The sequence below is a fragment of the Bos taurus genome, chromosome 1 (assembly GCF_002263795.3).
Source record: "Bos taurus isolate L1 Dominette 01449 registration number 42190680 breed Hereford chromosome 1, ARS-UCD2.0, whole genome shotgun sequence".
NCBI lineage: Eukaryota > Metazoa > Chordata > Mammalia > Artiodactyla > Bovidae > Bos > Bos taurus.
In genome coordinates, this window is record NC_037328.1 from 158,386,433 (window position 1) to 158,457,038 (window position 70,606).

Sequence of the window (70,606 nt, forward strand, 5' to 3'; positions counted from 1 at the left end):
CGGGCAGAAGCGTGCATGATGAGTGTTTCTTATTTAAGTCCCCAGCTCGTGGCCATTTGTCACACGCTCCCCAGAAAACCCCTACGGATTTATTTCCAAAGGAGGAAACACAGAACAGGCTCCGTCTTGAGAGCAGGACTCCATTTCCGGCTGGACTGTGGACTTTGAGCTCTATGCACTATCTATGGAAACAACAACCAACTGGAAAACCAGACCCCCAGATGGAAGAACCCCAGGATTCGTACCTAGACTCTCAGTCGTCTAAAAGAATACCCTAATTATCTGTGTGACTAAATAGAATCATACATTCTATTCTGCTTATTGGGGTATGACCACAGGCCTATTGATAATTGTCCACTGTTAACCACCTCGGCTTAAGGCATACGAATCACGGGTTAACTTTGGTTGCATCTTCTTCCTTCATCAGACTAGTTTCAGGGAATTTGGGGAGGTGGGTTTGGGCACGGATGCTTAGGGTATATAAGGTTTTTCAGAAAAGCTGGTCAGGGTCCTTGGCTAGGAGGAGACTCTGCCTTGGCCCTCCGTGTAATAAACTGCACTCCACCATCTGCACTGTCCTTCTGAAAAATGTTTCCCAGAACGCGTGGCCACATTACGAGTAACTGGAGGGTCACAGAGCGCTGGGGACTGGTGGACGTAGGAAGATGGTATCGTCTGAGCCTGGATCGGGGGACGTGCGGGGAGCCTGGGGGCAGGAGGGCGGGGCCATGCCACCCTCATCTTTTGCACTTGGCCCAAGAGGGCGGGGCTGCCCGATGTCTGGGGATTACAAGAAGACTCTTGGGAGTCCCCTGGGCTGCAAGGAGATCCAACCAGTCCATCCTAAAGGAAATCAGTCCTGAATATTCACTGGAAGGACTGATGCTGAAGCTGAAACTCCAATCCTTTGACCACCTGATGCGAAGAGCTGACTCACTGGAAAAGACTCTGATACTGGGAATGATTGAAGGCAGGAGGAGAAGGGACAACAGAGGATGAGATGGTTGGATGGCATCACCGACTCAATGGACATGAGTTTGAGTAAACTCTGGGAGTTGGTGATGAACAGGGAGCCTAGCGTGCTGCAGTCTGAGCTGGACTGAAACGTTGACAAAGCCCAAAGCGCCCAGGAAATCCTTGTAACCGAGCAGGACCCTAAGGCGCCTTTGCAGGAAGAGACCCCATCCCCCGCGCCCTCCGATTCACTTCCTCCCTAAAGTTCACGGCTAACCTTTTCTGATGCACTCGTCCGGAATTGTTTTGCAGATGCTGAAATCACCACCAGGTGGCTGAAATTAACCACCCGAGGAGCAAGGAGCCCTAGAAGACTGGCGCCTGAGGACTGATGGCTGAGAACCTTCCACCCCTGCTCCACCCCCACCCCATGACCCCAGCTTGGACATTTTCTCACTGTGAATCGAGCAGCCCTGCACCAGCTGATCACAGACGTTCCCCGATGGCCCTCGGGCACCACGTGGCCTTCTAAAGAAGTTGACTGAAAGCCTTCGGGGGGAGTTTGCCTTTTTTGAGCACCCGCCCACACCTGTCCAGCCCCCGTCCAGCACCTGCTGTAATAAAGGTGCCCTCTCCTTCACCACCACCCACGGTCAGGAGGTTGGCTTTAACTCTGTGCAGTTTTGTCCAGTCATTACACCAAGTGATCCTCCCAGGGAAAGGAGAAATCAAAAGTAGAAGCCAAAACACCTCTTCTTAGGTTTTTATTCAAGGAAAATGGTCAATATTGCATTAAAATGTTGCGAGTCCCTGGGACAGCAAGACCAAACCGGTCAATCCTAAAGGACATTAACCCTGAATACTCACTGGAAGGACTGATGCTGAAGCTGCAGCTCCAATACTCTGGCTGCCTGATTCGAAGAGCTGACTCATTGGAAAAGACCCTGATGCTGGGAAAGATTGAGGGCAGGAGGAGAAGGGGACAACAGAGGATGAGATGGCTGGATGGCACCACCGACTCGATGGACATGAGTTTGAGCGAGCTCTGGGAGTTGGTGATGGACAGGGAGGCCTGGCGTGCTGCAATCCATGGGGTTGCAGAGTCAGACACGACTGAGCAACTGAGCAACAAAAATGCACATAACGTAAAACTGTGTTAAGTGAGCTCGCAAGGTCTGAGGCCTTTCACAGTGCTGTGGAGACATCACGCCTATCACATCACATTCCCAACCCACCAAGGAGACCCCGTCCCCATTAAAAGTCACTCCTCAGCCTCTTCCTCCCATCCCTGCGCACCAAGCCCACTTGCTGTCTCTGTGATCTGCCTGTTGTGGTGTTTTCGATCAATGGAGTCACACACCGAGCGTCCTTCTGTCTGCCTCGCTCACTGAGCATCGTGTGCTCAGGGCCCACCCACATTGCAGCCTGTCAGAGCTTCGCTCCTTTTCAAGGCTGCGTCATATTCCACTGTGTGCGTGGAACCCATGCTGTTTATCCATTTGTCAAACCACCCACTATCCATCTATCCACCTATCCATCACCAGCCATCCATCCAGTTAATCCCCCTGGGGGTCCCTCCTGAGGATCCCCCCATGGCCTTCCCCGTTAGGCTTTCTGCCAATAAACCTTTATCGAAACCCTGTCTACCTACCACCTGTCCGGTTAACAAGGCTTTATTGGAACCTTGTTCCATCACCTGTGTGGTCAGTATTGCTTTACTGGTATCTGTTCCACCACCTTTTTGTCAATAAAGCTTTATTGGAACCTTGTTCTAACACCTCTCTGGTCAATAAAGCTTTATTGGTATCTGTTCCACCACCTTTTTTGTCAATAAAGCTTTATTGGCACCTTGTTCTAACACCTCTCTGGTCAATAAAGCTTTATTGGTATCTGTTCCACCCACCTTTTTTCTCATCAATAAAGCTTTATGGGAACCCTCGCTTGCCCAGCCACGAAGGCACAGAGGACCTCTCTGAGGCACAGCATTGGTTCATAGTTGGAGCTTTCCCCCAGCCCCTTCTCCCAGCAGCGTGTGCCCCAGAAACAGGGCATGAGGTACAGCGTGGTCAGCGACACGGAGGTTGTGCTTGCCGGGGTCAGGGGAGGCTGTGTGGCTGGGGGGTGGGGGGTGGAAAGCTGAAGCACCCATCTGGGCTCCATGAAGCTGAGCGTCAGCAGAGATGGCTGGGAAAGAAAGAGCGTATCCCCAGTGGGGCTGTAGTGGCTCAAGGCAGGACAGCAGCTTTAGGGCAGGTTCTGGGCTTCCTCCCACAACAGCATGGCTCACCACGGTTCCTGGCGATTGAAATGCCACTGCCGATCCACCCGTGATAAACGCGGATGCATTGACCACCCCTGTGTATTGAGGCTGAATCACGGTCCCCAAACAGCTGTCCACGTCCTCACCCCCAGAACCTGAGAACCTGGCCTTGTTTGGACCAAAGGTTCTCTGCATACCTGATGGAGTGAAAGATCTGAGATGAGGTCCTTCCTGAATGGGGGTGGCCCCTAAACCCAAGGACAGGGGTCTTTAATAAGACACAGAAGAGGAGAGACAGGGACACAGAGGAGAAGCCATGGGGGAGATGGAGGCAGAGACTGGAGGGAGGCGGCCTCCAGCCCAGGGATGGACGCCTGGAGCTCCCAGAAAGCTGGACTAGGCAGGAAGGACTCTTCCCTGGAGCCTCTGGATGGAGCTCAGCCCTGGGACCCCTTGAGCTCACACATCTGGTCCCCAGAACTGGGGAGCACAGATTCTGTGGTTTTAATCCCACATTCTGTGGTCATTTGTTATGGCTGCACCCAAGACCCACCCTCCCCCACCCCCCACCACCCGCCGAAATGAAGGGCCAGAGACTGTTCAGTCCATGCAGTGAGTCATCATCCCTAGTGATTACGTGGGCATGTGGGTTTGGGACCAGTTGCACCGCTGATGGTACAAGGATGGGAGGGGGCTGGGGTGACAGGCGATTTCGGGCTGTGTGCTTCATCAGAGATAAGAAGGTGTGAACAGAAGCCCCAGGGGTCCCATCGTAAGCTCTCTCAATCCGCCTTCACCAGGTTAATGGAATCTCCTAGAACAATCCATCTGGGCTCGCTCCCGGCGTCCAGCTTACAGGGTCAGTAGTGACATGCTGGCCATCTGCCCAGGTTGCTCATAGACTGGTGAAGCCCAAAGCTAAGATAGCCGGGGTCCCTCCAAGCCAGACCGGCCCAGAAGGAAGATGTGCTCCCAGGAGGGTGAGGGCTACAGTCTCCTGAAGGAATACGCCAACGGCTTCATGGTCTCCCAGGTAGGAAGAGGCTCCACCGGCTGAGGTTCTGTTGCCGGAGGTGAGGAGGACAACAGGCACTCAGTGCTGAGCGAGGACGCGGTCTCCTCCGGGGGGCGCGAGGGTGCGCTGGGACTCTGGGCGAGTCCACGGGCAGAAGCTTGGCCATCGGGGCCTGGGGGCCCTTCTAGGGATGTGTTGGCCCTCACGGAGTGGGCGTCTCAGAACGACAGTTGTAGGGGCTTCCCTGGTAGCTCATTTGGTAAAGATCTGCCTGCAACGCAGGAGGTCCAGGTTCCACACCTGGGTCGGGAAGACCCCCCGGAGGAGGAAATGGCAACCCGCTCCAGGATTCTTGCCTGGAGAATCCTGTGGGCAGAGAGGCCTGGGGGGCTACAGCCCATGGGGTCAAAAATGAGTCAGACATGACTTACTAACCCTTTTTTCACTGTGTTAGTGAAACAGGAGTGCATACAATCTTATTAGAATAAAACTTAATATAAACCGAGTATTAAGAAATAACATCTCAATAGAAAAAAGGTGAATCCGGCGTTGAGGATAAAACTGAATAGGACCTCAGCAGAACAAACAGACTTAATAAAATCGTGGGTGGGTTGGGAGGCTGGGATTGAGACATATACACACACTGTTGATCGTGTGTATAAAACAGGACGGATGAGAACCTGCTGTACAGCTCAGGAACTCTACTCAGACTTCTGTGCTGACCTGCTGCTGCTAAGTCGCTTCAGTCGTGTCCGACTCTGTGCGACCCCACAGACGGCAGCCCATCAGGCTCCCCCGTCCCTGGGATTCTCCAGGCAAGAACACTGGAGTGGGGTGCCATCGCCTTCTCCACTGTGCTGACCTACATGGGAAGGAAATTCCAAAATAAGAGGGGATATATGTATAAACGATGGCTGATTCCCTTTGCTGCCCAGCAGAGACTAATACAACATTGTAAAGCTACTGCTGTAAAATTAACTTTAAATATTTCAATAGAACGAGAGTGAATCCAGTGTTAAGAGAATAAATGTAAATACAACCTGAGTGGAATGGGAGACTGAGTAAAACTCAGTAGAAGGACGTCCCTGAGGGCTCAGTGACTAAGACTCTTGAGTTCCCAACGCAGGGGCCCCGGGTTCGACCCCCGGTCAGGGAGCTAGACCCCACGTGCCACGACTAAGACCTGGTGGAGACTAAGAAATATAAGTAAAAATAATTTAAAAAACTCAATAGAATAAAATATGAATACGACCTTAGTAGGATGGGTTCAAAACATCTCAGACAAGAGGGATTGCAACTTTACTATAATTAGAGTTAATACAACCTCAGTAGAAAGCGAACGCTATATTAATTGGATAAAACTTAATGCAACCTCAGGAGGAAATTGATAAAACCTCGATAGAACGAGAGCGCACCCAACTTTCAGAGAATAAAACGTCCTCCAGCCTTACAGAATGAGAGTCAATACCCCGTTAACAGAACAAGAGCTGAAACCATCTTAATAGAATGTGACTGAAGACAACCTGCGTACGAGGAGAGTTAATGAAATATGAATGGAAAAAAACCTGAGTGCAACCTCGATGGAGTGAGCGTTTATAATATCTCAATAGAATAAGACTGCACCCAACGTTAAGGCAAGAAAATGTACTACGACCACTTGGAATAGGAGTTCATGAAATGTTTTTACATAGAGAGTGAACGAGACCCGAGCACAGCGCTTATACAATCACTGCAGGGTAAGTGTCAGTCACTTAGTCGTGTCCGACTCTGCAACCCCATGGACTGCAGCCCGCCAGGCTCCTCTGCCCATGGGATTCTCCAGGCAAGAATGCTGGAGTGAGTTGCCATTTTCTCCTCCAGGGGATCTTCCCGACCCAGGGATCAAACTCGGGTCTCCGGCATTGTCAGGCAGACTCTTTCCTGTCTGAGCCACCAGGGAAACCCCAGATGCGCTTGTCTGCTGAAACCCAGGAATAGGGAGTGAATAAAACCTGAATATAGGCGCTGGTATAATCATAGCAGGGTAAGAGATCATGCCAACTTCACTGAACAAGAATCAACACAACTTTAACAGGGTGAGAACTGATTCCGCGTTAATAGAATACGGCTGAATACGACCTTCGTACAAGGAGAGTCAATAAAATCCTAATAGAAAAAAATCTGAATGCACTCTTAATGGACTGTTCATGACATCTCAATAGAACAAGAGTCATTACAACTTAATATAATTAGAGTTAATATTGAGCTCACTGCAAGAGCTGATACCATCTTAAGAGGATAAAGCTTAATACAATCTTAATATAGTAGGACTTGGAGCGACCTATTAAGGATAACAACTAATAAAACCTTAAGAAGAGTAGATACAATCTTTACAGAATAAGAGTTAATACCGTCTTAACAGAACAGGAATGGATATGGCCATTTTAATGTAAACATTTAATTTTATACTGGGGTATAGCCAATGAACCGGAGAAGGCAATGGCACCCCACTCCAGTGTTCTTGCCTGGAGAATCCCAGGGACAGGGGAGCCTGGTAGGCTACCGTCTATGGGGTCACACAGAGTCAGACACGACTGAAGTGACTTAGCATAGCATAGTCAATGAACAATGCTGTGATGGTTTCTGGTGGACAGCAAAGGGACTCAGCCAGACATGTACATGTATCCATTCTCCCCCAGCTCCCCTCCCACCCAGGCTGCCACACGACACTGAGCAGAACTCCCTGTGCTGTCCAGCAGGTCCTTGCTGGTTCTCCATGTTAAATACAGCAGTGTGTCCATGTCCATCCCAGACTCCCTGACCATCCTTTCTGCCACCAACCATAAGTTCATTTTCTAAGTCTGTGAGTCTTTCTATTCTGTAAGTTGGGTTGTGTCATTTCTTTACAGATCCCACATGTAAGGGATGTCGGATGATATTTTCCCTTCTCTGTCTGACTCACCCTCCTGAAGAGTGTGAGTCCTCGGAGAACTAAAGCTGACTCTGTCTTCATTGCCCCGAGGTTCTCTTTGCTGCCTGTGAGCTGGGGGTGTTTGAGCTCCTGGCAGAGGCCCTGGAGCCCCTGGACTCAGCAGCAGTGTCTTCACATCTGGGCTCCAGCCCCCAGGGGACAGAGCTGCTACTGAACACCTGTGTGTCCCTGAAGCTGCTGCAAGCCGATGTGAGGGGAGGAAAAGGTAAGCACCCTGGCTGTTTGGAAGAAGGCGTTTTAAAGGTGCACTCTCAGCACAGTTTTCTGTTTTATTTTTCTGGAAAGAGCCACAGAGTAAGTCTTCTCAGCCTGGAAGGCCGGCCACGAGGTCTCTGCAGATGACACTCATCTCTGCCTTTGGAGCATCAGAGCTGCTGGAGACAGACAGATGGGCGGGGCTGATCCTAATAAAACTTTATTGGCCAGACAGGTGGTGGAACAAAGATCCAATAAAGGTTTATTGACTAAACAGGTGTTGGAACAGGGTTCCAATAAAGCTTTATTGATCAAACAGGTGGTGGAACAGGGTTCCAGTAAAGCTTTATGGGCCAGGCAGGGGGTAGAACATGGTACCAATAAAGCTTTATTAGCCAGACAGGTGGTGGAACAAGGTTCCAATAAAGCTTTATTGACCAAACAGATGCTGGAACAAGGTTCCAATAAAGCTTTATTGTCAACACAGGTGGTGGAACAGGGTGACAATAAAGCTTTATTGTCAACACAGGTGGTGGAACAGGGTTCCAGTAAAGCTTTATAGAACAGACAGGCGGTGAAACAGAGTTACAATAAAGCTCTTTAGCAGAACAGGTTGACGGAACAAGGTTCCAATAAAGCTTTATTGGCAAAAACAGATGGCCAAAACCGGGTACCAAATTCGGGTTGTCATTTGCTGACTGTGGATCAGGAAGTTTCCAGAGGCTGGTGTTTGCACTGAAACCCTGATGAAATATCCAAGCAACGAGACAGAAATGTGACCGAAAAGTTACACGGGAGTAATTTTTCCATCATGCTCAACTGCTTCTTTTCAAGGGTTGCCCTTTGTGTTAAGATCATATTCTTGTTTTGGTATTGAAGCTGCTTTCCTCTTACAGAAGATGGTCCTTGCCAGTTTTTACTTTTAATGCCCCTTCTTTGCAAAATTAAAAATTGTAAGCCCTATATCAGTCACTTAGATTTTTTTTTTTTTAGAATCTTGAGAATCTGTGAAATTGCAAAGTGTAGGGACCACTGCCTGGCAGAATAGGGGTGGGTGGGAGGGCAGTGGTAGAGGTGGGTGATGGGCTTTCTCCTTGAAGCAAGGACTTGCGTCCCCGTTGGATTTATGGGGTGCAAACAGAGAAAGTGAGTTAACTTGAACAGGAGGACGTTGTTTGGGGGTTGACGGTACTCAGATGGCTGTGGGCTTGGGAATCAAGCAGTCACACCCTGTGAGTAAGCTTTGCAGCCCCCTCCCTTTCCCCCACTGGCACCCCCAGCGCGGGCTGCGGTCCAGCCAGGACACACCTGCGGAGGATGGCGGACGTTCAAGGGGAAGCTCCTGGGGGCGGGAGGAGCCTGCTGTACCTGCAGACCCTCGGGTAGGCACATCAGGATGTGGGCTAACCTGCCGGGCTGGAGACGCTGGGATGCTCGGCTCAGAGACCAGGTTACAGGACCTCCGGCTGCAACGCTGTTGCCCTGGGGACCCCTTGGAGCCCCGCAAGCATTCGGCAGGTACAGATTGGGCAGAAACAGTGAGCGCATTCAGTGCAGTCCAGTCGCTCCGTCGTGTCCCACTCTTTGCGACCCCATAGACAGCAGCACGCCAGGCTTCCCTGTCCTCCTCCATCTAGAATTTGCTCCAACTCATGTCCATCGAGTCCGTGATGCCATCCAACCATCTCACCCTCTGTCGTCCCCTTCTCCTCCCACCCTTAATCTTTCCCAGCATCAGGGTCTTTTCCAAGGAGTCAGTTCTTTGCAGCAGGTAAGGCCAAAGGATTGGAGCCCCACGGACATGTATCACGTGTCGTCTACGGGGTCGCAAAGAGTCGGAGGCGACTGAGGGATTGAGCAACACTGGGGCTCGCTGGCCCTTTCCGTTTGCTACATCGGATCTTTCCGTGGGATTTACGAGGGCTGAAAGCGGCAGGCAGGACACGCAGCCCCTGCACCACAGGCCAGCCGGTCCTTCGGGACGAGGGTCCAGCTGTCGGGGTGCCGACCGTCCCAGGCAAGAATCACGTCTGCAGTCAGGAAGTTGCCAGCATAACTGTTGGCATCTTGGCGATGCCTGGGTGTCTAACTTTATTCCCCCGCCCCTTCTGTTTGTTTTCAGCTGTGTATGCAAACACGGAGCTCGCCAGCACCTACCTGGTGAGAGGCAGCCCCAGGTCCCAGCGGGACATGCTGCTGTACGCGGGCAGGACCGCTTACGTCTGCTGGCGCCACCTGGCGGAGGCAGTCAGGTGCGTGTCAGCCGCGCCCGCGAGTCCCCAGGGCCGCCTGCGGGCTGGCTTCCGGGCGTGCCAGGAAGCAACGTGTTAGGTTTCTTATGCGCGCGGGTCTCCAAGCTCCCGGATCTAGGTTTCTTAGCGCGCGGGTCTCCAAACTCCCGGATCTAATGCCTGATGGTGTGAGGTGGAGCTGATGGAGTAATAATAGAAATACAGGGAAGAGTCACTGCAAGGACTGATGCTGAAGCTCCAACACTTTGGCCATTTGATGTGAAAAACTGACCCACTGGCAAAGACCGTGATGCTGGGCAGGACTGAAGGCGGGAGGAGAAGGGGGCGACAGAGGATGAGCTGGTTGGATGGCATCACCGACTCCATGGACATGGGTTTGAGCAAGCTCCGGGAGTTGGTGATGGAGAGGGAGGCCTGGCGTGCTGCAGTCCGTGGGGTCGCAAAGAGTCGGACACGACTGAGCGACTGGACTGAACGGAACTGCAAAGTGGAAAGCGATTCCTGAGTAGTCTTGGGTTACTCGTTTCCCGCAGAGGCCGTCTGTGGTGCCAGGGTAAGGTCTGTGAATGCAAGGCCGTATGAACGGAGTGCAGTGACGTCTCGGGGCCTGAGTGACGGTCTCCTCCTCGTTTTCAGGGAAGGGAGGAACCAGTATCTGAAAGCCTTCGGGATCCCGTCCGAGGAGCTCTTCTCTGCCATCTACAGGTGACGCCGCCCACCCACTCCCATAGCGTCCTGCTTGAGAGTTACATTTGTGTATTTCTCATTGAAGGATAATCCCTTTGCAGAATTGTGTGGGTTTCTGCCACACATCCGCATGCATCAGCCATCGGTTGGCCTGCGTCCCCTCCCTCTTGAACCTCCCTCCCACCTCCCTCCCACCTCCCTCCCACCTCCCACCCCTCTAGGTTGTCCCAGAGCCCCGGTTTGAGCTCCCTGAGTCATCCCGCAGATTCCCATGGGCTATCTGCATCGCACATGGTGATGTACGTCTCTCCGTACCTCCCACCTTCTCCTTCTCCCTACCTCCCCGGGTCTGTAAGTCTGGTATGTCTGCATCTCCACTGATGCCCTGCAAATGCATTCACGAGTACCGTCTTTCTAGATTCCATATGTATGTCTCAGTATACGATATTTGTTTTTCTGACTTGCTTCCCTCTGTGTAACAGGCTCCAGGTTCCTCCACCTCATTAGAACTGACTCAAAGGCGTTCCTTTTTGTGGCGGAGTAATATTCCATCGTATACATGTACCACAGAGTCTTTATTCATTTGTCTGTCGATGGGCATCTAGGTTGCTTGAAATGTGACAGCAGTCGTGTTGATTTACAATGTTCCATTAATTTCCGCTCTACAGTGAAGGGATTCGGTTATGCAAATATACACGATTTCATTTTGTAACAACTGAGTAATATCCCACCCTATATATGCACCACATCTTCTTTCTCCATTCCTCTGTTGATGGACATTGAGGTTGCTTCCATGTCTTTGCTGTTGAGAATAGTGTTGTGATGAATCCTGGGGGGGTGCGTGTCTTTTCTAATTATGGTTTTCTCCAGGTGTATGCCCCAGCGGCGGGACCACAGGATCGTGCGATAGCTCTCTCTCTAGTTTTTAAAGAACATTCAATACCATTTTCCATAATACCTGGACAAGTACACATTCCCACCAAAACTGCAGAGGGCTCCTTTTTCTCCACGAGCTCTCCAACACTTAATGTTTGCAGAGTTTTTGATAATGGCAGTTCTGACCGGTGCGAGATGATTTACCTGTTGTAGGTTTGATTTGCGTTTCCCTAATACTCAGAACCCCACTCCAGTCCTCTTGCCTGGAAAACCGCATGGATGGAGGAGCCTGGTAGGCTGCAGTCCATGGGGTTGCTAAGAGTCAGACGTGACTGAGCGACTTCACTTTCACTTTTCACTTTCATGCACTGGAGAAGGAAATGGCAACCCACTCCAGTGTTCTTGCCAGGACAATCCCAGGGACGGGGGAGCCTGGTGGGCTGCCGTCTATGGGGTCACACAGAGTTGGACACGACTGAAGCGACTTAGCAGCAGCAGCAGAGTTGAGTTTCCACCTGGTGGTTTTTTTTTTTTTTTTTTTCAGGTATTCCAGAGTTTGATTCAGTTATACATAGAGGTTTATTCTTTTTTAGGTTTTTGTTTTTCTCACAGAGGTAGTTACATCATGCTCAGTGACTTCCGTGTGCAATTCAGCACAGACTTTTGGATCATCAATTCTGTATATATGAGTGTGTACATGTTCATTCCTAACCCTTCATTTGTCACTTTCATATAACATTTTTTTTTTTTTTGGTAGTCATAAGTTCCTTTGAGCTTCCCTGGTAGCTCAGCTGGTAAAGAATCCTCCTGCAATGTTGGAGACCCCGGTTCGATTCCTGGGTTGGGAAGATTCCCCTGGAGAACGGATAGGCTACCCACTCCAGGATTCTTGGGCTTCCCTGGTGGCTCAGCTGGTAAAGAATCCACCTGCAATGCTGGGAGACCTGGGTTTGATCCCTGGGTCAGGAAGATCCCCTGGAGAAGGGAAAGGCCACTCACTCTAGTATTCTGGCCTGGAGAATCCCATGGACTGTATAGTCCTTGGGGTCGCAAAGAGTTGGACACGACTGAGCAACTTTCACACATAAGTTTCTTTACTCCGTTTCAGAGTCTGGCTCTGTTATGTAAATTAGTTCGTTTGTGTGAACACCCAGAGCCCCCCGTCATGGTTATATGATAGCTGTCTTTCTCTGACTTCCGTCACTTGGTACCGGAGTCACTCGGTCCATCCAGGCTGCTGGCAGCGGCCTTATTCCGTTCTGCTCTGCGGGTGAGCCGTATTCTTGCACAGAGAGATCTGCCTTTGTTTTCCTGTCAGGGGACGTTTCGGTGGATTCGGTGTCTTGGCCAATGTGCATTGTGCTGCCCTGAAAACAGGAAGGCGTGTGTTATTTTGAAACATGACTTTTTTTCTGGATCTGAGCCCAGAGGTGGGATTACTGGATTGTACGGTTTCTGGATGCTGAAGTTTTGTAAGGAACCTCCATGCCGTTTGCCACGTTTGCTGCACGAGTCTAGCTTCCCACCAAGACTGCGGGAGGATTCCGCTTGCCGCCTGCCCTTTGCAGCACTTGATCTTTGTAGATCTTTCTGAAGATGGCCATTCTGATCTGTTCGAAGGGATGCGTCATTGCACTTTCGATTTGCTTCTAATAATTACTGATGCTGAGCATCTTTTTATGGGCCTGATGCCAACCTGTATGCCTTCTTGGACGAGATATCCATTTTGATCTTTGGCATATATATATATATATATTTTTTTTTTTTTCCTTCTTGGGTTGTCTGTGTTTGTCATATTGAAATGCATGAGCTCCTCATAAGTTTTGGAGTTGAATTTCTTGTGAGTGTCTTCATTTGCAAATACTTTTTTTTTTTTGCAGTCTGAACACTATCTGTTTCTTTCGTTCAGGGCTTTCTTTGTTGAACAAATGCTCTTCAGGTAGATGAGGTCCTGTTTTCTTTTTGTTGATTATTCATTATACTAAAATATATAGTTCAGCTCAGTCACTCGGTCGTGTCCGACTCTGTGACCCCACGAACTGCAGCACACCAAGCCTCCCTGTCTATCACCAACTCCCGGAGTCCACCCAAACCCATGTCCATCCAGTCGGTGATGCCATCCAGCCATCTCATCCTCTGTCGTCCCCTTCTCCTCCTGCCCCGAATCCCTCCCAGCATCAGGGTCTTTTCCAATGAGTCAACTCTTCGCATCAGGTGGCCAAAGTACTGGAGTTTCAGCTTTAGCATCAGTCCTTCCAATGAACACTCAGGACTGATCTCCTTTAGGATGGACTGGTTGGATCTCCTTGCAGTCCAAGGGACTCTCAAGAGTCTAGGCTCCTCTGTCCATGGGATTTCCCAGGCAAGTATACTGGAGTGGGTTGCCAATCACTTCTCCAGGGGATCTTTCCATGACCCAGGGATGGAACGCAGGTCTTCTGGGGTCTTCCTGACCCCGGGATTGAGCCTTGTGGGTCTCCGCACCGCAGGCGGATCCTCTACCCTCTGAGCCGCCGGGGAAGCCCGTGTGTTACGGTAGAGCACGGCTGCTTTCCCGCATTGCGTTAGTTTCAGGGGTGCGGGAACTTGATTCATTTATACACAGACATCCGTCCATTCTGTCTCAGGCTCTCTTTCCCGTCTAGGTAATTAGCGTCTGTTCAGTAGAGTTCCCTGTGGTGTTCAGCAGGTGTTTTTGATCATCACATCATATATGGGAACTGGAATATGTCCATTCCAAACTCTGAAATAACCCCATCCCCATTACAGCTTGTGTGTGTGTGTGTGCGTGTGTGTGTGTGTGTGTGTGTGACATTTATAGGTAATTTCTCTCAGTTTCAGAGTCTGTCTCTGTTGTGTAATTAGTTCGTCCGCTTGAATATCTACAATCCAGGTGTAGGAGGCATCTCAGGACCTTTGTCTCCCCGTCTCTGACTTCCTTCCCTCCCCGTGTGTGACGGCCACTTGGTCGGGGCATGCTGCTCTCCGTGGCCTTATTCTGTCCTCTGTGTGGCTGAGTTGTGCTCCAGGGGAGAGGTGGGCCCCACTCTGTCTTCATTTTCCTGTCGACAGACATTTCGGTCGATTCGCTTTCGTGGCCTTTGTCAATCACGCCGTCCTGAAGACAGGGGTGCGTGTGTCATTTCGCATCGTGATGTTTCTCTGGATCTAAGCCCACAGGTGGGACTGCTGGGTCGTACGTTTTCTGGAGGGTTAGTGTTCTAAGGGCGCTCCTTGCTGTTTTTCACAATTCCTGCCCTGCTTTAGTTCCCTAGCAAACGTGTAGGAGGATTTCCTTTTTTTCTCCGCCCTTTGTTAGCACGTGTTCTTGGTAGAATGTCTCGATGATGGTCGTGCTGACCGGTGTGAGGAGATCCCTCATTGTCTTTGAGTACCTTCTAATAATTAGTGATGCTGAGTGACTTTTCGTGAGTGGAATGGCCCTCTGTATGCCTTCTTGGAAGGAATATGTATTTTTATCTTTGGACCCTTTTTATCTCTGATGTTTTGTGGTTTTGATATGAGACGTGTGAGCTGTTTGTAGCAATTGGAGGTGAATTTCTTGTGTGTATCTTGGTTAGAAAAAATTTCTTTTCCATTCTGAGAGTCTCTTTCTCTATCGTTTTCGATGTCGTCAGTTGTCAAAATGCATTTAAGGTCTGTGCCCACATGCTCTTTTCTTATTTTTGGCTCATTGTTCATTTTCTGTGTGGTGGATCCAAATGAACCTCTTCACGATTGTTCAAGAGGGTTGTGAAGTAAAAGTCGCTCTGTCGGGTCTGACTCTGCGACCCCATGGACTGCAGCACGCCAGGCCTCCGTGTCCACCACCATCTCCCAGAGCTTGCTCAAATTCATGCCCATGGAGTCGGTGATGCCATCCAACGGTCTCATCCTCTGTCGTCCCCTTCTCCTCCTGCCCTCAATTTAATGACAGCAAGCGCAGCTTTTATATGTGTCGTTACAAAGCCCAGCCACGAGGTGGCAGAATTTCTCCAGAAACTGTTTTTTTTTAACCCCTTTTTGTAGTAGAAATGTTAGTTTACTTTGGAGAACGCTTCATTCCTCCGATATTGTATTTGTTTCAAGGGTACAGGAACTTGGATTTCCTTATACATAGATGTTTATCTCTTCTTTATTTTTCCACCATATAGGTGGTTAGAGTGTGTTCAGTAGACGCCGTTTTGCTATTCAGTAGGTCATTTTGGATCATCTGTTTGATTATATTATAATCTGGTGGCTCGGTGGATAAAGAATCTGCCTGCAATGCAGGAGATTAGGGCTTGATCCCCAGGTTGGGAAGATCCCCTGGAGGAGGGCATGGCAGCCCACTCCAGTGTCCTTGCCTGGGGAATCCCACGGACAGAGGAGCCTGATGGGCTACAGTCCACGGGGTCGCAGAGAGTCGGACACGACTGAGCCACTCAGCATGAACAAATGTGTGTGTTATCAGCAAACTCTAAATGGATCCATCATCACTAACTTTTCTCGTTTTTATAAGCGTAAGTTTCTTTTCTCTGTTCCAACGTCTGTTTCTATTGGGTAAAGCAGTTTGTATCCATTGTTAGATTCCAGCCACAAGTGGTCTCCTTCTCCCTGTCTGCCTGGCTTCTCTAGGGCTGATCATCTCTGCTTCCTTCTCTCACACTGGACATGGCATTCTCTCCTGCTCGTTCGTGGGTGACTTGATGGTTCGTCGTGTCTGTGAGGCCCCCTCTTCTTTACCCGTTCACCTGTCCCCGAACACTCAGGCTGTTTCCGTGTCGTGGTTATTTTCCTGGCGCGGCTGTGATCTCCCGAGTGTACCTATGTTTTGGAAACCCTGGGGCTTCTCTGGCTCTGTGCCCATGGTCGGGGTGAGCGTGTCCTAAGATGCTTCTCTGTTTTCTTTTCTGAAGGACCCCCATACTCTTCTCCCTCCTGCATGGACCGATTCCCACTCCCAGCAACAGTGCAGGGAGGCTCTCTCCCCTCCACACCCTCTTCAGTGTTTATTTTGGAGATTTTGTGATATGCCCATTCTCACAAGATGGGCAAGGTGTATGGTGATACCTCACGAGACTTTTAAGTGGCCTCTCTCTAATAAGCAGTGATGCTCAGCACGTTTTCATGTCCCTAATGCAATCTTTCTGCCTTCTGGAAGACATACCCATTTCAATCTATGTCCCCTTTATTTCTTGTTTTTTGTGTGTCTGTGTGTGTGTCTGTGTGTGTGTGTTTTTGACACAGAGCCGCACAAGCTGTTTCTGTGTTTCGGACACAAGTTTTCCGTGGGTATCTTGGTTTGCAAAGATTGTTTGCCATTCTGAGCATTATCTTTTCATGTGGGATTCCCCGTGCTGTGCAAATTCTTTTGCGGTTAACTAGATTCTGTTTCGGAGAAGGCAATGGCACCCCACTCCAGTACTCTTACCTGGAAAATCCCCTGGACGGAGGAGCCTGGTAGGCTGCAGTCCATGGGGTCGTTCAGAGTCGGACACGACTGAGCGACTTCACTTTCACTTTTCACTTTCATGCATTGGAGGAGGAAATGGCAACCCACTCCAGTGTTCTTGCCTGGAGAATCCCAGGGACGGGGGAGCCTGGTGGGCTGCCGTCCATGGGGTCGGACAGAGTCGGACACGACTGAAGCGACTTAGCAGCAGCAGCAGATCCTGTTTTCTTACTTTGGGTGTATATTTCCCTACTCTGAGTGGACGGCAAGGCTGTCCTGACTGTATTTTCGTGCAGAAGCTCACATTCTGTGTCCTCCGATTTAGACCTCGGTCTTTCCTGAAGTGCGTCTTAGTGTACGGTCTTGGGGAATATTCCCGTTTCCTTCTGGCTTTCATTGTTTCAGGCGCCCCCTACGCTGTCCCCCGTGACGCCCGTCACCTGTTTGGATTCCCAGCAGCCCAGGAGGAGGGCCCCGTGCTCTTCCACCGCGTCTGCGGCATTGGGTGTGTGTAGAGGGTTTGACCATGAGCATTCTCAGCTGTGTGAGGCGATACCTCGCTGGAATTTGATCTGCCTCTCCCTTATAATTCCTGGTGCCGAGCACTTTTCATGGATCTAATGCAACCTCTATAGTTGCTTGCAAGAAATATGCATTTCCATCTCTGGCCCCCCTTTTTTTTTTTTCCATGGGTTGGTTGTGTTTTTGACATTGAGGTGTAGGAGCTGTTTGTATGTTCTGGAGATGAATTTCTGGCAGGTATCTTTGTTTGAAAATGATCCTCCCCCCCACAATTTTAAGGATTTCTCTTTCCTTGAGGATGTCCTGGCTGTGGAAATGCTTTTAAGGTTAATTAGGTCCTGTTTTCGTTTTGGGTTTAGTTTTCATTCTTCTAAGTGAAAATCACTCAGTCGTGTCTGACTGTCTGCGACCCCGTGGACTATACAGTCCATGGAATCCTCCAGGCCAGAATACTGGAATGGGTAGCCTTTCCCTTCTCCAGGGCATCTTCCCGACCCAGGAAAGGAACCCAGCTCTCCCGCATTGCAGGCAGATTCTTTACCAGCTGAGCCACCAGGGAAGCCCAAGAATACTGGAGGTGGGTAGCCTCTCCCTTCTCCGGGGGATCTTCCCAACCCAGGAATCGAACCAGGGGTCTCCCGCATTGCAGGATTCTTTAGCTGCTGAGTTACCAGGGAAGCCCCATTATTCCAAGGGGTGAATGTCAAAATGTGTCCCGCATGTACCTCCCCTAAGAATTTCATAGAACCTGTCCTTCCATCTAGGTCTTAGGCTATTTGCAGATTCTTGCTGTGTGTGGTGTTAGGGACTGTTCTGATTGCCTTGTCTCTCTCTCTCCCTTTTAATTGTCTGAGGAGCATCCAGACTGTTGTCCATAGTGCTAGGCACCATTTGCGTTCCCGGGTGGTAGGAGGAGAATTCTGTTTCCTCCACAGACTCTTCAGCACGGAGTGTTTGTGGACTTGTTTACAGCGGCCATTCTGACCGGTGCCAAGTGATTCTGCATTGAAATCTGGTTTGCCTCTCGCTAATAATCCCTGATGCTGCGCGTTCTTCACCCCAGGAAAGTGGTTCTGTTATGCTAAGTGCACCGGGCTTCTTTCTCCTTTTGCGGCTGAGTCATATTCCACGGTGTGTGGATACCACGGCTTCCTCATCTGAGTCGTATTCCACGCCTTGCTCATCTGCGCCTCTGTCGGTGGACAGCTTGATTGCTTCCACATCTTGAACATCGTGACGAGTGTTGCTATGATCATCAAGGTGCGTGCATTTTTTCAAATTATGGTTTTCTCCAGGTATATGCCTCGAGGTGAGATTGCTGGGCCATGAGTGCAGTGCAGTCGCTCAGTCGTGTCCGACCCTTTGCGACCCCATGAATCGCAGCACGCCAGCCCTCCCTGTCCATCACCAGCTCCCGGAATTCACTCAAACTCACGTCCATCGAGTCAGTGATGGCATCCAGCCAACTTATCCTCTGTCGTCCCCTTCTCCTCCTGCCCCCAATCCCTCCCAGCATCAGGGTCTTTTACAATGAGTTAACTCTTCGCATGAGGTGGCCAAAGTACTGGAGTTTCAGCTTTAGCATCATTCCTTCCAAAGAAATCCCAGGGCTGATCTCCTTCAGAATGGACTGGTTGGATCTCCTTGCAGTCCAAGGGACTCTCAAGAGTCTTCTCCAACACCACAGTTCAAAAGCATCAATTCTTCGGCGCTCAGCTTTCTTTATCGTCCAACTCTCACATCCATACATGACCACTGGCAAAACCATAGACATGACTAGACAGACCTTTGTTGGCAAAGTAGTATCTCTGGTTTTTAATATGCTATCTAGGTTGGTAATAACTTTCCTTCCAAGGAGTAAGCGTCTTTTAATTTCATGGCTGCAGTCACCATCTGCAGTGATTTGGAGCCCCCCCCAAAATAAAGTCTGACACTGTTTCCACTGTTTCCCCATCTATTTCCCATGAAGTGATGGGACCAGATGCCATGATCTTAGTTTTCTGAACGTTGAGCTTTAAGCCAACTTTTTCACTCTCCTCTTTCACCTTCATCAAGAGGCTTTTTAGTTCCTCTTCACTTTCTGCTGTAAGGGTGGTGTCATCTGCTTATCTGAGGTCACTGATATTTCTCCCAGCAATCTTGATTCCAGCCTGTGCTTCCTCCAGCCCAGCGTTTCTCATGATGTACTCGCATAGAAGTTAAATAAGCAGGGTGACAATATACAGCCTTGGCGGACTCCTTTCCCTGTTTGGAACCAGTCTGTTGTTCCTTTCCCTAATGTTTGACTGTGTTGAGATCATTTTATGTGATATGTTTTTAACGAGTGCAAGTTAAAGGTACCTGTTGACGTTGACTTCGTGATCATCTGCCCAGTTTTGAGTTCTTGTTCACTGAACACCCCTAGGAGACTCCTAGGAGGGCAGAAGTACTTGGAGCCCTGCAGAGCTTGGGAATATTAACGTGAATGTGAAGTCGCTCAGTCGTGTCCCATGGACTGTAGCCTACCAGGCTCCTCTGTCCGTGGGATTTTCCAGGCCATAGTACTGGAGTGGATTGCCATTTCCTTCTCCAAGGGATCTTCCCAACCCAGGGATGGAACCCGGGTCTACCGCATCGTAGACAGACACTTTACCGTCTGAGCCACCAGGGAAGTCTGGGAATATTAAGTGCCGGTCAACACAGCTTTTATAGTCGCTGTTACCAAACATGGCCACAAGAGGGCAGCATTACTCCATGCGATGCTTTTGCTTTTTTCCGTTTGTTCTTTGGCTGTTTCTTTACATTGGAGCAGAGTTGACGGTCAGTGATAGGTTTGTTTCAAGTGTACAGGAAGTTGGTTCAGTGAGACACAGCCACGGCTATATTCTCTTTTCGGTTCTTTCCCCCATATAAGGTGATTCCTGGGTGTTCCCTAGACTGCCCCATGCTACTCAACAGATCCATTTTCATCATCTGTGACATATATGTTCAAGCCTGGGAAAATCCCATGGATACAGCAGCCTGGTGGGCAATGGTCCATCGGGGCAGAAAGACTTGGACACGACTGGAGTGCTCGAGGATGCGTGCCCAAATGGCATTTGTTATTAGCCAACTCAATTTTTCCTTTCTCCCTTTCTTTTTTTTCTAAATTTTTTATAATCATTACTTGGTTTTCAGAGTTTAGGTCTTTCCTGTTCGCTCAGACTGTAAAGAATCCGCGTGCAATGGTGGAGATCTGTGTTCAAACTCTGGGTCGTGAAGATCCCCTGGAGGAGGGCTGCCATGGCAACCCACTCCAGTGTTCTTGCCTGGAGAACCTCATGGACAGAGGAGCCTGGCGGGCTACAGTCTGTGCGGTCGCAGAGGGGCAGACAGGACTGAGTGACTAACGCTTTCTAAGTTTGTGAGTGTGTTTGTGTTGGTAAAATGGTTGATTTGCCTAAATTTCTAGCACGTACCTGTCGGTGGTATAGGATCTGCCTTTCTCTCTCTGAGTTCCTTTCCTTAGCATAAGAGTCACTCGGTCCATCCAGGCTGCTATCAATGGCATTAATCTGTTCTTTTTCTTGGCTGAGTAATATTCCAGTAGAAAAGTTAGGCACTCCTTGGATCTGTCCAGAATGAGCGGGGAAATCCTTTTTCTTTTGGGGCGGGCTGTGGAAAGAGACAAGCCTGGGGCTTTGTAGGCAGCACCAGCGTCAGCTGTGGGTGACTCGTCAGATGACGTGTGACGCCACAGGGGTCAGACCTTGCTGGTGACTCCGTGACGACGTGTCAGACGATGCTGGTGGCTTCATGACTGTCTGAAGTGTGTGTGGCTGCTCCCAGGCTGGGGCAGGAAATGCACCAACAATTAAGGAGGGAGGGTGGTCACTGCTGAGGGTCCTGAGACCCGGGGCAGGCTGTGCACCCCGTGCATTCTTCCCTGCCTCCTTACCTCCCCACTGCCTCCAAAACCATAGAGCAGCCTCTGCAGAGGGTGAGAGACGACAGGCGGCCCCCAGGAGACCCTCACCGCCCCACTCTCCCGCCCATCCTGCAGCGTCGTTGGCTCCTTCTCACCTCTGTCCCCTCCCGAGAGCCTCCTCCCCCCTCCTCCCGGGACCCAGCTCCCCCTCCACTTGTCTCCACGTCCCTGAATCCATCATGCCCAGCCCCCTCCCCCAGCCTGTGTGGACAACACTCACCGGCCTCCAGCCTCCAGCCTCCCGCATTGCACAGCTGATCCGGTTGCCTGGCGCTCCACCCCGGTGGGTGAAGGACCCGGGTCTTCGCTCAGCTCGGGGGCCCCTGGGTTGTTGCTCAGGGTGATACCTACTGGACTCCACAAGGTTCTCATGGGCTCATCTCGTCGTGTTCCAGGTCCGAGGACGAAAGGCTGCAGTTCATGCAGGGTCTGCAGGACGTGTGGAGGCTGGAGGGGGCGACGGTGCTGGCCGCCTTCGACCTGTCCCCCTTCCCGCTCATCTGCGACCTGGGGGGTGAGTGTCCGCCCCGGACCCTGGAGCTGCGTTTGGAACCCTCTTTGTAGACCCTAGGGCTTCCCTGGTGTCTCAGATGCTAAGGAATCTGCCTGCATTGCAGGACTCCTGGGTTCGATCCCTGGGTCGGGAAGATCCCCTGGAGGAGGGCATGGCAACCCACTCCAGGATTCTTGCCTGGAGACTCCCATGGACAGAGGAGCCTGGGGGGCTACGGTCCACGGGGTCACACAGAGTTGAACACAGCTGATGTGACTTAGCACAGGCACACATATTGAGTAGAATTCCCTGCGCTGCACACTAGAAACTTGTCAAGTATCAGAGTGATTCATAGCAGCGTGCCCACGTCCGTCCCAGTCTCCTCACGTATCCCTCCGCTCGGTCCCCTTTGGTGTGTTTCTTTCCCGTGTCTGAGACTCTGTTTCTGTTTTGCGCAGAAGTTCATTAGTATCACATTTTAGGTTCCACGAATGAGTGACGTCACGTGGTATTTGTCTCTCTCTCTCTGACGAACGTCACTTGGTCCGATCACCTCTAGGTCCGTCCGCATCGTGGCGATGGCATCGCTGTGTTCTTTTTCACGGCTGCGTAATATTCCACTGTGTATGTGTGCGACATCTTCTCCATCCATAGGTCTGTTGATGGACCTTTAGGTTGAGGTTATTTTATAAAAGTGGATTCCTTGACTCTGAGATGTTCACACTGCTGGCATCTGGAGGGAGGTCTCCATGTCTCACCCGGGTGTCCCCTGGAAATGTCTCCCACAGGGAGACATGGGCACGTCTTCCTGTGGCATCTGCCCAGGGGCTTCCTCTGCCTGGCTGTTGTCTGTTCTTGGGCGGACGAGGGGAAGCCGTCAGGTCAGAGTCTACATGGAAGGTGGATGTGTGGGTTGGTGCAGCCAGGAAGTTGCCTTAGATACAGGGCTTTGTACGTGAGCCTGTCACCATGGAGACCAGACTGTGGGTACCGCCCAAGTCTGGGGGCTGTCACAGCCCACATTCTCTTGCAGGCGGTTCTGGGGCTCTGGCCAAGGCGTGCGTGTCCCTGTACCCGGGATGTCGGGCCATTGTGTTCGACATCCCAGGAGTGGTGCAGATCGCCAAGAGACATTTCTCAGCCTCGGAGGACGAGCGCATCAGCTTCCATGAAGGTGGGTGTCTGGAACACTGTCTGTGTCCGCAGGGAAACACGTGGGTCCTGGTGGGCTGGGGAGATGGAGCCAGTGGGTGTTCAGCATGGCTTTCTGGACCATCCAAATACACCCCCTTAAGATGGAGCTTCCAGGGGGCTCAGTGGTAAAGAATCCGCCTGCCAGGGCAGAATACGCAAGAGATGCAGGTTCGATCCCCGAGTCGGGAAGATCCCCTGGAGACAGAAATGGCGACCCACTCCAGTATTCTTGCCTGGGGAATCCCCATGGACAGAGGAGCCTGGCGGGGCTACAGTCCATGGGGTCATGAAAGAGTCGGACACGACTGAGCACCCGGGCATTTAAACCTAGAACTGTGATGCAGGATGGGTGGGAAATGTGGGAGGGTATTGTTTTCTTGCAGTTAATTCTTTCCTGAGTGTTGTACTGAGTTCAGTGTGTCTCCTCACCCAGAGTTTGTAAACAGGACTTTAGGAAATAAGGTGTTTGCAGAGGTGATGGAGTGAAGGGTCTGAGATGAGGATCCTCCTGGATGGGGGTGGCCCTAAACCCCAGTGACACGGTCCTTATAAGACAGAGAAGAGGAGACACACGGACACAGAGGAGAAGCCACGTGGAGACGGAGGAAGAGATGGGAGGGAGGCGGCCACCAGCCGCCTGGAGCTGGATGGACACCTGGAGCCCCCAGAAGCTGGAAGAGGCGGGGAGGACCCTCCCCTGGAGCCTCTGCAGGGAGCTCAGCCCTGGGACACCTGACCTCAGACGTCTGGTCTCCAGGGCTGGGAGAGGACAGATGTCCTGGTCTCTGGGCACTTCTTACGGCCGTCCCGGGAAACTCACGTAGGTATTTACAACCAGCTCGTGTGCGAGTGGCAATGAGCGACGTGGGTTGAAGGCAAGGTGAGGGGACAGTTATCGACTGAAAAGACAGAAGCTTCTCAGATGTCCCAAGGCTCAGAAACCACAGCAGCTTTGCGGACCGCTGCGAGGGACTTGTGGTTGCCTTGGAAATGGGGGGCGCGGTTCCCAGCTGCGGGCCGTCACTTAGGTACCGAGGTCTGAGCTGCAGACACCGTGTACCTCCATGTGTAGACACAACTGGCTGTTTGTGACTCTTTTTCTCTGCTGTGTCAGGAGGAACACAGCAGGTGGGGGTATCATTTCTGTCCACTCTGAGATCTGCCAAGAACTCCCTATTATTATGATTATTGTTATTATTTTGGCCATTGGATGCAGCTTGTGGGATCTTAGTTCCCTGACCTGGGATTGAACCTATTTTCTTGGTAATGAAACCATGGAGTCCTAAACGCTGGACAGCAGGGGAATTAATTCCTTATTTTATTTTTTTAAAAAGTTCACCTCCAAGTTCAGGGCATCTCAAGGGACAGGCCGCCAGCATTCCATCCAGGGCCGTATGCGGGGGGACTCTGACTGACCCGGGTGAAGGGTCAGCTCCTTTCCAATGACTCTGCGTCCGACAGGCAGATTTGAAGGTGACCAGAATGTGCCAGACTGTGTTCTTAAAGGACGGGATGCTGCCTTTATTTAAAATTCTGAAATGTAGACCATCAGGAAGTTTTCTTTTTTTGGGGGGTGCGGAACGGGGGGCTTTATGCTGGATTTTTTTAAACTGTTGAATTAAAATATACTGAATCTGAGTGACTGAGTTTGGGGAGCCCCCTTTGATTTTGTGCTCAGAAGGAGGACCTCGGTGTGAAGTTAACCACCTCTAGGGCATCTTCTTGGAAATACACACGCTGACGGTGTCAGTTCTGTGCCTCACCCGGGAAATGGGGTGAAGAAGGAGCCTTTGGGGGACTTCCTTGATGGCCCAAGTGGCTAAGACTCTGAGCTTCCAGGACAGGGGGCTCTGGTTCCACTCCTGGTCCAGGAGCTGAGTTCCTGCATGCTGGAAGACCCAGTGCAAGAAAGAAAGAAAGGGGTGGGGGAAGGAAGGCTGAGAAAGACAAAAGAGAAGAAAGAAAAAGAGCAGAAGGAAAAAGAAAGCAGGAAAGACACTACAGGTCCCATTGGTTTTTAAAAAAGAAAAAGAAGCAGGCTGTGGAAGCTGGGAAAACCAGATGGACGTGAAATGAAGTGGTTAGTTGCTCGGTCGTGTTCAACTCTTTGCAATGCACGGACTGTAGCTGCCAGGCTCCTCTGTCCATGGGGATGCTCCAGTCAAGAATGCTGGAGTGGGTTGCCATTCCCTTCTCCAGGGGGAATCTTCCCAACCCAGGGATCAAACCCTGGTGTCCTGCATTGGCAGGGGATTCTTGACCATCTGAGCCCCCTGGGAAGCCCAGGAGGGTTGGGACCGCTGCTTTAAGGGTGCTATTTACACGAGACTTTCTGAAATCAAGTAAAAATAAAACCGTTCGCCCAGAGCTGACGCGGAAAGGGGGCGTAAAGGGAGTATTGCATCGTTCAGAATCGTCTCATCGTCACACGGAGACGTCTTCTGTTTCGGGAGGTCAGCAGCTGGGGGCATCTGGGGCCAGGTCTGTGTGTATGAGTGACCCGGCCACACGGGGCGTAGGTGTCCTCACTTGGAATTGAGGCAGGCTGACAAGGGGTCCCCTCGCCTGTGTTGCAGGGGATTTCTTCAAAGACGCCCTCCCGGAGGCGGACCTGTATATCCTGGCCAGGGTCCTGCATGACTGGACCGATGCCAAGTGCTCCCACCTGCTGCAGAGAGTCTATCGGGCCTGCAGGACAGGTAGGTGGCGGGGACGCCGGGCGCCGGGCCCGCGGGTCCACTCAGGGCAGAGGGACGGGTGTCTCGACGCGACGAGGGCTCGCAAATCCCGTCACGGGGACATAGACGCGCCTCTGCGTGTGAGGAGGCCGGAGTTCCGGCCGGCCTCTGGAGGCTGCCCTCCTTTTCGAGACACCACCACGTCACGGGCTCCCTCATATCGTCTCTTCATCGCCACACTCTTCCATTCCCCCCACCCTGAAGTTGCGGTTCTCAAAGTACAGTGTCATTTTCAGAAGTGAAGTCGTTTCTGGAGGGTTGTGTCTAGAGCCCTTCCGTGGGGGAGCTCTAGGAAGTGTGTTGAGCAAAAGTGAATTATTTATGTTTCAATGCACACTGACATTACTTGATGGTGACTTGAGTTGTTTATTTTTTTTTTTGACTTTGTGTAGAGGGACGTTTGCAACCTTGGTCCTTTAAGTTTATTTTTACCGATTCATTTCTTTAGCTGTGCTGGATCTTAGCCACGGCGCTGGAGATCTTCCATCTTCGTCGTGGGATACGGGATCCTTTGTCATGGCTTGCAAACTCTTAGCTGTGGCAGGCGGGATCTAGTCCCCTGGCCAGGCGTGGAACCTGGGTCCCCTGCTTTGAGTGTACAGAGTCTTAGCCAGCGGACCCCTGAGGACGTCCTTCATTGAACCCTAGTATCATTATTATTATTAGTTTGTACAGACAGGAAAATTGCCAAGGAACAGATACATATGTATCTGTAGCCTGGAGAATCCCATGGACAGAGGAGCCTGGCGGGCAGCAGTCCATGGGGTCCCACAGACTCAGACACGACTCAAGCGACTCAGCCCACAGCACGCACGGCTGATTCCCTCTGCTGTGTGGCAGAAACGAACGCAACATTGTCAAGAAGCTGTAGGTCCATAAAAAATTAGTTAAAAGAAAAAAAAAATAGAAAAAGTTGCCCAAATGGGTAGTGGCTTGCCTGCGGTTTTTCTGTTTAGAAGAATGTGCGTGGCTCGGCGTCTCCAAGGTCACGGAAACTATGAGAGTCTCCCGGGGGTGATGCTGTGTGGGCTCTGGTTTGCTTCCCGTATTTCAGTTTGGTAGCTCAGTCGTGTCCAACTCTTTGCAACCCCATGGACTGCAGCACGTCAGGCCTCCCTGTCCCTCACCAGCTTCCGGAGTTCACTCAAACTCACGTCCATTGAGTTGGTGATGCCATCCAGCCGTCTCATCCTCTGTCGCCCCCTTCTCCTCCCGCCTTCAATCTTTCCCAGCATCAGGGTCTTTTCCAATGAGTCAGCTCTTCGCATCAGGTGGCCAAAGGATTGGAGCCCACACACATATATATACACAAATCCCAGGTGGTGCGAGTGGTAAAGAACTCAGCTGCCAGTGTAGGAAATGTAGGAGACTCTGATTCGATCCCTGGGTCGGGAAGATCCCCTGGAGAAGGAGATGGCAACCCCCTGCAGTATTCTTGCCTGGAGAATCCCATGGACAGAGGAGCCTGGAGGGCTACAGTCCATGGGGTCGCAAAGAGCTGGACACGACTGAGCGACCGGACATGCACATATATAATACATAAAGCATGTCATATTTACATTTAAAATTTATATGTTAAGCGTTTACTTTTAAATAGTAAATGAATGAATGGATGTCAAAAATATAAAATAATAGTTACGTAATTTGTGTTATTTTTGGATATCCTTAAAAATAAATATCATGAAAAATGTTTAAATGTAAAAATTTAAAATATTAAAATACTATATATTTACAGTAAAAGTATATTACATTTGTGTATGTAGTTACATTATGGGCTGTAAAAGTTGATCAGTCATGCCCGACTCTGCGACCCCATGGACTATACAGCCCATGGAATTCTCCAGGCCAGAATACCGGAGTGGGTAGCCGTTTCCTTGTCCAGGGGATCTTCCCAACCCAGGGATCAAACCCGGGTCTCCCGCACTGCAGGTGGATTCTTTACCAGCTGAGCCACCAGGGAAGCCCAAGAATACGGGAGTGGGTAGCCTATCCCTTTTCCAGGGGATCTTCCCGACCCAGGAATCGAACCTGGGTCTCCCGCACTGCAGGCGGAGTCTTTACTCACTGAGCGATCAGGGACACCCGTGTACATATGGGTACGTATGTGTATGCATGTCTGTGTTACACGTGTCTGCATCGGTATATGTATGTGCGTGAATATGTATCGGCACACTCAGATGTTGCGTGCATGGTACAGACACGACCTTCCAGACAGCGCAGCTAGGAGAATCCCCCACATCTGGAGGCAAAGCTCTTTTCCTCACGTTCTCGCTGCTTGGAGGTCCCATCTCCGCCTCTCCCCACGAGCCTCCTACTGATGGTCAGCCCCACTGTGTCTGCATCGCTGCAAATTACTATCAATAACGCACGGATCTTACTTTGACATCACGGGGAGGGAGTGTGGGCATTCCTAGCCACGAGATCCATTGTCCAAAAAGGACCCAGGACTTGGTGACTTTTTAAAGAAGCCAGGAGAATGTGGTGTTTGGTCTGAGAATCGGGTACGGAATAAAACGGGTCAGAACGTGTGTAAGGGTTACTTTGATCGCTTGATTGGCACACTCGCCTTTGAGCTTTCAGAGAAAATGACGTGACACACCGTTTTGTGGATTTGTTTCTAAGCGATGAAGCTGGAAAATAAGAACGAACGGTCACATGTCGTTTTCCAGGGGTGCGTTCTGAAGGATGCGTTTTGAGGATCGATGGTCCTTCCTCCCCGCCTCCCTCCCGTCTCTGCCTCTGTGTCCACCTGGTTTCTCCTCTGGCTCTGTCTGTCTCTTTTTCCGTTTCTCATAAGGACCCTGTCCTTGCATGGCAACCCTCTCCAGCATTCTTGGCTGGAGAGTCCCGTGGACATAAGGAGCCTGGTGGGGCTACAGTCTATGGGGTGGGAAAGAGTCAGACACGGCTGAAGCGACTGAGCCCGCTCCTGGTTACCAGCCAGAGGCGGGTGGACAGTGTTTGTAGACACAGCCCTGCTTAATCGTGTGCTCTGTCCAGCGCCTACGGGCCACGCTGGCCTCTAAAGCTGGGAGGAAAGAGGGGACGATGGCTGTGTGTTCTAGGTCAGGCTCTGTCCCGCGGGGGGTCCTAGGTCAGGCTCTGTCCCGCGGGGGGTCCTAGATTAGGGTCCATCTTGCAGGGGAGGGTGGGAGATGCCCGGAGCTGTGGGCTAACCTACGAGCCGGGGGTGTGTGCAGGAAGCCGGGTGAGGAGAGAGTGGCCAGTGGGTCCTGGGTCTGGGCTGACCCTCGCTCAACCCCTCACCCTCCCCGCGGCAGGTGGCGGCATCCTGGTCATCGAGAGCCTCCTGGACACGGACGGGCGGGGCCCTCTGACCACGCTGCTGTACTCGCTGAACATGCTGGTGCAAACGGAGGGCCGTGAGCGGACCCCCGCCGAGTACCGCGCGCTCCTGGGCCCCGCCGGCTTCCGAGACGTGCGGTGCCGGAGGACGGGGGGAACCTACGATGCTGTCTTGGCCAGGAAATGAGCCCTGCAGCGTGTGACCCCGCACCCCCGTCATGACGCAACGCCTGCAGTGAAGAGACGGTGTCGGTCACGTTTCATTCTTATCTTTTCTTCTTCTTTTTTCCCATTCTTGTCTGTCTATTTTGCATGTTTCTTGTTTTTCTGCCCTGTCGAGGGATATGAGGTTTATGCCCACGGATGGTCACTTTGAGTTTTATCTTACTTTCTTTAATTATCCTTATTTTCACTTGATTCCAGTCCATTCTATTTTGCTTCCTTCCTGTGATGGAGTTAAAGGTCTGAGATGAGGTTCCTCCTGGATGGGGATGGCCCTAAACCCAAGGACAGGGTCCTTATGAGACACAGAAGAGGACAGACATGGACGCAGAGGAGAAGCCACGTGGAGACGGAGGCGGAGATGGGAGGGAGGCGGCCACCAGCCCAGGAATGGACACCTGGAGCCCCCAGAAGCCGGAAGAGGCGGGAAGGACCCTCCCATGGAGACTCTGCAGGGAGCTCAGCCCTGGGACCCTTTGACCTCAGACATCTGATCTCCAGGACTCAGGGAGGGTGAATGTCTGTGGTTTTAAGTCATGATCCCATTGGTTTGTTTTGATCGACCCAGGACACTCACACGCAAGGAAATGGATAGATCGTGGACACATCTCAAATTGTTTAAGTTTGAAAAAGCAGAAAAGAATTGCTGGTCTGTTTTGCACCATAGAGTCCAAGAGGTCTGTCGTGAGGAGTTTTAATATCTACTCCTTTAGCAACTTTCTGATATGCAATAAATATAGCGTCATGAACTACCATCAACATGCTGCATGTCGTGTGGCTTATACCTGGAATTCTGTGCCTCTGACCGTCCTTCCCTGTTTCGTTCACCTCCCAGCCCGCACCTGTGGCAACAAGCTGTCTGTATCTATGAGGTTGTTGCCAAGGTAGCTGTTCCCTCCTCCAGGGGATCTTCCAAGGTAGCCATTCCCTCCTCCAGGGGATCTTCCAAGGTAGCTAATCCCTCCTCCAGGGGATCTTCCTGACCCAGGGATGGAGCCTGGGTCTCCTGCCTTGCAGGTGGATTCTTTACCCTCTGAGCCACCGGGGAAGCCCATCACAATCTCTAGGTCTATCCATGTGGCTGCCAAGGGCTGTATTTCGCTCTTTTTTAGGGCACGTAATGTTCTATTTTATGTATGTACCCCATCTTCTTGAACCATTCCTCTGTCAATGGACAGCTTAGTTTGTTTCCACGCCTTGACTGTTTTGTAATTTCGTTTGTGGTATCTTTTAGGTTCTGCATGTGAGCAATATAATAGAACGCATTCGTCTTTCTCTGTCTGACTGACTTCACTTTGCATGAAAGCAGGAGTTTATGTTCGTGTTTCTTCATGGTGGCATAGCCTGGGTGGGACGTGGGATCTTTCCGGACCGGAGATCAGACCCGTGTCCCCTTTCCTGGCAGGTGGGTTTTTAACCACTGGATGGCCGGGCAAGTCCTGTTAGATATGTTTTATAATCAGAAGCAAGACAAGACTTCAACTGTCATTTCAGAAGAAGCATTTAATCTTTGTTTCTGGTTGTGCTGGGTCTTTGTTGCCGTGTGGCTTTTCTGTAGTTGCGACGAGCAAGCGCTGGTCTCTTCTTCCGCTTCCTGTCTGCGTTCTACTTTCCACTTGGGAGCTTCCTCTCTCTTGCTGCAGAGCACAGGCTCTCGGGCACGCGGGCTTCAGGAACTGCTGCTCGTGGCCTCAGTAGTTTTGACTCCCGGGCTCTGGAGCCCAGGCTCATTGGCTGTGGTGCGTGGGCTCTGTGGCTGCAGCGACATGTGGTGTCTTCCCGCAGAGATCGAGCCTGGGTCTCCTGCGTTGGCACGTGGATTCTCAACCACTGCACCGCCAGACAAGCCCAGCTAGCTGTTAATGATTGTCGTGTTTGTATTTATGTATATGTTTCCTCCCGAATTGTAAGCTCTGTGATCACCCCCGAGGGGCTCCATCCCAGGGAGTCATTTCTCCGAGCTTCAGGCCCTTCACTGTCCGCATGAAACCGTCACAGCATTGTTAATCGGCTGTTCAGTTAAGTTCAATCGCTCAGTCGTGTCCGACTCTGCGACCCCGTGGCCTCCCTGTCCATCACCAACTCCCGGAGTTCACTCAGACTCACATCCATCGAGTCGGTGATGCCATCCAGCCATCTCATCCTCTGTTGTCCCCTTCTCCTCCTGCCCCTAATCCCTCCCAGCATCAGAGTCTTTTTCAATGAGTCAATTCTTTGCATGAGGTGGCCAAAGTACTGGAGTTTCAGCTTTAGCATCATTCCTTCCAAAGAACACCCAGGACTGATCTCCCTTAGGATGGACTGGTTGGATCTCCTTGCAGTCCAAGGGACTCTCAAGAGTCTTCTCCAACACCACAGTTCAAAGCATCAATTCTTTGGCGCTCAGATTTCTTTATAGTCCAACTCTCACATCCATACATGACCACTGGCAAAACCATAGCCTTGACTAGACGGACCTTTGTCAGACAAGTGATGTCTCTGCTTTTTAATATGCTGTCTGGCTTTGGATGGTGCCAGCTGAAGCGTCTTGGCCGCGTCTGATTGACCGCTCACTTGGAAACGCTGAGCCGTGCATTGCGGGTCGGCCAGGCGTGGCTGCTCTTCGGAGGTAACAGAGCTGACGGCTGAATCTGACCTGGGACAGGAGCGTTCATCTCGGGTGTTGCATCCTGGAACCTCTGGGTGCCGCCTTCGTGAGGCTGGAATTGAGTCTCAAGCTGATGCAGTTACGGAAGAAAGATGCCTGGAGGTGGTGCCTGGGGGCACTCGTTTTGCCGGAGACATGGGGTTGGAATTGGCTTCCTGTCTACTCATGTCTGACTTATGACTTCTAATAATTTCCCCGCTGTTCCGCCTGAAGACTGGACCGGTGTATGAATTGATGTACCTACTTCTGTGGTTATATAGCGGCTTTTTATACTGCAGCCTGGCGTGCTGCAGTCTGAGGGGTTGCGAAGAGTCAGACATGACTTGGCGACTGAACAACAGCATACATGGTTCTATGATGCAGAAAACAGATGTGTGCCTATCTGTACATACCTACATGTATGTGTGTGTGTGTGTGTGTGTGTGTGAGTGTCTGTGATGATAGCCCTCTATCCATGTCTTTATTTCTGACCACACTGGTCTCTTTGTATTATCTGGAACCTAACTCTGTCGTCTGTCTGTACGTATAGGAAACCTGTGTGTGCTAAACACATTTCTTTTTTCCCCAAAACAACTTTACTATTTATTTCAATAAATGAAATCTGTATATATTTTTTTCTTTTTACAACTACTGAGACACCTCGTTTATTCCAGGTGGTCATAGAAAGAGGTATTCCACATGACTGAATTAGATAAAGTCTGAATTAAAATTTTATTTTCTGGAGTATATGCTAAGCTGTGCTTGGACTTAGATGGTGAAGAATTTGCCTGCCATGCAGGGGACCTGGGTTTGATCCCTGGGTGGGGAAGATCCTCTGGAGGAGGAAATGGCAACACCGCCCAGTATTGTTGCCTGGAGAATCCCATGGACAGAGGAGCCTAGGGGGCCGCAGTCCATGGGGTCTCAGAGTCGGACAGGACTGAGCGACCTACAGTTATGCTGTGCTAAGTCACTTCAGTCGTGTCCAACCCTTTGTGCCTTCGTGGACGGGAGCCCGCCAGGCTCCTGTGTCCATGGGATTCTCCAGGCAAGAACACTGGAGTGGTTGCTGTGCCCTCCTCCAGGGGAGCTTCCCAACCCAGGGATCGAACCCGGGTCTCCTGCCTTGCAGGTGGATTCTTACCACCAAGTCACGGGTATTCACTCTTTTTCACATTCTTTTCCCATATAGCTCATTACATAGTATTTTTTTTTTAATCTCTATTTTTTGGGGAGGAGGCATTTGGACCAGCCTGTGGGAAATTAGTTCCCTGACCAACGGTTGAACCCACAGCCCCTGCAGTGGGAGGACAGAGTCTTAACCACCAGATGGCCCGGGAAGGCCCGTAATAGATCGCTGAGGAGAGTTCCCTGTGCTATGCAGTCAATCTTCACTTATCTCTTTCCAGTTTATCCCTCCTGCTTAACATTTTTTTTTTTTAATTGGAAGGACTGATGCTGAAGCTGAAGCTCCAATACTCTGGCCACCTGATGCAAAGAGCAAGGAGCTCCAACCAGTCCATCCTAAAGGAAATCAGTTCTGAATATTCATTGGAAGGATTGATGCTGAAGCTGAAGCTCCAATACTCCGGCCACCTGATGCGAAGAGCAAGGAGATCCAACCAGTCCATCCTAAAGGAAATCAGTTCTGAACATTCATTGGAAGGACGGATGCTGAAGCTGAAGCTCCAATACTCTGGCCACCTGATGCGAAGACCTGACTCCTTGGAAAAGACCCTGATGCTGGGGAAGATTGAGGGCGGGAGGAGAAGGGGACGACAGAGGATGAGATGGTTGGATGACATCACCCACTCGCTGGACATGAGTTTGGATAAACTCCGGGAGTTGGTGATGGACAGGGAGTCCTGGCGTGCTGCGGTCCATGGGGTTGCAGAGAGTCGGACATGACAGAGTGACTGAATAACAGCAATAGAAATTCCGTGCATAGAGGGTCCTAGGAAATGCCATCAGTGTCTCCACGATGGAAAGCATGTTGCCCAGGCAGGGGGGAGACGGGCCTGAGGAGGAAACTGGGGGAGTGATGCTTAGGGCCTCTTCTTGGTTACCGTTTGTGGGTCTTTCCCTGGAGGACTACCCTGCACTTGCTCTCCATGGAGGGGAAGTCCTGTGCCTTTTAAGTCAAAGGGCATGACTTTGCTGACTGTGAAGAGTCAGGTGAAGGGAAAGGAACAGGTTCTGTGTGTCTGACAGAGCTGGGGGGTGGGGAGGTTGTTCTGATTCCCGTGGGGCTCAGGTGTTGACCTTGACATCCCCCCAGATGTCTGTTTCCTGCCTGCTCCTCACCTCTGGCTTCCACTGCACGTTTCTCGGTTCAGTTCAGTCGCTCAGTCGTGTCTGACTCTTTGCGACCCCATGCACTGCAGCACGCCAGGCCTCCCTGTCCATCACCAACTCCTGGAGTTTACCCAAAGTCATGACCATTGAGTCGGTGATGCCATCCAACCATCTCATCATCTGTCTTCCCCTTCTCCTCCCGCCTTCAATCTTTCCCAGCATCAGGGTCTCTTCAAATGAGGCCGGGTGTTCACATCAGGTGGACAAAGTATTGGAGTTTCAGCTTCAGCGTCAGTCCTTCCAGTGAATATTCAGGACTGATTTCCTCTAGGATGGGAAGGCAATTTCTCACGGCCCCTCTGAGTTCATCTTCAGCGACTTCAGTGAGGCTTCCCGAGCAGGTGAGCCTGGACTGAGTCAGACACACAGAGCTCTCCCTCTGCTGATTCTGCTGGGTCCTGGGTGCTCTTGAGGACCCTGAGGTAGCGACCAAACCCCAGTTTACACAGGAGGCGAGGATGGTCAAGGCCAGAGGTCCCCAGCCTTTTTGGTACCAGGGATCAGTTTTGTGGAAGACCGTGTTTCCGTGAACCTTCGGGCGGTGGGAATGCTTGCAGGCTGCCTCGAGCCCCTTGCACTAACTGGGCGTGCATGCTCAGTTGTGTCTCACTCTGCGACCCCGTGGACCGTGGCCCTCCAGGCTCCTCTGTCCATGGGATTCTCCAGGCAAGAATATGGAGTGGGCTGCCACGCCCTTCTCCAGGGGATCTGCCCACCCCAGGGATGTAAGCAGCGTCTCCTGCATTCGCAGGCGGATTCTTTACCACCTCCGTCACCGGGAAAGCCCACATATACGTATATGAACATAAATCACATTTATAAATATGTAACGTACATTTCTTTGGCTCCTCTGCCCATGGGATTTCTCCAGGCAAGAATACTGGAGGGGGTTGCCATGCCCTCCTCCAGGGGATCTTCCCCAGCCAGGGATCGAACCCAGGTCGTCTGCATTTCAGGCGGATTCTTTACCAGCTGAGCCACTGGACAAGCCTTAATTTTTTGTTTTGTTTTGTGCAGTTTATTTCTGTTATTACATCAGCTCCACCTCATGGCATCCTTCAGGCATCAGATCCCAGAGGCTGGTCCAGACTGGTGGGGTGGAGGAGACCCTGCTTCATTCTACCTGTGTTGGTTCATGGGTCCCCTTGCAGCGTAGCTGAACACCTCCGTTTCTGCCACATGCTAATTTCCAGAGCCTTGGACACTTGTTGGGCTTCCCTGGTGGCTCAGACGGTAAAGAATCCGCCTGCAAGTCAAGAGACTTGGATTTGATCCCTGGGTGGGGAAGATCCCCTGCAGGAGGGCATGGCAACCCACTCCCATATTCTTGCCTGGAGAATCCCGTGGACAGAGGAGCCTGGCGGGGCTACAGTCCACGGGGTCACCAAGAGTCAGACACGACTGAGCAACGGAGCACCCACATGCGCCCTTTCGGGATTTTTTCTCCCCCATTTGTAACCTTCACACCTGTACCGTTCCATTTTCTTCCCCTTTCTTCATTTCTGTTTGAGCCATCCACTCTTGGCGGCTATTTTTACCTCCTGAATAAGCAGGGTTATTTATATACGGAGAAGCGGAGGCACATTATTTGAAAAAAGGAGAAGCTGTTACCTCAGACCCAGGTTTTGGGTATTTGTAAAAATCAGAAGGAAAATGAGCATCGGGCCGTACCTGCTTCGACGGAGGTTTCGTGCAGACCTGAGCTCGTGGCTTCTGGGAACGTGTATATGAGGGCAGGGGCAGGTGGGCTTATGAGCCTGATTTCCATTCTGGGTCTTTGGAGAGAGGGGTGATCCACCTTCTGTGCTGGCCGTCTGGGTTGCCACGGACAGCTCAAGCTTATTGATGGATTAGCTGGTTAAGATATGGCAATGCTGGGATGCTTCTCAATTGTGCTGCTGGAGAAGACTTTTTTTTTTTTAAATATATAATTAGTTTACAATATTGTGATGACTTTCGCCATGTGTCAGCATGAACTGGTCATAGGTACACGTGTCCCCTTCATTCTTGACTCCCTTCCCAGCTCCCTCCCCACCGCGTCTCTGCATCACAGAGCTCCGGCTTTGGGTGCCCTGCGTCGTGCGTCGGACTTGCCCTGGTCAGGTCTTTTGCCTATGGTAACGTACATGTGTCAATGCTCTTCCCCCAAATCATCCCAACCTCGCCCTCTCCCACAGAGTCCAAAAACTGTTCTATACATCTGTGTCTCTTTTGCTGTCTCGCATACAGGGTTATTGTTACCATCTTTCTAAATTCCATGTATATGTGTTAGTATACTGTATTGGTGTTTTTCTTTCTGACTTTCTTCACTCTGTATAATAGGCTCCAGTTTCATCCACCTCATTAGGACTGATTCAAATGCGTTCTTTTTAATGGCTGAGTAATACTCCATCATGTATATGTACCACAGCTTTCTTATTCATTCATCTGCTGATGGACATCTAGGTTGCTTCCATGTCCTGGCGATTGTAAACAGTGCTGCGATGAACATTGGGGTACACGTGTCTCTTTCAATTCTGGTTTCCTCGGTGTGTATGCCCAGCAGTGAGTGGGATTGCTGGGTCATATGCCGGTTTTATTCCTAGTTTTTAAAGGAATCTTCATACTGTTTTACTGAGAGTGCCTTGGACAGCAAGGAGAGCCAACCATTCCATCCTAAAGGGAATCAGTCCTGAATATTCACTGGAAGGACTGATGCGGAAGCTGAAACTCCAATACTCTGGCCACCTGATGCGAAGAGCTGACTCATTGGAAAAGACCCTGATGCTGGAAAGATTGAAGGCAGGAGGAGATGGGGGTGACAAAGGATGAGATGGTTGGATGGCATCACTGACTCAAGGGATATGAGCTTCAATAAGCTCTGGGAGTTGGTGATGGACAGGGAGGCCTGGCGTGCTGCAGTCCACGGGGTCGCAAAGAATTGAACACGACTGAGTAGCTGAACAACAGCAACCACCAAAGGATGTCCTGTTTTCAGTGGGCATCCCCCAAAACGTGTGCATATGTTTATATCCAGAATCCGTGACAGTGACCTCGTTTAGAGACACGGTCTCTGCCAATGTTATTAATTGAAGGATCTGCAGATGACGTATTCGGGATTATCTGGTCAGAGGACATAAGAGGTTTCTATTGTGTTCATGTTAGTCTTGCCTACAGATTTGGGCTAGGCTCCAGAAACATCCCAGGACAAAGCGTCGACTTAAGAAAGATTGCACAACCTGAGACTTTGGAGTTACGTGTTATTTGGGGCCTAAATGAGGAGCACATCCTGGGAGAGAGCCCCTCAGATGGCTCTGAGAAGTTGCTCCAAAGAGGTGATGGTCAGTGTCGATGTGATTCTGGTGAAGCGGGAGTTCACGCAAACATTTCTCTTTGCAAAGAGTCTTCTGTTAGTCACCAGGAGTTGATGTCATCTCCCCATGAAGAGATTTAGCGCTTTCCAGATATGACAAGATGCAAGAGCTGGCTTCATAACATCGCCTCCTGAAAATATCTATGTGAAGACCTGTCCCACCAGTCTTTCCCAGAGCGCACATGCCTGATGTCTGCTCTCCACCCTGAGCTCCTTTCGGGGGGTGTCGAAGGTCTGCAGCTGCAGCAGCAGCTGATTTAATCCTTGTCGAGGTGGAAGGCGGGTGCCGTTTTATAGTGGGAAAAGCAGAAGGAACCGGGTTTTTTTTTTGTTTAGTGGGAAGAAAATCCTGCATTCGTGGCTGAACCAGCCAAGCACAACCATCCTGCTCCCCTTGCAGGCATGAGCCGTTGTTCAGTTAAGTTCAGTCGCTCAGTCGTGTCCGACTCTCTGCGACCCCGTGGACTGCTGCATGCCAGGCCTCCCTATCCATGGCCAACTCCCGGAGTCTACCCAGACTCACGTCCATTGAGTGGGTGATGGCATCCAACCATCTCCTCCTCTGCCGTCCCCTTCTCCTCCTGCCTTCAGGTTGGAGCCACGTTGGACAGAAGTGAGTGACCTGGGGACCCACTCCTTGCGGTTGGAGTTGAAGTGGGGCTAAGCCGTTTACCCCCGTGGGGTCTGCACTAAGTCAGCTCATATCAGGGTTGAACTGAATGGTAGGGCGCCCAGAAGGTGTCCGAAGAGAACTGGGCCATTGCTCGGTGTGGAAAAGCCACCCTTTGGGTGTCGGAAGAGCTTTGAGCAGAGAGAGAGTTTTCCTTTAACTACTACAAAAATTTTTTTTTCAGCTGTTTAGAGCAAACACCTCCTGCTGGCTGAACTCCCTGCTCTTGCTGTTTTTTCCTGTAAGGGGAGTTCCTCTCTCTCGTCAGAATTCTCTAGAACACCAGTTAGATCCTGTCTGTACTTGTTAACCATCTCCCACCGCCATGGCTCTCGTGGCTGTTAGGAAAAAAAGCTCAAATTGCCTCACCTGTTTGGCGGCTGGCGAAGGCGCACGCGGCGATGGGTGGTCCCTGATGTAACGAACACGCTTAGAAAGTGAACGCTGCCCAGCCGTGTCTGACTCTTTGTGACCCCCTGGCCTATACAGTCCATGGGATTCTCCAGGGCAGAATACTGCAGTGGCTTGCCATTTCCGCCTCCAGGGGATCTTCCCCACCCAGGGATCGAACATGGGTCTCCGTGTCTCCTCCATTGCAGACAGATTCTTTACCTGTTGAGCCTTCGGGAAGAACTGTATTATAAAAGGTTACAATAAGTTGTTATAAGTGACCACAGATCAGGTGGTTTAAAACCACAGACACGGAAGATGTATATCTTCCCTGAGTCCTGGAGACCAGATGTCTGAGGTCAGGGGGTCCCAGGGCTGGGCTCCCTGCAGAGGCTGCAAGGGAGGGTCCTTCCCGCCTCTTCCAGCTTCTGAGGGCTCTGGGCGTTCATCCCTGGGCTGGTGGCCGCCTCCCTCCCGTCTCTGCCTCCGTCTCCACATGGCTTCTCCTCTGTGTCCGTGTCTTGGGTTTAGGGCCACCCCCATCCAGGAGGACCTCATCTCAGACCCTTCATTTCATCACACCTGCAGAGACCTAGTTTCCAGAGAAGGTCCCGTTCTGAAGTTCAGGCTAGCACCTAACACTTTGGGGTGGGGAGAGACAATTCCGTTGACAACAGCCTCCTCCAGGCCGCATGTGATATATATATTTTATTTGGGTGAACATGCACACTTGACCTGCGGTGAGTGCCTTAACACACGTGGAAAGTTTCCTCCTGAAAGCCTTGGTCCTCCTTGTGAAGGAGGACACCTTTTATCTAGCACGGGCGAGACCCTCTCACTTTGTCAGCGGCCAGCAGGTTCCCGTAAAACGCGGACATCAGAGTTGTTTTGGGTGAAGCCCATCCGGGGTGGACTGACCAAGCTCCTCAGCTCTCGGGGGCTCTGCCTTTGAGAGACAGCCTCTGGATGCGGGTTGCCTTAACCACGGTCGTGAGGGCGTCTTGGGACGCGTGCCCGTCTGCCTTGTCCTTCCATATGTATGCTGGCGTTGCCTGGAGTTTGCTCAGCCTCAAAGAGATCGGGTCGTGTTTTCTGGCTGGCTCGTGACCCAGGCTGATGTGTACAAAGAGTTGCCATTTCAGAATTAGGGGCACCCGGATCCCAGGGGAGAAAAAAGAGGCATGTTGTTAGCACCAAGGTCTGGACGTGTTGACGTTTGTGCGTTTGAGGAGTTGAGGAAAAGGTTGGAGGCACACTGGGGCGCTGATCCTGGGACCAGCCCGGAAGATTTCAGAGCAGATGGGTGTCCCGTGTGGCTCAGATGGTACAGAATCCACCTGCAATGCGGGAGACCTGGGTTCGATCGATCCCTGGGTGGGGAAGATTCCCCTGGAGGAGGGCATGGCAAACCACTCCGGTATTCTTGCCTGGAGAATCCCCTGGGCAGAGGAACCTGGGGGCGCTATGCAGTCCACAGGGTCGTAAAGAGCCGGACACGACTGAGCGACTGAGCACAGCACACACGCCTTCTTGCAGTTGCGTTCTCTGTGTCTGTGACCATAAGACAGTCGTGAGGGCGTCCTGGGAGGCATGGGCTGTCTGTCTTGTCCTTCTGTACCTATGCTGGTTTTGCCTGGAGTTTGCTCAGCCTCGAAGGGATCGGGTCATGTTTTCTGGCTGGTGCCTGAGCTTGGCTTCCCGCAGACACGGCTGAGCACCACGGCGCCCTCATGGTTCCTGGGATGGCGGGAAATAGAGAGAGGTTGTCTTCCCTGGGGGAGGAAGTCGCCGTGGTGGTGGGGGGAGATGCTGAGTGCCTTGGTCACCTGCAGCTCACCCCAGACCACAGGCAGAGTCCGGGCGCCTTGGAGGATCACTCATCTCCTCGAGACAGGGGACCCCCAGCGTCTGGGATCCGGTGCCTGACGGTCTGAGGTTGCAGCTGGCGTGAGAATAATAGAAATGATGTGCTTGATCAATGCGATGCGCTGAATCAACCTGAAACCATCCTCTCCCCGCATCGCTCCGTGAAAATTTGTCTTCTGTGAAAGCGGTCCCTGGTACCTAAAAGCTTGGGGAGCACTGCGTTGGAAGGATGGAGCCCCCCACTTTGCTGTGGAAGGCTGTGAAGGGGGATGGTCCCTGAGGCTGTGTGTGTGTGTCCAGGTTTTTGTCGGTCTGTGTGTGTGTGTGTGTGTGTATCTGTCTCGGCGTCTGCATTCATCACTGCATCTGGGCGTCTCTGTCTAAAGCTCTGCGTATGTCACTGTTTACCACGCACCTGTGTGTGTGCATTTAGAGGTCTGCATCCACCTCTTTTTCATGAATCTCAGCGTGTGCATTTAGAGTGTGGTGACTTCTCTGGTCATGGACCACAGGCTCCAACAGCCGTGGTGCACAGGCTTGGCTGTTTCCCCGCATGTGGGATATCCCCGGACCAGGGATGGAACCCGAGTCTCCAGCGTCGGCAGGGCGGATTCTTTCCCACGGAGCCACCAGGGAATCCCTGGCTCTGCATTTATATGTCTGTGTGTGTGTATTTCTTCCTGTCTCCGTGAGTCCGTGTTTATATGTGTGTGTTTCTCGTGCCTCTGTGTTTCTTGTATCTCTGTGTTTCTCATGCGTCTGTGTGGGTCTGCAGTTATACGCCCAGGGAGCATCTATATCTGTTCCTGTTTCTCTGTGTCCGTATTTATGACTGCGTCTGTACGTCTGTGTTTTTCCTGCCTCTGTGTGCGTCTGTGCACATTGATCTGTGTCTCTGTATTTATTATTGCGTCTGTGTTTCTCGTGTGTCTGCGTTTATACGCCCGGGAGCGTCTATATTTATTCCTCTTTCCGTGTGTCCGTATTTATCACTGCATCTGTACGTCTGTACTTTTCATGCATCCGTGAGCTTCCCACACGGCTGTGTTCCCCGAGTCGCTCTCTCAGTGACAGCAGTGACCTCTCTGACCTCACTGATCTCTCAGTGACCAGGGACTCCTGTGCCATAATGCCTGATTTAGGGGTGATTATACGTTGCTCCAATCCCTGGGTCTGAACAGAACCCTGGGATCGTGAATGAAAACTTTAAGCATCGGGACTGCCCTGGGGGTCCCGTGGCTAAGACTCTGCACTGCCAGGGAAGCGGGGCAGGTTCCATCCCTAGGTATGGAAGGGGATCCCACATGCTGCAACCACGTCCTGTGCAGCGAATACATAAATATTAAAAAAAAAAAAAAACCTCAGTAACCATGCACTGCTGCTGCATTGCACGCAGATTCTTTACCAGCTGAGCCACCGGGGAAGCCCAAGAATCCCGGAGTGCATAGTGCATCCCTTCTCAAGAGGCTGCAGATACTGGGAGCGCCCCTGAGGAGAACACGTGGACGGGGGCATTCACCCCCGGGGGGCACTTGGCCCGATTCTTGAAGCCCCCCTGGGAACCATAAGGTTATTACAGAGTATTGAGCAGAGTTCCCTGTGCTGTGCAGCGGGTCCTTGCTGGCTCTCCGTGTTAAATACAGCAGTGTGTCCATGTCCATCCCAGACTCCCTAACTATCCATCTCCCATGGCAAGAAGTTAATTTTCTAAGTCTGTGAGTCTCTTTCTGTTTTGTAAGTCCATTTGTAACATTTCTTCTTAGAGTCCACATATAAGGGATGTCATATTTCTCTTTCTCTGACTTCAAATGGCATTATTTCACTCTTTTTTACGGCTGCATAATATTCCGCCGAATATATGCAGCACATCTTCTTCATCCCCTCATCTGCCGATGGACGTCTAGCTTGCTTCCACGTCCTGGCTCTTGTAAGCTGTGCTGCGGTGAACACATGGGTCCCTGTATCTTTTCAGATGCTGGATTTCACCGTTTATGTGCTCAAGAGTGGGACTGCAGGATGATATGGTCAGCTCTCTCAATTTTGATCGAGTTAATGATGGAGTCTTCAAAACTGAAATAATGCTAGTTTTCCGTTTGCACCACTTTCTGATTTTTTTTTTCTTCCTGAGACGTGGGTTCCTGAACTGTTTCGCCTTCTCAGCGCGCTCCTTCGCATCCCATCTCTCTCCTCTTTGTCCTCGCCACGCCGCGTTCCGCCGTATTCACTTGAATTGCCTCCTCCGCTCTCCATTCTTAGGACCCTGGGCCTCCGAGGCTCTGAATTTCGTGGAACCGCACAAGCATCCATGTGTTACAGTTTGGCAGAGGGTGGGGGACTGTCCTTGGTGAAGATCCCGGGTGATGGAAGTGCCCAATACGGGATCTGGGGGGGTGCCTGCTGTGGTTCCGCGAGGAGAAGCGTGTGCTGTTCTTTGGTTGTAGATTTTTAGGTAAAGCTCCTGGAGAGAGAGAGAGAACAGACAGGTAGGTAGGTAGGTACATAGATACGCAGGTAGATAGACAGACAGACGTGTAGAAGGACAGGTACGTAGATGGATAAACAGGCAGATAAAGACACAGGTAGGGAGGGAGACAGGTAGATAGTTAGAAAGGGAAAATGAAAGTGAAGTCGCTCCGCCGTGTCCGACTCTTTGCGACCCCGTGGACTGAAGCCCACCAGGCTCCTCCGTCCATGGAGTTTTCCAGGCAAGAGTACTGGAGTGCGTTGCCATTGCCTTCTCCAAGTGAAAATGAAAGTTGCTCCATCGTGTCCGACTCTTTGCGACCCCATGGACTGTCCATGGAGCTCTCCAGGGCAGAATGCTGCAGTGGGTAGCCTTTCCCTCCTCCAGGGGATCTTCCCAAGCCAGGGGTCGAACCCAGCTCTCCCGCATTGTGGGCAGATTCTTTATCAGCTGAGCCACCAGGGAAGATAGTTAGACAGGGAGATAAATAGAAAGGTAGGGAGACAGGTAGATAAATACACAGGTAAGGGGACAGGTGGGTAGACATTTAGATAGCTACACAGGGAGATAAATAGGTGGGCACGTAGATAGGTAAACAGGTAGATCAGTCATAGGTAGCTGATAGGTAGCTGGATAGACCACAGGCAGGTGGGTAGCTACCTAGATAATACACAGAGATTATACATGCAGATGAAAGTGTGGACAGTATATTGTGGGGGCCCTGAGGTCCTTGGCTCTGTACCCTCCCAGGTGGACAGACAGGTAGACAGGCAGACAAGCAGACCGGTAGGCGTCAGTCACCACTTGAGCAGTGTTCTCTCTGCAAGCCTTCGTGTCCTGCGCTTCCTTTCTTCCCAGTTTGGGTCCTCGGTTTCCACCGTCGCGGCCGCCCTGCCGCCTGGCTCACCGGCTCGGACAGCCGTCCCTTGCGGGCTGACCCCCGTCTCCCAGACGCTGTGGGCCGGGCCGGGAGGGCCGCGCTCAGAGCTCACAGCCCGTGGGGGCGTCCGTCTCCCCGCAAGGTGCCCTTCTCCAGAGGACGCTTCCTCCTCCAGCCTCTGCCCCTTGCAGTTCCAACTCAGCGCCTGCAACTCGCGTTTCTCTGTTGCAGCAAAGCTCGTCGCTGCCCCCAGCACGAGACCTCAGCCTTCTGCCGCGAATCCACGGTCCTTTCTCCTTTCCCCACTTTGCAGTTTGGATTTATTACCGTTTGGCCAAAGACAGATGCGTGTATGTGTGCTGAGTCCCTCCGGTCGTGTCCGACTCTTTGCAACTCTGTATGATAATAGGGAGAAGCTCTTTTCTTTCTGCTGTTCTGCATTGCTTATCGCTTGAAGCTTCAGGGCCTGAAGCTTATTAGTCATTTTCCCTGTGAGAATACATAAAGGAAAACCACGTAAGCAAACATAAAATCACATAAGAAAAACAGGTAAGAAAAACACGTAAGCTTGCCTCTTTAAAAAAAAAAAAAAAAGATTTAATTAATATTTTTCTTCTGGTTTTATTGTGTTATAACCGACCCATAGCACCGGTAAGTTTGTGGACTGAAAAGTTATTCACAGCCTAAAATTGACAGTTAGGTTTTATTCACGCAGGGGCGGGGGAATTTTTTGGACTCCCAAGCCTGGGAGGCAGTATTTCAACTGACCGTGAGGGAAGAGGAGGCGAGGGGAAGAACCAGGTTATACAGAAATTTTGCAACAAAAGACAGGTATTGGGAACATCAAGAGATGATTGTAAAGAATGCAAGATAGTCCACGCCTTCCTCAGTGGCTCAGATGGTAAAGAATCTGCCTGCAACGCAGGAGACCCAGTTTCAGTCCCTGGGTGGGGAAGATCCCCTGGAGGGAGGGCATGGGAACCCACTCCAGTATCCTTGCCTGGAGAATCCCATGGACAGAGGAGCCTGGTGGGCTACAGTCCACGGGGTCACAGAGAGTCGGACACGACCGAGGGACAAACACATTCACATTTGGAGGCTTTGAAGTCGCCGTTGGCCTTTGCATCCGTGTTTATTGATGTGACCGGAGATACTCCATTTCACACAGCCGTCGTTTACAAGACTGAGCTTTCTTCCAAAGGGCAGGGACTCAGGAGGAGTCACTGCCCGGCGTGTGTCCCGAAACTGCCTGAGACACTGTTATTTCCTGCGGTCCTCTGAGCGGTCAAGCAGGAGTCTGGACATCACAGCATCACGTGAACAAACGAGGAGCCAGGAGGGTAAGACCGAAGGACTCTGCTTCTTCTTCTTCCTGAAGGGGGAAAGTTCTGGGCATGTCCCAGAAGCCCCCAGAGGAGCTACGGACCCCCTCCCCACTCCAGGGACATAACGAGAAGTGCATTTCGTCTCTGCCCGTTTCCCATTTCAGTCGCTCAGTCGTGTCCGCCTCTTTGCGACCCCATGCACTGCAGCACGCCAGGCCTCCCTGTCCATCACCAGCTCCCGGAGTCCACCCAAACCCATGTCCATTGAGTCCGGTATGCCATCCAGCCATCCCGTCCTCTGTCGTCCCCTTCTCCTCCTGCCTTCAATCTTTCCCAGCATCAGGGTATTTGCCCATGAGTCAGTTCTTTGCTTCAGGTGGCCAGAGTATTGGAGCTTCAGCTTCAGCATCAGTCCTTCCAGTGAATATTCAGGACTCATTTCCCTTAGGCTGGACTGGTTTCATCCCCCCTTGGCTACTGATTTCATCAGTCATGCCTGCAGGACTGAAAAGGTCACTTATATAGACTGGAAAAAAAAAAAGACACCAACCTATGTCGACAAGAAACTGTCCCACCATTGTTAATCGGCTCTGTTCCAGTATAAAATAAAAAGTTTTTAAAGAATGAAATTGTCAGGATCTGTGTGCGGGTTGGAAAAGAATTTCCAGACATGAGGCTTAAGAAGAATTAAGTTTATTAGAGTGGAAGACGCTGTTAGAACAGGGGGCTGGCTCAAGAGAGAGCCAAACCCTTTTGCAGGCTACCAGCCGATTTTTATAGCCTCAAGACAGAGACATTTCCTGCTGGCAGCATGGCATTAGCTGAGTGGTTAGGATGCTATCTAGGCTGGACGCTAGGGTGGGTATTTTACCTAATACGGGGTCAGGGAACTGGCTGGTTTACCTCTGGAGTCTCATGGCAACAGTTGCTATGGGGCTTGGTCCGTTCCAGAGATTTTTGTCCTGTGACCTTGCTATATGGTTCCGCAAAAAATGAGCTTAACAATTAAGACAATGCACAACTTAGGCTTTCCTGGTGGCGCAGATGGTAAAGAATCTGCGGACAATGAAGGAGACCTGGTTTTGATTCCTGAGTCTGGAAGAGCCCCTGGAGAAGGAACTGGAAACCAACTCCAGTGTTCTTGCCTGGAGAATCCCGTGGACAGAGGAGCCTGGCGGGCTACAGTCCATGGGGTCGCAAAGAGTCAGACACAACTGAGCAACTAGCAACAACTTATGTCCAGCTGAAACTGTCACAGCATTGTTAATCGTCCCTAAGAAAGTGTTAGTTGCTCAATTGTGTCTGAGAGTTTGTGACTCCATGCTGTGTGGATGGTAGCCTGCCAGGCTCGTCTGTCCGTGGGATTCTCCAGGCCAGAATACAGGACTTGATCGCTATGCCCTCCTCCAGGGGAATCTTCCCGACCCAGGGGTGGAACCCAGGTCTCCCTCATTGCAGGCAGATTCTTTACCGTCTGAGCCACCGGGGTATTCTCCACTATAAAATGATAAATTTTAAAAAGTAAAAAAGAATTTAGCAGTTAAAAGAAAATGCACAACTTATATGTTGAATCGTGTTTTATTTGGCAGAGAAAACTGAGGAATTAAGCCCAGAAGGCAGCCTGACAGATCGCTGTGAGGGGCCGCTGCGAAGAGATGGGAGAGCGGCAGGTCGTGGAGGAGTTTTTGCAACAAAAACCAGGTAGTGGGAACACTGAAAGATTCCTGTTAATGAAAGAAACCAGGCGTCTCCAGGTAACGATATCACAGCTTTCCTTTGTATCGTTGATCTTCAGTTTCCAAGTCGTGTCTGACTCTGCAAACCTCAGTGACTGCAGCATGCCAGGCCTCCCTGTCCATCACCAACTCCCGGAGTTTACCTAAACTCACGTCCATCGAGTCGGTGATGCCATCCAACCGTCTCATCCTCTGTCGTCCCCTTCTCCTCCCACCTTTGATCTTTCCCAGCATCAGGGTCTTTTCCAATGAGTCAGTTCCTCGCACGAGGTGGCCAAACGATTGGAGCTTCAGCATCAGTCCTTCCAATGAATATTCAGGACTGATTTCCTTTAGGATGGACTGGTTGGATCTCCTTGCAGTCCAAGGGACTCTCAAGAGTCTTCTCCAACACCACAGTTCAAAAGCATCAATTCTTCGGCGCTCAGCTTTCTTTACAGTCCAACTCTCACATCCATAGATGACCAGTGGAGAAACCATAGCTTTGACCAGACGGACCTTTGTCAGCAAAGTGACGAAAAGCAGGCGTCCTGTTTGCTCCCCCAGGGCCCTCCTTCCTGCCTGAAGGAAGTGGTTCGTAGCTTGACCGACAGCTGCTGTGTCCTTTGTTGACTTGGCAGGAGACACTTTCCACTCACTGCTAACTATCAATCGACAAAGGGTGCTGAGGCCTCCAGCCCTCTTGCCCCAACAGTGACCCCGAGGGATTCAGGAGGGGAGAGAAAAGGATGCCGGCCCCAGAGAAGCACAGACTCTGTTGCATCTTCCCACAGACAGAGAAGCATCGGGGACCTCCCTCGTGGTTGAGTGGTTAAGACTCTGCCTTGCAAAGCCGGGGATGTGGGATCGATTCCTGGCTGGGGGACTAAGATCCCACGTTCTGTGGAGCGGCTACGTCCTGACACAGTCAAATAAAGAAATACTTAAAAAAAAGTTCTTTTAAGAAAAGACGCTGCCTTACAAGGCAGGGGGTGCTCGTTCAATCCCTGGTTGGGGAATTAACATCCGTTCGATCCCTGGTTGGGGAATTAACATCCCACGTACCTTGTGGTCAAACCGGTCCATCCTAAAGGAAATCAGTCCTGAATATTCCTTGGAAGGCCTGAAGCTGAAACTCCAATACTTTGGCCACCTGATGCAAAGACCTGACTCATTGGAAAAGACCCTGATGCTGGGAAAGATTGAGGGCAGGAGGAGAAGGGGACGACAGAGGATGAGATGGTTGGATGGCATCACCGACTTGATGGACATGAGTTTGAGTGAACTCCAGGAGTTGGCAATGGACAGGGAGGCCTGGCGAGCTGCAGCCCACGGGGTCCAAAGAGCCGGACATGACTGAGCGACTGAACTGAACTGAGAATTTGAGAGCTGTGTTTTATTCAGTGGGGGAATTTTTAGGGCTTCAAGCCCACGGTCAAAGCCAGTCAAGTCAGAGGATAAGACAGGTTATCATAGAGGCTCTGCAAACAAAGACCAGGTCGTCCGAACGTCAAAAGATGAGTGTGAGTTAAAGAAAGCGATGTCCCGAGTTACGGAGCGCAGTGCCTGTCTGTGTATGGGACGAGGCAAGAGTCTGGATTCCCTGAATCACTCCTTTCACACGCATCCAGGTGTCTGCTGTCAACACCCCGTGTGTTCGCCACCTGAGCTTCCCCAGGGCTCTCTGTGGGGAGCTGGCTGCAGTCAGATGGCCGCTAGATGACAGGTCTCCCTTCCCTTCCTGAGCTCCCTCTGGGCTCACCGGCTCACCGTCCGTGAAGGCTCGCATCGCCGATGACTCTGACAGCCTTTGTTTACTGACTCGGAAGGAAATATTCCATTTCTGAAATCCCGTGAGGACGCTGCCTGTGTAAGTTCTGTACGCCCCTCTGGCAGGTTAGGGATCCCATAAAACGGGGTTGTGGAACCTCCCGTTTCTACCCCATTGATCGGAAGCACGGGGGCATTTGTGGGCGTATTCCCGGGACTCTTCATGGGCGTCTGAGGTGGGCGCTGTTTTGTCAGGCTGAGCCCTTACCCTGTGGCTTCAGCTCGTCCCTTCACAGTCATGTCTGGACTGAATTACATGGTTGGGCACCCAGCTGGTGTCTTGAAATCTGAAGGGTTACTTGATCTGGAGGCCAGAGGAATTGAGAGTAACATGATATATTAACAGAAACAGCACAGAGTATAGTAGTTTCTGCCGTTTAGTCGCTCAGTCGTGTCAGATTCTTTGCGACCCCATGGACTGTAGCCCACCAGTCTCCTCTGCCCGTGGGATTCTCCAGGCAAGAATACTGGAGCGGGTTGCTATGGAGTGCGTTCCTATGGCCGGGGGATCTTTCTGACTCAGGAACGGAACCCGTATCTCCTGCATTGGCAGGCAGATTCTTTACCATGTGAGCCACCAGGGACGCCCACCTCTCTCGGAAAAAAACAAGCTGCTGGGGATCACCTCTCAGATAACTTGCTTGTTGTAGTTCACTCAGTCGTGTCTGACTCTCTGCAACCCCGTGGACTGCAGCACGCCAGGCCTCCCTGTCCATCACCATCTCCCGGAGTTTGCTCAAACTCATGGCCGTTGAGTCAGTGATGCCATCCAACCATCTCATCCTTCCTTGCTCCCTACTCTTTGAGGATCTGCGTGGGAGGAACGTTTGGGGTGCAGAACTCCCCTACCCTCTGTGCTCTTGAAGAAGCATGAAAAAAACACAGGAACAGCAGCCACCAATCGGCTCATTTTTCAAAATCTGTGTGCAGCTCATGGTATGTGGATGGAACGGGGTCTTCTGTGTATGGACTTGCAGTCACAGGCTGATTCTTTGCCTTGGACGGCAACATAAATGTCCTTCAACAGGGATGGATACAGAAGATGTGGGGTGTGTGTGTGTGTGTGTGTGTGATGGAATATTACTCAGCCATTAAAAACAATGAAATAATGCCATTTGCAGCTGCATGGATGAACCTAGAAAGTCTCGTACTCAGTGAAGTAAGTGAGACAGAGAAGGAGAACTATCCTATGACGTCCCTTATATGTGAAACCTAAAAAGAAACGATACAAATGAGCTTACAAACAAAACAGAAACAGATTCAAGAGAGTTTATGGCTGCTGGTGGGAAAGGTAGGGGGAAGGGATAGTCAGGGAGTCTGGGATGGACATGGACACACTGCTGTGTTTAACATGGAGAACCAGCAAGGACCTGCTGGACAGCACAGGGAACTCTGGTCAGTGTCACGTGGTGGCCTGGATGAGAGGGGAGTTTGGGGGAGAATGGATACGTGTGTATGTGTGGGTGAGTCCCTTCGTTGACCGCCTGAAACCATCCCAACATTGTTCATCAGCTCTACCTCAAAACAAAATGAAAAGTTTAAAGCAAGAATAACCTGGTTCTTCGCAACTAGAGATGGTCCTGTGAAGTGAGTTAAGTCAGACAGAGATGAATGCCAGATGATGTCACTCAGCTGTGAAGTGCAAAATATGACACAAGATGAATTGACCCGAGAAAGAGAAGCAGAGTCCCAGACACAGAGGACAGAACAGCAGTTGCCAAGGTGAGGGGGTGACGGATGGAAGGGCTGGGAGTTTGGGGTTTCTGGATGGAAACTATTCTGTGTAGGATGGATAATCCAAGTCCTCCTGTAGAGCCCAGGCAACTCTGTGCAATATCTTGAGATAAACCGTCACGGAAAGCAATGCTTTATTTAAAATACGTGATCCTTGTTTGCTCAAAGGCGTCAGGAGAAGGGTGAGCGGTAGGATACCCACGGACAGAGGAGCCCGGTGGGCTACAGTCCACGGGGTCACAGAGAGTCGGACAGGACTCAGCGACTAACAGTCTTTACTTTGAAGGGGCAAAAAGCCCCTCTGTGAAGGTGACAGCTACATACCCTAAGAGACAGCTATCACTGTTTCGTATCAATGACCCAAACGGTTTTCTTCTCTGACCACAGATAACGAGCTCCCAGTGGTTTTCCTGCTACATAATTAAATGTTCTCCAGATAGCTTCAGTCAGTAGGTAAATGGCCACATAGACTGTTTTCATTCTAATGAAAGATGCTCAAAGAATCCCCTGGATGTTTCTACGACGTCTACACTCCAGACGGGAAAAAAATCGCAACAGAAGCAGCAATATTTCTGCTTATTTCTGCTCTGCAGATAGGTGCATCCGTAATATTTTTCTAGATTCCACCTATATGTGTTCATACATGATATTTGTTTTTCTCTTTCTGACTTACTTTGTAAGATAGTCTCTAGGTCCATGCCTGTCACTGCAGAATGCATTGCTCCATTCTTTTTCATGGCCGAGTAATATTCCACCATACATAAGTATCTTCTTTATCCGTTCATCTGTTGATGGACATCTAGGTTGCTTCTCTGTTCTGGCTGTTATAAATAGTGCAGTTGTCAACATTTTGCAGTGAGGATGTCTTTTTGAATTAAGGTTTGCTCCCGGTGTAGAGATGCAGACGTAGAGACAAATGTACGGACCCCAAGAGGAGTAGGGGGTGGAATGAATTGGGAGATTGGGATTGAGACTCACACGTTATTCGTTCAGTTCAGTCCAGTCACTCAGTCGTGTCTGACTCTTTTCGACCCCATGGACTGCAGCACGCCAGGCCTCCATGTCCGTCACCAACTCCCAGAGTTTGCTCAAACCCATGTCCATTGAGTTGGTGATGCCATCCAACCATCTCATCCTGTGTCATCCCCTTCTCCTCCTGCCCTCAATCTTTCCCATGTATGTGTGTTAATATATGATATTTGTTCTTCTCTTTCTGACTGACTTCAATGTATAACAAGCTGTCGGTCCATCCGCTTCACTAAAGTGAAAGTCGCTTCAGTCGTGTCTGACTCTTTTCGAACCCATGGACTGTAGCCTGCCAGGCTTCTCTGTCCATGAGATTCTCCAGGGCAGAATACTGGAGTGGGTAGCCCTTCCCTTCTCCAGGGGACCTTCCCGACCCAGGGATCAAACGCAGGTCTCCCGCATTGCAGGTGGATTCTTTAACGTCTGAACCAGGGAAGCCCATCCACTTCACTAGATTGGACTCAAATTTGGTCTTTTTTATGGCCACGTAATATTCCAGTGTATATATGTACCACCTCTCTTTTGAGTTCATGTATCACAAACCCTTCAGGGACACAGACGCAACAAAAAAGCCTTTGTTTATAAGTCAAATGTTTCCATTGTTAAAAAAGGGAAACATAAAATCATTGACATGGTGTCCCTTTATCAGCTGAGTCTCCCGACAGCCACCTTGGCGCTGAGTATCTCCTTTCCCACGGTTCCTCAGATTGGCCTCCGTCATTGCAGTAAAGAAGCAAATCTGCGTGCTGTCTATTCTTGATGGTTGTTATCCCAATTCTGATGTTAATGGAAGGGACTCCAGCCTGGAATACCAGGAGATGCAGGGAACCGTGGGGATGGTCATCTTTCCTCGTTCAAGGTCGTCTCAGTGTCGCAGAGCTGCAAGGGCATCAACAGATACCCCGCTCCTCCGTGTCACAGGTTCTCTGTTCTCCTCCACCATCAGCGGATCCTCAGCCAAGGGGTGAGGAATACACAGAGGTCCTTTCCCTGAGCTTGTTTTCCAACGTGTGCAGCAGGGAGCGGCTGCTTGCTGCTGGAAGTAGGGTCTCTGCTTCCCAGACCGGACCACAGGGGCCTCCGGGGCCCGCAGTTAGGGCTCAGGTCCCTCGTCTTGCCTGTCTAGTCAAGAACAAACTCAGGCAGGGAGGCACACGGCAGACAGTAAAGTCAAAAGGCTACTGAAAAGAAAAGTACCTGCGGAAAGGCACCAGGGTGAGCTCAGAGAGAGAGTCGTGCCTTTGGGAACTTTAAATTCTTTATTGTTGTTGCTCAGTGGCTCAGTCGTGTCTGACTCTGCGACCCCATGGACTGCAGCACGCCAGGCCTCCCTGTCTATCACCATCTCCCGGAGTTTGCTCAAACTCACGTCCACTGAGTCAGTGATGCCATCCAGCCATCTCATCCTCTGTCGTCCCCTTCTCTTCCTGCCCACAATCCCCCCACCCGCGGTTAATTTGTCTCAGGACCCTCCCCTGGAGGGCGCACGCACACCCTAGCGTACCTATATCTTGAAGGGAAGGCTTCTGGGAGGAGCAGGACTCATTATGGTCTGGGATTATGCTCTGACTTTTGACTGCAAGGAGCCTTTCTGCGTAGGTGTGGTGTCTCCCTTATCAGACAGGCTTTTTCCCCTTCCTTGTCCCTGCCTTGATCATTCCCTTGAGGGAAGAGAAAAAGACTGGCTAACCACCCTGTTTTTGGTTGGTTGCAAAGTCCTCAGCTGCAGCCCACCTATCTCTCATCTCAAGACTTGCAAGTGGAAAAATGTGAAATTGTAATTCACTCCATCCTGTCTGCCTCTTTGTGACCCCATGGACTGTAGCCCCACCAGGCTCCTCTGTCCATGGGATTCTCCAGGCAGGAATACTGGAGTGGGTTGCCATGCCCTCCTCCAGGGGATCTTCCCCACCCAGGGATCTTAGTTAGGTCTCCTGCATTGCAGGCAGGTGGAAGGGTGGCTGATTGTAAATTTGCAACCTTGAACCCGTCTGTCTTCCTACCTCAAGCTGATGCCTGTCTGGCTCTGGGCTCCTCCATCTGTTTGGCCAGCTCAAGAGTCCCCGTCCCTCCCTCTGGGGAAAGATTCCTGCAATTTGCCCGATGGATTTTGTTTGCTGATGCCCTGGAGCAGGAGCCGGGACCCTCGGGGATGACCTTGCACTTTGCAGACCGCAGCACTGCAATTCCTGGATTCATGGGAAACACCCATCCCTAGCTGGGCATCCCTGGTGGCTCAGATGGTAAAGAGTCTGCCTCCAGTACAGGAGACGTGGGTTCCGTCCCTGGGTCGGGAAGATCCCTTGGAGGAGGAAATGGCAACTCACTCCAGTATTCTTGCCTGAGGAATCCCAGGGACAGAGGAGCCTGGGGGGCTACAGTCCTCCGGTCACAAAGAGATAAGACTGAGCGACTTAACACAACACACCCACCCCCAATCCGCACTTGAAGGCCCCTGGACATTCCAAGTCTTCTTCCCAGAGAAAGGGAGGAAGCCACCTTCTGCAAGGGAGGGATGCCTTCATCTGCATTCCGCTTCAGATGGAAATTCTTCACACAATAGTCCTTTCTCCTCATTTCTAGCCAGAGAGGCTTGAGTAATTTTCTTTCAGAGAAGGAACTTTTAGTATTTTTGGGGATGGGGAGGGGAGTAGGGGGGTCAGAAAGGAAGATTATAATCTCATTTCTCTAAGAATTAAAAAAGAGAGCGACGTGTTGTTTTGAACTATTTACAGATTTTTAAAACATACGTTTGTAGTGTGTTGATATAAAAGTAAATGCAATTGTCACGGACGAGGCGAGTATGTGTCACCCTATTAAAAGCAAATGTAGACGAAGAAATATGTAACATGTCTGGATATTAAAAGCAAATATTGAGGAAGAAAATATAGAAAATGTCAGCACATTAAATGCAAATATAGACAAAGAAGCTATGTAAAATGTCACCATATGACTTGCAAATATAGACAAATGAAGACAATATATAAAATGCCATAATATTGAAAGCAAATAGAGACATAAAAAGAAAATATGTAAAATATTACCCCATTCAAAGCAAATGTAGAAAAAAGTACATAAAATGTCACCATATGAAATGCAAACACAGACAAATAGACAGGATATAAAATGTCATACTATTAAATGTAAATCTCGACAAAGACAATATATGAAGTGTCACCATAATGAATGCAAATGTAGGCAAAGAAAATGTGCAAAATGTCCCCAGATTAAATGAAAATTTAGACAAAGACTATATAATGCCACAGTATTAAAAGAAATACAGACAAATAAGAGAAAATATGTAAGCTGTCACCAGATTAAAAGCGAATATAAAAGAAAAAATATATAGAATGTCACCATATTAAATGCAAATGTAGACAGAGCCAACACATAAGACAGCATCAGACTAAATGCAAATGTTGATAAAGAGAGTGTATAGTGTCAGCACAGTGAGTGCAAATATGGGCAAAGATAATACCTAAAGTGTTACCGTTGTAAATGCAAATATAGACAAAGACAATATATAAAATGCCGTAATATGAAAAGCACGTACAGACCAATAAAGAAAATGTGAAAAAGCACAATATTAAATGCAAAGAAAGAAAGTGAAAGAAAGAGACGCTGCTCAGTCGTGTCCGAGTCTCTGCGACCCCACGGACTGTAGCAAATATAAATAAAAATTGTTTCAAGTTCTTGCATCTGCTCCCTCTTAAATATGTGCTGACATTTTATCTATTTTCTTCCTCTATATTTGCTTTTAATCTGCTGACGTGTTACATGTGTCTTTGGCTATATCCACCCCACTGAAGAAACGATGGTGCTTTAAGGAAAGCATCCTGGGTAGGCTAAGTGCTCCGCTAGCTCGATGTCCTTATGATCCTCACTCGTATAATGTCTGCTATGCTCAGTCGTGTCCGACTCTTTGACACCCCATGGACTGTCGCCCACCAGGCTCCTCTGGCCATGGGATTCTCCAGGCAAAAAGACTGGAGTGGGCTGCCATTTCCTCCTCAAGGAGACCTTCCTGACCCAGGGATGGCACTGGCGTCTCCTGCATTCATTGCCTGTCGGTTCCTTACCACTAACGCCACCTTCTCTGTGCTGAGAACCGTGGTACTGGAGCTCCTCAGAGTCCTCAGAAATGACACCAGTAGGTTCCACTAGCATAACATCCCAGAAATCCAGGTTACAATTCAATCTTTACAGCAATAGCCAGAAAAGTCTCAATGTCTGGAAAAGATGCTCAACACACACCTACCTGAAGATGACATAGATACTGGAATCATCACAGATATAGTTTTTTATTTTATTTGGAATTTAAAAAAACCAACTTTAACGTATAATATATATAAAATAAAGTCTTCCCTAGTGACTCAGCTGGTCAAGAATCTGCCTGCAATGCGGGAGAGCCAGGTTCGATCCCTGAGTTGGGAAGATCTGCTGGAGGAGGGCATGGCAACCCACTCCAGTATTCCTGCCAGGAGAATCCCATGGACAGAGGAGCCTGGTGGGCTACAGTCCACGGGTTCACAGAGAGTTGGACACGACTGAGCGACTCACACTGCACAGGTTTGTGTTATGTCAGTTACGTTTTCGGGAGAACTATGTGTGCTGAGCTGATGCATGGAGCCGACTGGCGGAGAAATTCAATATTTGTTCATAACAGTGTGAACCTATCGGAGTCCCCGGTTTCTGCCGTGCTTTCCTGGGTGTCTGCAGCTCTGATGGGTTATCTGCAGAGATGCTGGCTGTGATCATTTCAGACATGCCCGGGGAGGCGGGCGTCTCCCTTTTAAAAGGGTGCAGGAACCATCTCTGACGTCGCAAATATCCCAGGCAGTGCTGTCATTGAAAACTGACGCTCAGGGTCTCGCTCAATTCCTTCTGAAGATGCTGGATATCAGAAAAGAGACGGGCAGAGAATGTCATCAAGGACCACAGGCTCAGTCGTGTCTGACTCTCTGTGACCCCGTGGACTGCAGGCCCCGCCAGGCTCCTCTGTCCATGGGATTCTCCAGGCCAGGATAGTGGAGGGGGTTGCCATGCCCTCCTCCTGGGGATCTTCCTGACCCAGGGATCGAACCCACGTCTCCTGTATTGTAGGCAGGTTCTTTACCATCTGAGCCAGCAGGGAAGCCCCGTCAGGGGACCATGTAAGGGGCAGAAACAGCTCTGAATATTTTGTAGTTTTGTGAAGTGACGTGCTGCCATTGTGCGGCTTCTGGGACTAAATAGTAACCCTCCCACCCCCACCAAATTCATGTCAAGGCACTGTTGGTCTCTGTTGGGCTTGCTGACTTCCGCTTTTTCAATCAGGGAACCGTCCTGGGGAATTCTTTGACCCCACCCCGCTCCCCAGGGACCTAAGGATGTGACTGCATTTGGAGATGAGGGTCTTTGAAGACGGGGATGAAGCTGAAATGAGGTCACTAGGGTGGGTCCTGACCCAAAGAACTGGGGTCCTCATGTCAAGAGGGGATGAGGACCCAGAAACACACACCCAGGGGCGAGCTCGTGAGCACACGGGGAGGAGACGGCCGTCCACACGCCCAGCAGAGAGGCCTCGGGAGGAGCCAGCCCTGCCCACACCTGGGTCTCACGTTATAGCCTCCGTGACTTGGGGCCATGAACGTCTATGATTTGAGACACTGAGTCTGCGGTACTTTGTCATGATGGCCCCCAGGGGAGTCATGCATTCCTTTAACGCTCTATCAAAGCTCAGTTGGAGATTTTAGGGGGCACGGTTGGCAATTGGAACCCCAATTATTTTCCGTTTCTGTCCACAGGTGATCCCTGGCACGGAAGCCACTAGACCTCAAGCAAGAGTCATCAGTTTCAAGCAGGCGTCGTCAAGCTACCGATTTCTCGACTAAGGTTATAAAGAGTTCAAGGCATTTCTGTAATGCTGGGTGAATTAAACATCCACATTTTCCCCTGACATTTTTAGTAGTAAAGCATTAAAATATAGGCCATTAAAATTTGTGGCCACGTGGGGTTTTTGAAGAGTGATTTTTTTTTTCATACGTACCATTGGCTTTGGTTGGGTTTGGCGACTACCACTTTTTTTAATCAGGGAAGTGTCGTGGGGAATTATTTGAGAACGTGTGGATGACCTTGAATTTTATGTCCTGGGCAGAGTGGAGTGTTTCTCTTGTCCCCGCCAAAGCCCATAAAAGCCAGGGATTGAATGTTCATAGCCCTGGCCCAAAGACAGCCTTGCAAAGCTGAGGGTCGGGAAGCCATTCGTTTGTTTCCCTTGGCTGTTTATGACTGAAGTATAGTGGATTTACAGCGTCGTGTTCATTTATTCTATGCAGCACACCGACTCAGTTATACAGATCCATGCCTTCCTTTTCATATGCTTTTCTGTGATGGCTTATCACTGCATAATGAATATAATTCCCTGTGCTATATAGAAGGACCTTGTACTTTATCCATCCAATATAAAATAGTTTTCATCTGCTAGCCCAAACTCCGAGTGCATTATTTCCCCTTGGCAATGACACATGTTCTGTATGTCTGTGAGTCTCTTTCTGCTTCACAGACAAGTTCATTGGGCACCGTATTTTATTATTTTATTTGGTGAATTTTATTTATTTTGAATAATTGTTATTGGAGTATAGTTGACTGACAATGCTGTGTTAGTTTTGGGTATACAGCAAAGTAGTCCAGCTCTCCACATGCAGATATCCGCTCTTTTCCAAATTCTTTTTGCGTATTGATCATCACAGAGCACTGAGCAGAGTTCCCTGAACAACACACACGATCGTCCCTGTGTGTATACGGAACTGTACCTAATTACTAACCAACAGTAACTATGATAGTTCTCTATTTTATATAGAGTAGCGTTTACGGGTCGGTCCTGACTCTCCTAAGTTATCCCTGCAACCACCGTCACCCTTCCGTGACTGTAAGTTTGTTCTCTAGGTCTGTGAGTCTCTTTCTGTTTTGTAAATAAGCTCATTGGTACCATTTTAAACTGTTTTAAATAAGTGATGTCGATTGTACGGGGTCTTCCTAGCTGCAAGGGCTTTCTCTGGTTGCTGTCAGCGGGGGCTACCCTCTAGGTGTGGTGAGTCGGCTTCTCTTCGCAGCGGCTTCTCCCGCAGAGCACACAGGTTCCAGGCTGTGCAGAGTCCAGAGTGGAGACACGTGCCGTTTTTCCGTGGCATGTGGGATCTTCCTGGACCTGTGTCTTCGTGCATTGGCCTTTTACACCTGAGCCACCAGGGAAGCCCTGTAGCATTTTTTTTTTAGGTTCCACATATTCGTGATGTCATATGATACGTGTCTTTCTCTATGTGACTTCACCTAGTATGCTCATCTCCAGATCCATCTGTGTTGCTGCGAACGGCATTATTGAATCATTTTTCACGGCTGCATAGTATTCCATCATGTGTACGTACCACATCTTCGTTATCCATTTCCTCTGTCGATGGGCACTTAGGTTGCTTCCACGCCTTGGCTGTTGTGAACAGCACTGCAGTGAACACTGAGGTGCAGAGCTATTTAATTTCCGATGACACCTTCTTTGATTTCCTTCACTGGTCCCAGGCTCTCCCACCTGTTGCTTTCCGTTGGCCGATCCACTGAGTAGTACAGTATTACTGTTTGTTTTTGTTTGTTTGGTCTTCTCCTTATCGTAGATTCTGTAATCACTTTCAAATACGGCTGCTCCAGTGGAGGAAGCTCATAGTTTCTACTGAACTGAGCTCAGTCACCATGGAGCATGGCTTTGGGTAGATATGAGTTGTGTTGTTTTCCTATATGAAGGTTGACAAGCTGGCCTCCGGGTTCCATACGGCTCTGGTTCTCTCTCCCTTGTGATTCTGGCAATGTTGCAGGTCTGGGCTGCTCCATCACCCTGGGTCCTGGTCCTAAGAAGAGCTGGAAGCCCACTGATGGGCAGGTAGCCTGCGTGTATGTGAACCACTGAGGTTCTGGGGCTGTGTGTTACAGCAGCCTCTGGTAGCCTATCCTGGCCAATACCTCCATCAATGGTCCTCTTTCTCCTGGGCTGTTTCTCTCAGTTCTGAATTTACAGGGTGAAACGGCTCCTGTGTGCAGAAATGCAAAGAAGATGCACCTTGGGGGTCCACAGTTCTTTCCACGTTGCTTTTCTGGGTGTGATGGTCAGCCTGATCGATTATGGTTTGGCAATGGCAACCCACTCCGGTACTCTTGCCTGGAAAATCCCATGGACGGAGGAGCCTGGTGGGCTGCAGTCCATGCGGTCGCTAAGAGTCAGACACGACTGAGCGACTTCACTTTCACTTTTCAGTTTCATGCATTGGAGAAGGAAATGGCAACCCACTCCAGTGTTCTTGCCTGGAGAACCCCAGGGATGGGGAAGCCTGGTGGGTTGCAGTCCATGGGGTCGCTAAAAGAGTCGGACACGACTGAGTGACTTCCCTTTCACTTTTCACTTTTGCATTGGAAAAGGAGATGGCAACCCACTCCAGTATTCTTGCCTGGAGAATCCCAGGGACAGAGAGCCTGGTGGGCTTCCGTCTATGGGGTCACACAGAGTTGGACACAACTGAAGCGACTTAGCGGCAGCAACAGTGGAGAAATTTATACAAAGAGGCAACAGCTCAGGTTTATTCTGGTTTTGACTTAACTTCTTAGAGGAAAATGTGAACTAACTTCTCGGTCAAGCCAGTACAGCTGTTTCCCAACCATTCTGCTCAGACCAGTTGAGAAAAAGAGTGGATGGAAGAAAATGCCTCTCCCACCACGAGGGATCCTCAAAGTGTTCCCTGAGTGTGCCACAGGGGCGACCATTTTTCATATGTTACCGACCTGGGCATTTTTGCAGAAACTAACGTCTGTGGCTAGCGATTTGTTAGGAAAGTGAATATTGAAACAGTCCTCTCAATAACATTCAGGAAACAAAAGACCCTAATCGCTATTTTTTTTTAAAAATAAAAGTGTAGCATTCTATTCATTCTAAGCCAAAACAGTGGAGTCAAAACGTCATTAAATTTTTAGTCAAAAAATTCATAACTTTTCTAAAATATATATTATATATATTATTTATATATGTATACAAAGCATTTATACGTATATATATGTATACAAAAGGGTTTCTGTGCTGAGAAAGCCTTGAGGAAGAACATAAAAAAAAAAAGAGATGGAGGAATTGGAGGACATAAACTAAATGAAATGGGAGCACTGAATATGAAATAGAAAATATGAAACAAACTAGATACAAGTAAACGATCGTCATACGGTCCAGCTGTTTTTAAACATGGCTGCTCATTAGAAACATATCTGGAGTTATGGAAGGGAAAAAAAAAAACCAATACCTGAGCATTTGTATTTTTCAAAAAAAAAATAAATTTCCAATATAACTCTGGTATGCAAATGGATGTTAAACAGAGATTCCAAGTGTTGCTTTCTGGTGTGTGGTCTTGTCGAATTTTGGGTCCCCTCCAGCATGGGTGTGCCACGACTCTCCAAGGCTGCAGGTGAGCTAACTGAGGCTTAGGGTTTTCTCTCAGCTTTGTGACCCTAGAAAACCTCACCGCAGAGCAGAGCTGCTAGATTCAGGCTTTGCGGCTGAGACCTTGAGATCTCAGGTGTGTGTGTCTGTGGTGTGTTTGTGTGTTGTGTGTCTTTGTGTGTGAATATCTAAAGGAAGCATGGAGATTTTCTGTAGAACTCCAGGACTGGAGTGAAGGCTTATCTTTTTTTTTTTTTTTTTTACAATTTTGCGGTTGTTCAGTTGGTCAATCGTGTCTGAGTCTTTGCGACCCCATGTACCGCAGCACGCCAGGCCTCCCTGTCCATCACCCACTCCCGGAGCTTGCTCAAATTCATGTCCATGGAGTCAGTGATGCCATCCAACCATCTCATCCTCTGTCGTCCCCTTCTCCTCCCGCCTTCAGTCTCTTCCAGCATCAGGGTCTTTTCCAATGAGTCAGCTCTTCTCATCAGGTGGCCAAAGTAGTGGAGCTTCAGCTTCAGCATCAGAAAAGATATTTTTTTAAATTAATTATCTTTACAAAAAATTGACTTACTTGGCTGTGTTGTGCCTTCAGCCGTGGGATCTTTCTTTGTGGCTCATGGACTCCATAGTTATGTTGAATATTCCCGGACCAGGGATCGAACACGTGTACCCTGCATTGGCAGGTGGGTTCTCAACCACTTGACCACCACAGATGTCCCTGAAAGGTTATCTTGATTCTGCATCTTCAGAAGTAATTAACCACCCATTTGGCTGAGCAGCAGCCTTAATACTGACGGTCGGGCTCAGATTCTTACCTGTGTGTCTGCAGCCCTGGAAGTAGATTTTGCTGTCAGAAGCCTTGAGTCAGTGTCTGCCAGGCGGGCTGCAGAGGCTCCGGGGATGGCGGCCAGCTTGGCTGGTTCTGTTTACCTCCTGGAAATGTCAGATTTGGAGGCTCAGTGCGTTTGTCAGGGGCAGCTGCGTGTGTGTCGGATGGCACCTCCTCCAGCCGTGCCAATGGGCTTCTCTGCTCTGTTGCAAAGGTCCCGGCGAGCCGGTCCCCGTCCAAGGGTCAGCCCATGGTTCCAGTGGACGTGACGCCCTCCTACATCGGAACGGGGGCCGGGGCACCCGGCTCTCAAAGCCGTGTCCGTGTCACACCGCCAGGGAAGAATATGGGCGTTGCCAAACCTTGAGGTCCCGGCAGATGGGAGCCTCCGATTTAGTTCTAAGTCACGTCTTAATGATGAGTCCGGGCCAAAGGAACCCGTGGAAATATGTGACAGGTATCAATTTAGGCAATGTATCTGCGCCAAAGAGGGAGTTTTCCTGCAGCGTTCTCAGGGGGACAATCTCCAACCCTGAATCAGAATATCCCACAAAAAAGTACAGACTTGACCAGCTTCCATAGCACATGTGGGCGTGTGGTGTGTGTGTCTGTGGTGTGTTTGTGTGCTGCATGTCTTTGCGTGTGTGATGTGTGTGCAGTGTCTATGTGTGTGTATGGCATGTATGCATGTGTGTGGCTGTGTGTGACAGGTGCACAGTACACGTGTGTATTTGTGGTCTGTGTTGTGTGTGCAGTGTTTGTGGGTGTATACGACGTGTGTGTGTGGCGTGTGTGTGTGTCTGGCATGTGTGCATTTCTGTGGTGTGTGTATTGTGTATACGTGTATTTTTGTGGAGTGTGTGTTGTGTGTGTATGTGTATATGGTGTGAGTGTGTGTCGTGTGTGTGTGTTTATGGCGTGCATGTGTGGCATTGTATTGTGTATTGTGTGTATGTGTGTATGTGTTTATGGTCTGCGTGTGCTGCGTGTGTGTGTGTGTATGGTGTGTATGTGTGTGTGTGGTGTGTGTGTATGGTGTGTATATGTGTGTGTCTGTGTGTGTCTGTGGTGTATGTGTGTGTGTGTCTGTGCGTCTGTGGTGTGTATGTGTGTGTGTGGTGTGTGTGTCTGTGAGTGTGTGTGTGTGTGGTGTGTATGTGTGTGTGTAGTGTGTGTGTTTGTGAGTGTGTGTGTGTGGTGTGTATATGTGTATGGTGTGTATACGTGTGTGTCTGTGTGTGTGTATGGTGTGTATATCTGTGTGTGTGGGTGTATGGTGTGTATATGTGTGTGTGCGTGGCAAGTGTGTGTCTGTGTGTGTGTCTGTGAGTGTGTGTGTGTGGTGTGTATATGTGTGTGTCTGTGTGTGTGTGTCTATGGTGTCTGTGTGTGTGTATAGTGTGTATATGTGTGTATGGTGTGTATGTGTGTGTGTCTGTCTGTGTGTGTCTGCCCTGGCCATCCGAGCCCCTGTCAGCACCCTTTGGGCTACTGCAGGTCTGAGACCCATCCCACGGTGTGTCTCTCTGTGTGTGTGTGTGTGTGTGTGTGTGTGTGTGTGTGTGTGTGTGTATGGTGTGTATATGTGTGTGGTGTGTGTGTGTGGTGTATGTGTCTGTGTGTTTGTGTGTGTGTGGTGTGTATATGTATGTGTGTGTGCCGTGTGTGTGTCTGTGAGTGTGTGTCTCTGTATGGTGTCTGTGTGTGTATGGTGTGTGTGTGTGTGTGTATGCTGTGTATATGTGTGTCTGTGTGTGTTTGTGTCTATGGTGTCTATGTGTGTGTGTCTGTGTATGGTGTATATATGTGTGGGTGTCTGTGTGTATGTGTGTGTGTGTATGGTGTGTATACGTGTGTGTGTGTGTATGGTGTCTGTGTGTGTCTGTTTATAGTGTGTATATGTGTGTGTGTGTATGGTGTGTATATGTGTGTGTGTGTGAGTATGGTGTCTATGTGTGTGTCTGTGTACGGTGTATATATGTGTGTGTGTGTGTGTGTGTGTGTGTGTGATGTGTGTGTGTGTGTATGGTGTCTGTGTGTATACAGTGTGTATATGTGTGTCTGTATATACTGTGTATATGTGTGTGTGTGGTGTGTATATGAGTGTGTGTATACATGTGTGTGTGTGGCGTGTGTGTGTGTGTGTGTGGTGTCTATGTGTGTGTCTGTATATGCTGTGTGTGTGTGTGTGTGTGTACAGTGTGTGTGTGTACGGTGTGTGTGTGTGTGTGTATCGTGTGTGTGTGTGTGTGTGTGTGGCGTGTGTGTGTCTGCCCTGGCCATCCGAGCCCCTGTCAGCACCCTTTGGGTTACTGCAGGTCTGAGACCCATCCCACGGTGTGTGTGTGTGTGTGTGTGTGTGTGTGTGGTGTGTGTGTGGTGTATGTGTCTGTGTGTTTGTGTGTGTGTGGTGTGTATATGTATGTGTGTGTGGCGTGTGTGTGTCTGTGAGTGTGTGTCTCTGTATGGTGTCTGTGTGTGTATGCTGTGTGTGTCTGTGTGTGTGTCTGTGAGTGTGTGTGTGGTGTGTATATGTGTGTGTCTGTGTGTGTGTGTCTATTGTGTCTGTGTGTGTGTATAGTGTGTATATGTGTGTATGGTGTGTATATGTGTGTGTGTGTGTCTGTGTGTGTCTGCCCTGGCCATCCGAGCCCCTGTCAGCACCCTTTGGGTTACTGCAGGTCTGAGACCCATCCCACGGTGTGTGTGTGTGTGTGTGTGTGTGTGTGTGTATGTGTGTGGTGTGTGTGTGGTGTATGTGTCTGTGTGTTTGTGTGTGTGTGGTGTGTATATGTATGTGTGTGTGGCGTGTGTGTGTCTGTGAGTGTGTGTCTCTGTATGGTGTCTGTGTGTGTATGCTGTGTGTGTCTGTGTGTGTGTCTGTGAGTGTGTGTGTGGTGTGTATATGTGTGTGTGTGTGTGTGTGTCTATTGTGTCTGTGTGTGTGTATAGTGTGTATATGTGTGTATGGTGTGTATATGTGTGTGTGTGTGTGTCTGTGTGTGTCTGCCCTGGCCATCCGAGCCCCTGTCAGCACCCTTTGGGCTACTGCAGGTCTGAGACCCATCCCACGGTGTGTCTCTGTGTGTGTGTGTGTGTGTGTGTGTGTGTGTGTGTGTGTGTGTGTATGGTGTGTATATGTGTGTGGTGTGTGTGTGTGGTGTATGTGTCTGTGTGTTTGTGTGTGTGTGGTGTGTATATGTATGTGTGTGTGCCGTGTGTGTGTCTGTGAGTGTGTGTCTCTGTATGGTGTCTGTGTGTGTATGGTGTGTGTGTGTGTGTGTATGCTGTGTATATGTGTGTCTGTGTGTGTTTGTGTCTATGGTGTCTATGTGTGTGTGTCTGTGTATGGTGTATATATGTGTGGGTGTCTGTGTGTATGTGTGTGTGTGTATGGTGTGTATACGTGTGTGTGTGTGTATGGTGTCTGTGTGTGTCTGTTTATAGTGTGTATATGTGTGTGTGTGTATGGTGTGTATATGTGTGTGTGTGTGAGTATGGTGTCTATGTGTGTGTCTGTGTACGGTGTATATATGTGTGTGTGTGTGTGTGTGTGTGATGTGTGTGTGTGTGTATGGTGTCTGTGTGTATACAGTGTGTATATGTGTGTCTGTATATACTGTGTATATGTGTGTGTGTGGTGTGTATATGAGTGTGTGTATACATGTGTGTGTGTGGCGTGTGTGTGTGTGTGTGTGGTGTCTATGTGTGTGTCTGTATATGCTGTGTGTGTGTGTGTGTGTACAGTGTGTGTGTGTACGGTGTGTGTGTGTGTGTGTATCGTGTGTGTGTGTGTGTGTGTGTGTGGCGTGTGTGTGTCTGCCCTGGCCATCCGAGCCCCTGTCACCACCCTTTGGGTTACTGCAGGTCTGAGACCCATCCCACGGTGTGTGTGTGTGTGTGTGTGTGTGTGTGTGTGTGTGTGGTGTGTGTGTGGTGTATATGTCTGTGTGTTTGTGTGTGTGTGGTGTGTATATGTATGTGTGTGTGGCGTGTGTGTGTCTGTGAGTGTGTGTCTCTGTATGGTGTCTGTGTGTGTATGCTGTGTGTGTCTGTGTGTGTGTCTGTGAGTGTGTGTGTGGTGTGTATATGTGTGTGTCTGTGTGTGTGTGTCTATTGTGTCTGTGTGTGTGTATAGTGTGTATATGTGTGTATGGTGTGTATATGTGTGTGTGTGTGTCTGTGTGTGTCTGCCCTGGCCATCCGAGCCCCTGTCAGCACCCTTTGGGTTACTGCAGGTCTGAGACCCATCCCACGGTGTGTGTGTGTGTGTGTGTGTGTGTGTGTATGTGTGTGGTGTGTGTGTGGTGTATGTGTCTGTGTGTTTGTGTGTGTGTGGTGTGTATATGTATGTGTGTGTGGCGTGTGTGTGTCTGTGAGTGTGTGTCTCTGTATGGTGTCTGTGTGTGTATGCTGTGTGTGTCTGTGTGTGTGTCTGTGAGTGTGTGTGTGGTGTGTATATGTGTGTGTCTGTGTGTGTGTGTCTATTGTGTCTGTGTGTGTGTATAGTGTGTATATGTGTGTATGGTGTGTATATGTGTGTGTGTGTGTCTGTGTGTGTCTGCCCTGGCCATCCGAGCCCCTGTCAGCACCCTTTGGGCTACTGCAGGTCTGAGACCCATCCCACGGTGTGTCTGTGTGTGTGTGTGTGTGTGTGTGTGTGTATGGTGTGTATATGTGTGTGGTGTGTGTGTGTGGTGTATGTGTCTGTGTGTTTGTGTGTGTGTGGTGTGTATATGTATGTGTGTGTGCCGTGTGTGTGTCTGTGAGTGTGTGTCTCTGTATGGTGTCTGTGTGTGTATGGTGTGTGTGTGTGTGTGTATGCTGTGTATATGTGTGTCTGTGTGTGTTTGTGTCTATGGTGTCTATGTGTGTGTGTCTGTGTATGGTGTATATATGTGTGGGTGTCTGTGTGTATGTGTGTGTGTGTATGGTGTGTATACGTGTGTGTGTGTGTATGGTGTCTGTGTGTGTCTGTTTATAGTGTGTATATGTGTGTGTGTGTATGGTGTGTATATGTGTGTGTGTGTGAGTATGGTGTCTATGTGTGTGTCTGTGTACGGTGTATATATGTGTGTGTGTGTGTGTGTGTGTGATGTGTGTGTGTGTGTATGGTGTCTGTGTGTATACAGTGTGTATATGTGTGTCTGTATATACTGTGTATATGTGTGTGTGTGGTGTGTATATGAGTGTGTGTATACATGTGTGTGTGTGGCGTGTGTGTGTGTGTGTGTGGTGTCTATGTGTGTGTCTGTATATGCTGTGTGTGTGTGTGTGTGTGTACAGTGTGTGTGTGTACGGTGTGTGTGTGTGTGTATCGTGTGTGTGTGGTGTGTGTGTATGGTGTGTATATGTGTGTGTCTGTGTGTGTCTGTGGTGTATGTGTGTGTGTGTCTGTGCGTCTGTGGTGTGTATGTGTGTGTGTGGTGTGTGTGTCTGTGAGTGTGTGTGTGTGTGGTGTGTATGTGTGTGTGTAGTGTGTGTGTTTGTGAGTGTGTGTGTGTGGTGTGTATATGTGTATGGTGTGTATACGTGTGTGTCTGTGTGTGTGTATGGTGTGTATATCTGTGTGTGTGGGTGTATGGTGTGTATATGTGTGTGTGTGTGGCAAGTGTGTGTCTCTGTGTGTCTCTGTGAGTGTGTGTGTGTGGTGTGTATATGTGTGTGTCTGTGTGTGTGTGTCTATGGTGTCTGTGTGTGTGTATAGTGTGTATATGTGTGTATGGTGTGTATGTGTGTGTGTGTGTCTGTGTGTGTCTGCCCTGGCCATCCGAGCCCCTGTCAGCACCCTTTGGGCTACTGCAGGTCTGAGACCCATCCCACGGTGTGTCTCTGTGTGTGTGTGTGTGTGTGTGTGTGTGTGTGTATGGTGTGTATATGTGTGTGGTGTGTGTGTGTGGTGTATGTGTCTGTGTGTTTGTGTGTGTGTGGTGTGTATATGTATGTGTGTGTGCCGTGTGTGTGTCTGTGAGTGTGTGTCTCTGTATGGTGTCTGTGTGTGTATATGTGTGTCTGTGTGTGTTTGTGTCTATGGTGTCTATGTGTGTGTGTCTGTGTATGGTTTATATATGTGTGGGTGTCTGTGTGTATGTGTGTGTGTGTATGGTGTGTATACGTGTGTGTGTGTGTATGGTGTCTGTGTGTGTCTGTTTATAGTGTGTATATGTGTGTGTGTGTATGGTGTGTATATGTGTGTGTGTGTGAGTATGGTGTCTATGTGTGTGTCTGTGTACGGTGTATATATGTGTGTGTGTGTGTGTGTGTGATGTGTGTGTGTGTGTATGGTGTCTGTGTGTATACAGTGTGTATATGTGTGTCTGTATATACTGTGTATATGTGTGTGTGTGGTGTGTATATGAGTGTGTGTATACATGTGTGTGTGTGGCGTGTGTGTGTGTCTGGTATGTGTGCATTTCTGTGGTGTGTGTATTGTGTATACGTGTATTTTTGTGGAGTGTGTGTTGTGTGTGTATGTGTATATGGTGTGAGTGTGTGTCGTGTGTGTGTGTTTATGGCGTGCATGTGTGGCATGTGTATTGTGTATTGTGTGTATGTGTGTATGTGTTTATGGTCTGCGTGTGCTGCGTGTGTGTGTGTGTATGGTGTGTATGTGTGTGTGTGGTGTGTGTGTATGGTGTGTATATGTGTGTGTCTGTGTGTGTCTGTGGTGTATGTGTGTGTGTGTCTGTGCGTCTGTGGTGTGTATGTGTGTGTGTGGTGTGTGTGTCTGTGAGTGTGTGTGTGTGTGGTGTGTATGTGTGTGTGTAGTGTGTGTGTTTGTGAGTGTGTGTGTGTGGTGTGTATATGTGTATGGTGTGTATACGTGTGTGTCTGTGTGTGTGTATGGTGTGTATATCTGTGTGTGTGGGTGTATGGTGTGTATATGTGTGTGTGTGTGGCAAGTGTGTGTCTGTGTGTGTGTCTGTGAGTGTGTGTGTGTGGTGTGTATATGTGTGTGTCTGTGTGTGTGTGTCTATGGTGTCTGTGTGTGTGTATAGTGTGTATATGTGTGTATGGTGTGTATGTGTGTGTGTGTGTCTGTGTGTGTCTGCCCTGGCCATCCGAGCCCCTGTCAGCACCCTTTGGGCTACTGCAGGTCTGAGACCCATCCCACGGTGTGTCTCTGTGTGTGTGTGTGTGTGTGTGTGTGTGTGTGTGTATGGTGTGTATATGTGTGTGGTGTGTGTGTGTGGTGTATGTGTCTGTGTGTTTGTGTGTGTGTGGTGTGTATATGTATGTGTGTGTGCCGTGTGTGTGTCTGTGAGTGTGTGTCTCTGTATGGTGTCTGTGTGTGTATGGTGTGTGTGTGTATGTGTATGCTGTGTATATGTGTGTCTGTGTGTGTTTGTGTCTATGGTGTCTATGTGTGTGTGTCTGTGTATGGTGTATATATGTGTGGGTGTCTGTGTGTATGTGTGTGTGTGTATGGTGTGTATACGTGTGTGTGTGTGTATGGTGTCTGTGTGTGTCTGTTTATAGTGTGTATATGTGTGTGTGTGTATGGTGTGTATATGTGTGTGTGTGTGCGTATGGTGTCTATGTGTGTGTCTGTGTACGGTGTATATATGTGTGTGTGTGTGTGTGTGTGTGATGTGTGTGTGTGTGTATGGTGTCCGTGTGTATACAGTGTGTATATGTGTGTCTGTATATACTGTGTATATGTGTGTGTGTGGTGTGTATATGAGTGTGTGTATACATGTGTGTGTGTGGCGTGTGTGTGTGTGTGTGTGTGGTGTCTATGTGTGTGTCTGTATATGCTGTGTGTGTGTGTGTGTGTGTACAGTGTGTGTGTGTACGGTGTGTGTGTGTGTGTGTATCGTGTGTGTGTGTGTGTGTGTGTGGCGTGTGTGTGTCTGCCCTGGCCATCCGAGCCCCTGTCACCACCCTTTGGGTTACTGCAGGTCTGAGACCCATCCCACGGTGTGTGTGTGTGTGTGTGTGTGTGTGTGTGTGTGTGTGGTGTGTGTGTGGTGTATGTGTCTGTGTGTTTGTGTGTGTGTGGTGTGTATATGTATGTGTGTGTGGCGTGTGTGTGTCTGTGAGTGTGTGTCTCTGTATGGTGTCTGTGTGTGTATGCTGTGTTTGTCTGTGTGTGTGTCTGTGAGTGTGTGTGTGGTGTGTATATGTGTGTGTCTGTGTGTGTGTGTCTATTGTGTCTGTGTGTGTGTATAGTGTGTATATGTGTGTATGGTGTGTATATGTGTGTGTGTGTGTCTGTGTGTGTCTGCCCTGGCCATCCGAGCCCCTGTCAGCACCCTTTGGGTTACTGCAGGTCTGAGACCCATCCCACGGTGTGTGTGTGTGTGTGTGTGTGTGTGTGTGTGTGTGTGTGTGGTGTGTGTGTGGTGTATGTGTCTGTGTGTTTGTGTGTGTGTGGTGTGTATATGTATGTGTGTGTGGCGTGTGTGTGTCTGTGAGTGTGTGTCTCTGTATGGTGTCTGTGTGTGTGTGTGTGTGTGTATGCTGTGTATATGTGTGTCTGTGTGTGTTTGTGTCTATGGTGTCTATGTGTGTGTGTCTGAGTATGCTGTATATATGTGTGGGTGTCTGTGTGTCTGTGTGTGTGTGTATGGTGTGTATACGTGTGTGTGTGTGTGTATGGTGTCTGTGTGTGTCTGTTTATAGTGTGTATATGTGTGTGTGTGTATGGTGTGTATATGTGTGTGTGTGTGCGTATGGTGTCTATGTGTGTGTCTGTGTACGGTGTATATATGTGTGTGTGTCTGTGTGTGATGTGTGTGTCTGTGTATATACAGTGTGTATATGTGTGTCTGTATATACTGTGTATATGTGTGTGTATGGTGTTTATATGAGTGTGTGTATACATGTGTGTGTGTGGCGTGTGTGTGTGGTGTCTATGTGTGTGTCTGTATATGGTGTGTATATGTGTGTGTGTGTACGGTGTGTGTGTACGGTGTCCGTGTGTGTGTGTGTGTATCGTGTGTGTGTGTGTGTGTGTGTGTGTGTGTGTGTGTGTGGCGTGTGTGTGTCTGTGTGTATCTGCCCCGGCCATCCGAGCCCCTGTCGG

At 49.9% G+C, this 70,606-nt stretch overlaps 1 protein-coding gene across 2 annotated transcripts; it reads left to right on the forward strand.

Moving 5' to 3' along the window:
• Positions 1 to 4,055: 4,055 nt before the first annotated feature.
• Positions 4,056 to 29,824, forward strand: ASMT (acetylserotonin O-methyltransferase). Of its 2 annotated transcripts, XM_059885365.1 has the most exons (9): positions 4,100 to 4,247; positions 7,231 to 7,405; positions 9,518 to 9,647; positions 10,284 to 10,352; positions 21,508 to 21,626; positions 22,286 to 22,319; positions 22,583 to 22,779; positions 25,376 to 25,498; positions 28,819 to 29,824. In XM_059885365.1, the coding sequence occupies exons 1-9, from the start codon at positions 4,179 to 4,181 to the stop codon at positions 29,028 to 29,030; spliced, it is 1,128 nt and encodes a 375-aa protein (XP_059741348.1). In that variant the 5' UTR covers positions 4,100 to 4,178; the 3' UTR covers positions 29,031 to 29,824. The 2 variants fall into 2 exon arrangements, with proteins under 2 accessions (NP_803459.2, XP_059741348.1); NM_177493.3 differs by lacking the exon at positions 22,286 to 22,319 and having other exon boundaries at positions 4,056 to 4,247; positions 22,639 to 22,779; positions 28,819 to 29,823.
• Positions 29,825 to 70,606: the final 40,782 nt, after the last annotated feature.

Bases quoted from the DNA above. Each gene is read 5' to 3' on its own strand.
- ASMT (XM_059885365.1), top strand. From the start codon at position 4,179: ATGTGCTCCCAGGAGGGTGAGGGCTACAGTCTCCTGAAGGAATACGCC. The intron at 4,248-7,230 runs GTAGGAAGAGGC...CATTGCCCCGAG, and splicing joins ACGGCTTCATGGTCTCCCAG to GTTCTCTTTGCTGCCTGTGA. The intron at 22,320-22,582 runs ATGTTCACACTG...CACCATGGAGAC, and splicing joins GTGGATTCCTTGACTCTGAG to CAGACTGTGGGTACCGCCCA.